The following is a 62,026-nucleotide window of genomic DNA, read 5'->3' on the forward strand; positions in this document are numbered from 1 at the left end:
GGCGCCCACGTATTGCTGCGAAATTCGGCTAATGAAATGCAGTTATCCCTTTTAGGGAGGAACGCGTCGCCACATTTCTAGCTATACGCGGCTGCATCGCGTGTGTGTCGATTGCACGGGCCGTCGAACTAAGCCGATTGAATGTATGCCGTAGGCAGTCTGCCCGTATAGTCGCGGTCCCGAAACAACATCAATTACGAGATTTAACTATGCCGTCTTTTATTTTATTTTTTAGCTCAGTGAGATCCCGTCAATCTGGTGGCACAACCAACCGTGCGGGACGTTATGATGTGGGTTACACATTAGTATAGTTCAAGGAAAGTGCAGACACATTGAATGAATAGACAGTGAGAAGAAAAAAAAATGACGCTTTGGCGTATGTGCGCTGCAACTATACTGAGGAAGCAGCAGGGCTGATGGCCTTCCCCTTTCGCTCTTACTCACACTCTCTCCCCATACTATGGTATACATGGCTGTGCTACACTTTAACCTCTCCTTCTTTCTGCCCTCCTCAACCACATATCACTCATATTCGCCCTCACTTGCCTCTCTCACCCCTTTTCTGTAATATACTTCACAAGGCTATGCTATCTTTCCCCCTCTTCACACTCACTTCCATGTCACCCATCTTGCTATAATACGCATGGCTAGGAGATGCTCTGCTTTCTCTCTTACTAATTTCTCTTACCCTCGCATAACTGTTTTTCACCCTTGTGGAGCACGCGACTGAAATACGCAAGAAGTCCGTGCCTTCGTTTCAGAGACGAAGTTGTGAAGGGCTTAACGTCTTTGTCACGTGTGTGTGTGAGCGTGTGCGTCTCTGTGTGACTTTCACATGTATAAATGACATTATCTCTTCTGAACTAAGCATGCACTCGATTTTGTACCAGGTGATTAGTGGAAGTTTTAACAAAGACCTACTGGATACGACGTCCGCCTTAGTTTTTGCCCCCCGCCCCAACGTCACCAAATTACGTCGCTCACGTTTTTGTTTGCATAATGAATGTTCGCCCCATCGAATTATTCGAAACTTCGAATGCGAGAAATTCGAAATTGAAGTGAAATTACTCGATTTCAATTCGACGCAACTTGAATATTCGCATACCCGTGGGCTTTCCTTTTGAATCGCCATGCTCTTTTTGGCGTGACATGCGTGTCATTTTTTTTTTACTTCCTCTTTGCGTTCTTCGTGCGGTATTGCGAGCAGATATTTGTGCCACACGCGTGTTCTCCTAGCATTCAATAGAATATAAATAAAGTTGAAAAATAAAAATTTCAAATCAATAAAATAGTATATCTGCACACTTTCCGGCTGCTTCATTTATATTTTTCTAAAAGTGGCCTAAAAACTTTCCTTGCTTCTATGGAATCTTTGACACCAAGCACTTCCACCAATATCAGAAATTGTATCATGTGGTATGTTGATAGGTTTTGCAATAAATATAGCCTACAATCATTGCAGCAGAACCTGCCACATGTTTTATATCATAGAAAGATCCCAGGTGCTTTTCATCGACAAAACTTTGGATGCATTTTGTAAACATGTGATGATATCAGCACAAAGGAAAATTAGTCATGAAATAAAATTCAAGGCACCCTATCGGGAATTTGAACCAGCGACCTCTCGCTCTTCAGCATGCTGCGTTAACCAAATATGTGTCGCGCCGCTTATGCTACCAATCTCACTAACGGCGAGCTATATTTACACACCATTTCACCACAGTCAATGGACTTAAAAAACATTCTTTCTGTTCAAGAATGTTTTTCTTAAGTCCATTGAGAGTAAATAAAATCTTTTAACAACCAGTTTCATGGCCAATCTCGTGTTGTGGGCCGGTGCCATATATCAAGGAACAAGCAAGAAAGCATGCTTCTTCCGCCATCCAGCTGCTTCCGGCGGCGACGCCCACACCACAATGTCTCGGACAATCCATCAATGTTTGGGCATTTTGGTGAAGTGCATTGGAACTGTACTTGACGCTACCGTCACCGGTATCGTCGACGTCGACTGACGCCAATGAAGGAAATGCTAAAAAAAAAAGCCGGAAAAAAGTGCTGTGTTTAGTTCGGCCTTTGTGATGCCACCACGTGCTGTACGAACATCTCCGACGAAATGATATATTCACGCTGAAGCAAGACGGGTACACAAGCTGCTGCGCGTAGGAGAAACACTGGAGCTCAATGCACATTCTCCTGTGTTCACAATATTTAGCATTGTTCCTGAATATCCTAGCCTATACTTCGTATAACAGTATAATGGGTTGCTATCGCATTCATTGCTTCGACCTTGAGCCGAGACTGACATTTTTTTTTAGCTCATTTCGTGTTCCAATGTACTCAAAAGTTTAAGGTTACTCACATTGAGCATCTGGACAAGCGCCTACTTCTGTGCAGACCACTCCGGCGACATCCGAGCCATCCGAGCAGCTCGCTGATTCGCCATCTTATTCGGATAGCAAAGTAGCCCGCATCGTTTCTGTCTATTTTGCCGGCTGCGTGAAAATTGGAATGGGACTTAAGATGGCTGCTTGCCACTTAGCTTCCATTTAGCCGTCTACGGTGAGTATTAGAACACACCCCATATCGCACGTAAGCGGAACGTTCGGGAGGACTTTAACAGCAGCGAACAAAGAGGCATGTGACGTTTTTCTTGTTTTTTTTTATTGCGCAGCCACGCGCAATAAGTAAAGAAGCAGCGACACTTGATACAATGTAAAGTTAGAAACGGCGCAATCTGGTGTTCTTGCTAGCCGATCATAAATTTCTCATTGAAGTATTTTGTTCAGCCTAGTTTCTTTAGAAGTTGCTTGGTCTTACCAAATTGCGCCTTTGAGTATAACCCAAGCACAGTTAAGCTTACTCCATGCAACATGGCTGCTTGGCCAGAAATTGCGTCGCCATAACATTTTAAACTCTCCCTTTAGGATTAGCTAGCTTCGTGTACCTTCGTGTACCTATGTGAGCACCTTTCACTTTTGTGTAGTGCCACCGCTGCATACGCGTCAGCCCAAATACTGGCAATCCTTTTTTGTTTTTTTCTCTTCTATTTCCTCTCTCTCCTCTTTATACTCCCCTTTCCCATTCTCCAAGCGTAGGGTAGCCAACCGGGCATGTTCCTGGTTAACCTCCCTGCATTCTCTTGTTATTCTTGTCTTCCATGTGTGCCTTACCCCACGTGAAGTGTTTATTACATCAGATTTGAGGATCGCTCAGGCCCCAACTACTCCTTGCGCGAACGATTCTTCGACCGCGGATGAAACATACACAGACAGGCGCATATACACTTCCAACTGAATTCATCGAGGTTAGACACAGTGAGTTGCCAAAAATTAACTAGGGGGGGGGGGGGGTGGCTCTGGCGCTGCGATCGTTCAGCATCCACCACAGATCTTCGTGTTTGTGGGTCTCGAAATCACTTGTGGCTTCGCTTATTCCTGTGTTTCGGTTTCGTTACGAATAAAATAACGGATGATTATAAACTTCGTGAGCCGATTTGAAATGGCGAGCCTAAAAGGTTAAAGTAGTGAAGTGCAACAGCCAAACTTTTGCTGATTGTCGTTTCGCAACAAAGCAACTTCAAGTGAGGCGAAGCCAACCTGAGGCGAAAGTATGAAAATTAGACAAAATCCGTGCACTACCCAACATTCCCATGCTCACTGAAGCGCAGTGCGTTTCAGCTCCTATACACACTAGCGCCAGACTTCCCTCTAGCGCATTTACAGAAAAACTCTGGTGAGACGTATACCCGTGTGTGACAGAACTGAAGAACCAGTGATGCAAGTGCGCAGTGTACCAGCACGCGTTAAATAATCACTCCCTCCAGATGTAGTGCCACCTCCGATAGCACCACGTTTAGCACTCTAGTTCCCATGATTGATCGGACACGCGAAAATACTTCACTTGTGCGCTCTAACGGTGAATACAGAGCAGCATAAGCAGCACGTCGGAGGAGAGGGGCGGGGGGGGGGGGGGGGAGGGTGGTCCCGCAATCACCGAACGCAATATTTCACATCAAAAGCGGCCGGTTTCGCTATGCGTTGGCTCTCTCGAGAACAGAGTGGCAAGTAACGATCCTGTTGGGAAATAACGCAGCTAGTCTCTTATCACGTAATCCCCGTGGCGAACTAATACTGTGCAGCAGTGGATAGGAACGACTCGAGCTACAATGGGATGTTCGCTATCGCGCAGTTATAGCGAGCAGTCCCGAGTTTTATCAGTGCCCAGTATTTCTTATTTTTACCCGTCATCTTTCTCTTTTCATCCCTCGATCCCCTTCCCCCGGGTGAAGGATAGCAAACCGGACGCTCGACTGGTTAACCTTCCTGCCTTTCCTCCTCCTCCTCCTCCTCCTCCTCCTCCCCCTCCTCCTCCTACTCTTACCCCCCTCCTCCTCCATCATCATACGTCACAGTAAATCATATTTTGTTGAGCCGCACTTATACGAACGTGGTGTGCTTGCATGCTATGCAGTGTTCGTGGCCACGCATTAATTCACACAATGCTCTGTCGTACCCTCGTTGTCACGCCTAGCGGAATGCTACAATACTGTGCAGTTGCATAGTCGTGTTGTGGAGCACATAGATTGGAAATGTCGCTCACAACTCGAGTTCATTCGTATTCTACGCACGCATGTGTAAGCAAAAATAAGCGAGCCACGTAAATGTACTTCGAAGCGTCATACGCTTGCTTTCCTTGGGCGAACCGGCAGTGTTCTGATTGGCTGTACGAAACTATAACCTTACTATCCCTGTACGCAACTGTGCCAATAGCAGACTTGCACGGAGCATTCATGCCTTTGTGTATAATTTATTTGCGATGAGTCCTTTTCGGTTTTAAGGACGGAAAGCTTTTGTGCCTCCTGGATTATCTGCTTCGACAAACACAGACACGCAGGCATAAATCGAAGGAAATAAAAACAGGGAAAAAGAAAGAAATAAAGAGAAGAAGGAAGAAGGAGGAATGAAGAAGAGGAAACAAATGGCAAAGATACAATCCTCAAAAGACCAGAAATCACGCTGCTGCAATTACGGCCATCATCGACGAACGTGTTAGGAGAACACGTGTTTTTACTGCGCTTTTCACTATAGGTTCGTAATCGTGCTGCCCTTTCCTCGTGTTGGAACGTTTGTAATTAAGTTGATATTGTACGGATTATTCATAGCTACAATTATATTTCTTATTTACTCAATGTATTGTGCTACAGGACTGTGTTGCACTGCTATATTTACGTAAAAGAAAGTGTTCACAATGTTTCATTTGTCTCCATCTCTGTGCCTCGTCCGCGATTCACATGCGCGGGATTTAGTCGATTGTCATGTTGAGATGTTATATATTTTGGGTTGCCACAATATATTTTTCAGTTATGAGTAAGCGCTTGTGGTGTCATCTTTCTTGACCACGTCTTTTTTGCGCTTGAATTATGTTATAATAATAATAATAATAATAATAATAATAATAATAATAATAATAATAATAATAATAATAATAATAATAATAATAATAATAATAATAATAATAATAATAATAATAATAATAGAAAGATCACAACACGGTCACCTTGCCTCCGCGTGCTTCGCATAACGTCGATTTCCGAGGTATACGTGCGATTTACCGAATGTTTTTTTTATGAAACCGACGGAGTTGCATGGGTTATCACGGGCGGACGCATACTTACATGTTCTGTGACCCCGAGTATCCGCCATCGCCTGCAATAATGTACGTTGACAAGAAAGACCAAGTCCGCGGGGTGATCCTACCCGTTGTAATTCACTTCACCCATGCCCCCATCCCGACGGAAGCGTTTCGCACCAGCAGCTCTGTACTTTGGCTTCGAAAATAACAAAAAGAGGCCTATACAGCAACGGCCGATCGAAGCGTGCAGCTCGAGTTTACGGCCCAGTGGCGTGTTTAAGCCCCCTCGTGGGAAATCGGAGATTCAGGCGAGTCATCTTGTCCGTGGCACTAACTTTTGCTGCCCGATCGTCAGGGAGTTAGAAGGCTCCAGGTCTCGGCTTGGGCGAAGGCGAATGTCCTTCTGCACGTATAGCTTACAGCCTATCTTCTCAAAGCGAACAGTTTTTGACTGCCTGTTGTTACCGGGCGTGTTTAGTCGTTTATTTTGATGCGCTCTGGTTTCCACAAGAAAGACTGTTAGCGCTGCTCAGTGCAGATCACGCTGCTACACTGCAGGAAGCGTCTCCATTGTTTAAGATTATTCTCCTAAGATTTCCCTGCTTTACAAAATCGAACATGCTTGGCACTTTCGCTACCGCGGCGTGCTTGGAAACCATTGCGCCGCGTAGCGAAATGTTGCCACTCCTACGACCCATCACTTGGGCTAATAAAGGTTTTTAGCTTGTACGATATTCCGGAATACGCAAAGGGTTTAACGTTATAGCGGGTTACTGGTCGATGGGACCGACATCTTGCGACGCTTCGTGCAACAACAATTATGAACCCGTTTGTTTGGTTTCACCTATTCTTCTCGATATAAAGAAAAGTTTGAAAAAAGAAAAAGCTTAGGCAATATTACGTCGCTGCCGCGCATTTAGAACCTCAGTAAGCAAAATGCACTAAGCTTCTACAATAATGATTCTCTGCTTGCCTGGTTAATGTTGGCCTCGCCAGATGGCAAGACTTTCCAATAGTGTTTTTTTTTTTTTGAGACTGTTCACAGAGAACGCTACACACAAAACGCCTCTCTACTTTTTGGAGGAGCCAAAGCGGTGCTGAGACAGGGAGTGCTCAACGCGTTGTCGACTCATCGTTGGCCTCGCATAGTGGAACATCCCAGGAGAATACACTACTACTGAGCGCTATCCGATATTCCCGCAGCGAAGCTGGAGAAACGAGAACGCGTATTCCTTTCTGGAGAAGGGGAAGAAAGACAGAGGGATGAAATCCTCGTCTTCCTTCGTCTTGTTCTCGATGTACCCAAGGAAACAGGAATTTCTAGCAGTCGCGGTACACCCTTCATGGCAGGAGCATAAGCAGAACATTCTACATCTGTTTTTTTTTGAAGGTATGTGTGTGTGTGTGGGGGGGGGGGGGGTCAACCATACCTTGTGTGTATTCGCGCGTGAGTTTGTGCGTCTATATATACACGTGCAAAACTGCAAATCCTGGGGACGAAGAAGTTGGGTTTTTCACTCCAGTACCTCTTAGTTCATTTGCTATTGCGGAAGGCATCGTTGGTGAAGTGCGCAACTGCCATTAAAAAAAAGAGAGAAAAAATGTCACCCTTGTCTTCGTTGTTATGATTAGGAATTCAAGCGACAAATAAGTCAAAATATGCAATTTTAAAAAAATCAAAACAGCTTTGCACTATAGTCGTCCCAAGCTTAAAAGAAGTTCGGAGTTGGGTAGCCGACTTTGTTTCTGTTCTTTTTTCTTCTTTTCTTTCTTTCTTTCTTTCTTTCTTTCTTTCTTTCTTTCTTTCTGTCCTTTTCTTTCTGTTTCCCACTGGTTTTTATCGTTTTTTATTTAAATAAGAATAAATGATAGAAGTATTGTCACCCTTGCTTAGCGAAGGCTACCCCTTTCCACATGATTGTTACGAAAAAACAAAAACCAAAATCGCATATATACATATATGTGTATGCAGTCTTACGCAGCTGAGTCTGAAAGTTGTCATTGGTGCAAAACAAACACATATCCGCCACGTTCACCTTTCAACCTAGTCCGCTCAGTAGTACTCACAAATAATTTAGCCTCGGAAAAAACGTGCCAGCACTTTCACTGCTTTGCGATTTATTCTACTTAGCCGTTCGCGTAGTACTTTGTCGAACGCAAATGTTCACCCGGAATCTAGCGTATGGAGTTGCTGTTCGAGCCGCCGTCTGTGTGTGTCGTGTTTCGGACACTCCGGCAACTGGTGATAAATATCGTCGTCGTCATGGCCGCATGAACTTGCTGACAATGTTGCACGCTGAATCCGAAGAAGGAAGTGCTTCGTTTAAGCAGTTCCAGGTCTCAAGTGATGCATGACAGTGTCGATACGCCTTTTTGAATTTTTACACATGGTTTTGCCTGTTTAGGTCGAAGCGAAGACCGCATACGACCACCCGTACACATATTGTGCTTCACACTCAAAGGGGTATGTAACACAAACTGGAGGGGCGCGCGCGCAGTGAAAAGGGATGAGTTGCCATGAATTTCGACACCGTTATGACTCCAGCTTGCTTACATCGGACAGTTGTAGCAGCCGTACCAGATGACCCGCGTGACGGTTGACCAAAGAATAGCGCGACGGTCACTCTGTTGCGCCCTTGCCCAACTGCCGAGTAACACCACAATCGTTTTTCGAGCCCCCTTTCACGGGCAAGTCACTGTTGAACCGGACATGTCAGAACACTTTCACGCACACCTTGTTCTATAGTATTCATTCGCTTTGACGTTCTAGACCACGGAGCCGTATTCCTTTTTTTTTCTCATTCGACCCTTTCCTCGCCGTCCACTATACGGGGGCGACTATCTCGGAGAAACAGCGATTAACTTGTGACACACACAAACACACAAAAAAGAGGACGAGTTTTACATAAGCCGTGCAAAGCTTAAGAAACAACGAAGCTGGTTGATCCTAACGAGGCCTTCTTGGTTGATTCTCGGCTTAGAAAGGGTAAGGCCGATCCACAGATTTTTCCAGAACATGCAAGAATGTCCAAACTACAACGCCACACCTGACGTTCAAAGGTGTCTGCGTCAGCCCCGGTGGAAGCGCAGGCCATTTGTCGCTCGTAACCGACTCGCGCCACATCGTGAAACTCGACGTGGTGACTGTGCCATTGGTAGACGTGGTAGATAAGCAACGGCGGGGGTGGTGTTAGGTAGACACCGGTAGTCCAACAATCAATGTCGATTTAATATCGGCCTTTAGTGTCCCTTTAAGTACTACTGGTATTGTCTTTTATACAGGCGAAGCATTACTCTTTTTTTTTCTTTGAGACATTTCAATTGCAGTCATCCTGCTATCGAGAAGCTGGGGATAGCATGTTCGCTATCCTAAGCTGAGAATGTCTTTCGACATCGTTATCCTTTTATTTTCATTTTTTATTTAGCTATCATAGGCATTACTTCTGCATCTTTTCTCTGTAGCGTAAGTTTCTCCTCAACCTCAACCGTAACTCCTCAACCTCAACCTCTGGCCGAGGTTGAGGAGTTTTGGCGTGGCTCACGGTGAGCAGTTCTGCGCAAGCGTGAGGAGCAGTGACGTCACATGGCGCACAGCTGATGCGCTGAAAAGGCCTGGAAGCTCATAGAGTGACCTGTCACCAGTGACATCACTCACGCGACATCGCTCACTCGCTAGTCCATCCGTCCGTCCGTCCGTCAGTCCATCCGTCCATCCATTCGTGGTTCGTCCGTCCGTCTGTCCGTTCATCCATCCATAGTTCGTCCATCTATCCGCCCATACGTTATTCACCGTCCGTCCATTCATCGTTCATCCGTCCGTCCATTCGTCCAGCCCATCTACGCATATCCTGTCATAGTCGAGCTAAGCTACTTCTAGCTTTTTTTTTTTTTCCTTCTGCCAGAAACGAGCCCGACGGACATCCTTAGCATCGCACGTGTTGTGTTAGCCACAATATCTAAATGTTCTAAATGTCATCACGGGCTACTTTTCTGAGGATTTCTTCTGTTTGCGTTAAACTGTACCGTACCGCATTCGCCCCGTCATCCCTCCTGCTACGTTATTCCTTTTTTTTTATAACTCGATTTTCCAGCCCGTCTGTTTGCATTGGAAGACCCTCAACTTTCCCGGACTGCGCTTCGTGCTCGCCTTCTTCCATTCTGCAGTACTTCCTGTTCCAATATGAGGCCCACCCGTTCCTTCTCATTTGATCGCAGGATTTTTCAACCGCGCTTGGTGGATTCATTCGGGAGCACAAAAAAGGCTTTTGCGAGGCTTCCAATCAATTTTTTTTAGACGCTGGCTTCTTGAGCGGGCACATTCGCTTTGCGCTTGTCCTATCTGAAGACACCGAATTTCAAGTAATCACGCGTTTGTCAATCGTATTCTCTTCCGTGTACTTCGTCAATAGAATCCGAAACATACCGTCCCATTAAACGTCTCCTTTTGTGGATCTTGCCTTTCTGAAGTCGTGTTCCCCAAGCAAACAAAATTATCTTATTTCCCCCGCGAATCACAATGTTATGGGGGAACCGGAAATTTGAGTGGATTCGTTTATTGCGAAAGATGTAGTGCTGATAGCAGCTGTAAGGTGTTAACCTGAGCTCATTGTAAAGGCTGTCCCGGTGGTATAAAGGGAGAGGTGAAATGGTGGGAATAAGAATAGCGAGAAGTTTGAATTGCGGTGATATTGCGATGTCTCCATAACGTAACGTTCTGCTTAAAAAAAGTGTAGAAAACGGGAAATGACTACAGCAGAAAGACTGACCAACAAACTCGCTGTAGCTTGCTTTCTTGGTCATTCACTCTCTTACTCACTTGCTCATTCCCTCCTTCACTCCTTCACTCACTTGGCCAGGGACTCGCTCGCTCATTCACTCGCTGATTCACTCACTTACTCGCGCTCACTCTCGTAATCACTCGCTCACGCAGTTGAATACTCACTCCGTCGCTCGATAACTTGCTCACTCACTATGTCGCTCACACAATGGCTCACAGACTCACTGAATTACTCCCTCACTGACTCCCTGACTTGTTCGCTCACTCACTCACACACTCTGTCACCCACTCTCTCCCTGTCTCAATCAATCAATCAATCAATCAATCAATCAATCAATCAATCAATCAATCAATCAGTCAGTCACTGACTAAGGTACTCACGCACTCGCTGACGTTCACTCGCTAACTAACTAACTAACTAACTAACTAACTAACTAACTAACTAACTAACTAACTAACTAACTAACTAACTAACTAACTAACTAACTAACTAACTAACTAACTAACTAACTAACTAACTAACTAACTTACTAACTAACTAACTAACTAACTAACCGACTAAGCTAAACTAATCTTCATGACTCTTCACGCTTTCACTTATAGTAGGCCTAACAAACACAAAAAAAGATAAATGACCATCTCTGTTTTAACATCGCCCTGCCTAGCTGGTCTAGTGGCTAAGGTACTCAGCTGCTGACCCGCAGGTTGCAGGAAACAAATCCCGGCTGCGGCGGCTGCAATTCCGATGGAGGCGGAAATGCTGTAGGCCCATGTGTGTTCAGATTTGGGTGCACGTCGAAGAACCCCAGGTGGTCGAAATTTCCGGAGTCCTCCACTACGGCATCTCTCATAATCATATGGTGGCCTTGGGACGTTAAACCCCACATTGATTGATATGTGGGGTTTAACGTCCCAAAACCACCATTTGATTATGAGAGACGCCGTAGTGGAGGGCTCCGGAAATTTCGACCACCTGGGGTTCTTTAACGTGCACCCAAATCTGAGCACACGGGCCTACAACGTTTCCGCCTCCATCGGGAATATGTAGCCGCCACAACAGAGATTCGATCCCGCGACTTGCGGGTCAGCAGCCGAGTACCTTACCCACTAGACCACCGCGGCGGGGCGTTAAACCCCACATATCAATCATGTTTTACCAACACCAGGCATCTTGGACGCCACCTACAGTTTTCTATTTCCATTTCGATGTAAGTATCAACTGCGATAGAGTAAAAAAAAAAGAACACTGCATCGATGCAACTTAAGGATATGACGAAGCTTTTAAGTAATACTTTTGCGCAGAAATGAGTAATGGGTTGAATAAAGATCGATGAGCAAAGTCACAATAGGTGAAAGAGAAAGGACCACCTTGCTCTTCGCGATAGCCGAAGACAAGCGAACTTCAGCAGAAGGCCCCGTTTTTTTTGTGCGCGGGCAACGATGCATGCGAAAGGATAAAACGGCTGCTCTGAATACTGATGAGCTTTCATAAAGTGACCCGAGACTCACCGTCGAATCACCGGTAGAGCGCTTCTTTTTATCGTCCTGAACGTAGGCTTTCTTCGCGTTGATTGAGTGCCCATTTACAAGCGACGGCTGCTGCAGCCTCGCGCAGAATGAGTCGTGGTGGCCGAGAAGGGCTCGCTACTTCTGTTCATTTTTGCGCCGACAGATCGCTTTGACTGCCTTTTTAGGGGCGAAGCTCCTTAGGGCGTGGGCTGTGCGTCCCCTGTAGCCTGTATGTAGCCACCTCTAGTTTAGTTCTTGCAGTGTTCACTAGATGGCGGTACCGTCTCCTGTATGTAGCCACCTCTAGTTTAGTTCTTGCAGTGTTCACTAGATGGCGGTACCGTCTCCTGTATGTAGCCACCTCTCGTTTAGTTCTTGTAGTGTTTACTAGATGGTGGTACTTGTAGCTGATGATGAAAAGATGCAAGATGTTATAAACTAGAAAGCGGTACTTGTAGTTGATGAAAGACGCGAGATCTTATAAAATAGGAATGATGTCACATATGGCGCGTGTCATTGGTTGAAGGCAATCGTTCGATTTAGTGTGGCGACGTACGCTAGGGGGAGCGATGTAATAAAATCGAGTGGGCAAAATGTACAGAGGATTCATGGTTTACCAGGTTTACCTCCAGAGCTTCGCCCACTCATCATCATTCACTTCGTGGATATGGCGGCACTTTTTTTTTTGAATTGACAGATTTTATTTCTGGAGAGATACACAAAAACGAAGCGAAGCTAAAGGCCATTCGGCCTGACGTGGCTTCGCTACGCGAAATGATAAAAGTTCAGCAAAATGTGCTACATTGATTAATAATTATCACAATACAAGGAGCAGCATAATAACAGAACACAGAAACGGAATAAAAGCAAAAACAGGTGACATATAAATACAGAAAAAATAGGCTGCATAGACACATAGAATCAGACATCGAGGCTCTTTTCATTGCATATCCAGAAAGACACATACTTACATATTGATATATTCATATAATACACTCATATCTTCATAACATACATCTGCCCATATGTACATACATAGTACTGTATATACACGCGTTTTGTACCTAAAGGTGAGAGTATATGTGGAACCTAGCCAGAAGTTTATTGGAAACATGACGTTTTCTTTACTCAATTAATGAATTAAGCCAAAGGTTTTAATGAAAATTATAGCCTTTGAACTATACAGTGCGTTTTTTCAGAGCCACCCCGAAGGATCGCTAATTCGATGCACTATTAAAGCGAGACAAAGGAAGACCATTTTGTGAATTTCTACGAAACCCTAAGAAAAGGTTGGTAGATATGTGGTGTTTATGCGGGAAAAAAGCTAGCACAGTGGACTACATGTAGAGCAAACTGCAGGTAATGCCGTGTTTTCCACACTTCCAAAATTAGGGAAACCTTCCCTCACGCCGACACTCGCCGCCATGGCCACTGGTGACGCTGACTGACTCTCATGGGGGGGATAGCCACCGTGGTATCTCAGTTCATAGAGAAACGAACAAGTTATTCGCAGGCCACATGTTCAATCCCTGCCCACGGCAAGTTATCACTTCATCACTTCATCCACTTTTCTTTCTTCACATTTACATTACGATTCGGTCGTCGGATGACTTCCCCTATAATTAATTTCCTTGGCATTATATATATATATATATATATCTATATATATATATATATATATATATATATATATATATATATATATATATATATATATATATATATAGCACTGCCTCAATGCTTCATGTGCGCCGCACGCACATGAAGCATTGAGGCAGTGAAAAAACCATTGAACATATTTTATGCCAGTGCCTTTCATTCAGCTTTCTAAGACAGTCCCTCTTAGCAGTATACGAACGCCTCGCCAACCAACCGCTTTCTGAGAAATAATTACAATGCCGGAAAGATCGAGCTTCACGCCGGAAAGCGACAAAGGTGCTGTGAAAATTTTCCGCCAGTGACTCGCCTTGTTGAACGTTTGTGACATTCCAGAGTGTGTGAGTTTTCGCTTCTTCTCTCCCTTTCTCAATCCTTACTTTCCTGTCTCCATTTACCTTTTCTCCAGTGTAGGGTAGCCAACCAGATGGTGTAAACATTTTGCGCGCTACAATGTAGGAAAATCGATGAAGAAAGAAACGAGGCAATACACACCGTCGCTTGCACATAGTTGCTTGAAAAAAAAAAAACAAGACGACACACAGTGTTGGTTGTACATGCAGTTGGTTGTACTACACAGTTAACACGTTTTACAACCAACTGGCCCCTTTCCTGGCTCTTATAGCCAACCAGATATTTGTTTTTTCGGTTAACCTCGCTGCATTCGTGCCCCTCACTTCTCTCTTTTTCTCTCTGGTCATTTCAGTGCTTGTGCGTTCTTATTTGAACTACAACTTATTGCAGTATTGTAAATATATTGTGTGCCTTACTCGTCCAGTGCATATACCCAATTTTTTTTAGTGAATTAACAGAATATAACGGTCCCTTTCTATGCGGCTTCAACACGCATATCAGAAACTGATATGCGCGACATCGCGGCTGAACCCTGCGGTGTCAGGAAACAGCAGGGTTGTCCTGAAAGTGGGCGTTGTTGTTTCGGTGGTGCAGAGGAAGACGCCAATAAACGTGTTTTGCTTCCATCCTAATCCTCGCGTGCTGCTGCTTCCCCTAAAGCACCGCAGCCGTGCTGTAAAACACGCTCCAAGTGGCCCCCAATTTTTATCTACGTCGCTAATCTTGTTAAGCCTGCTTAGCTCTTTCAAAACCCTTCGGGAGAGGCCTGTGTATGTTTGAGTTCAGTGCAGTAATCTTCTAATTAACGACTCGCTCGGTTGCTGACGGCCCCCGCTAATAAGTTATCTGACTTTTGGGATGGCTTTTCTTCGACCTATCTCAGCCATCGTGGGATTCTTTCCACCTATTTTGCTCGACTAATTCTGTGCAGCACTCAAAACCGTAAAGAGCGCTGAGGTGGTTGCTACACTACTGATTAAACTGAAAAGAACAAAGTTGCGTTTTGTTTTTTTTTGTCACTTTACTCGTTTTTTTTTTGTAATTTCTTTCAATTCTTCCATTGCATTGTGAAATCCTGACAATATGTTGCGCCAGAGGTCTGCCTACATTTTAAAGATTGAAACTGAACACGAACGATGAGAAACGTGAAAAAATTAACAAATTGAAGTTAAATAAAAAAGAAGGTAACGCAGCTAGCTCTATTAAAACTTGTCTTCGGGCTAGGTGATAACTCGTCATATTGTAAATAATTTATCCCAACTTAGGAACCCCTAGAAACACTCACACATTCACACTCGCTTGCACTGGTTTGTGTTTATTTATTTATTTATTTATTTATTTATTTATTTATTTATTTATTTATTTATTTATTAGAATACCCTCAGGGCCCGTAGGGCATTACAGAGGGGGTGGGTACAACATTTTATAACACACAAGAAAAAAAAGACAAAAAAATAAACAAGTGTCAGATGCGCAAATCACGAAGGCAACATAAATCAACTAAAAATGTATAAGTAAGAATTCAAGAACATACAAGACAAAGATAAATAATGGAAACTGCGTATAGTTACAAACATTGCTGAAAAATTGCAGTCTTGAATAACAAAGGGTCTGTTATTGTTACAACGGAAGAGGGAAGGTGGTTCCAATCGGCGGCTGTTTTCGGTAAGAAGGCTGCTGAAAAGAATTTGGTGCGGCAAAACGGAATGTCAACCTTATGCTGGTGATCAATGCGCGATGAGTGGTATGACGGTTGTGAAATGACGTCTCGCTTCATTGATGGATTGTGAAAAAATATCTTATGAAAAAAATGCAGTCGCACCAGTTTCCTCCGGACAGTTCAATTGGGCAGGTCAAGGTTAGATTTCATTTCTGATATGCTAGCAGTACGGGAATGATTAGAACAAATGAACCGAGCTGAGCGGTTCTGAACAGATTCTAACGCGTTAATTAAATTTTGCTGCACGGGATCCCATATAGCGGACGCGTACTCAAGCATTGGGCGAATTAGTGATCGGTATAATAGAATTTTTAGGGACAGCGGAGCGCGAGAAAAGTTGCGGCGTAAGTATCCTAGCGTTCGGTTAGCGTTATTACAGATGTAGGTAACATGCGTGTGCCAAGATAGATTGTTGGTAATGTAAACGCCGAGGTACTTATATGAAGAGACATGCTGGAGGGGAACTGCGTTAATTCTGTAGGTACAGGGGGGAGAAATAGATCGCCGGGTTATTGACATGCATTTAGATTTGTTAGAGTTGACAGTCATAAGCCATTTATTGCACCAGGTTGAGACAGTGTCAAGGTCTGACTATAGAAATTGGTTATCTGATTCATTGTTTATTTCGCGGTAAATTACACAATCGTCTGCAAATAGCCTTATAGTGGAGTTAATGCTGTCGGGGAGATCATTAATATATATAAGGAAAAGTAAAGGGCCTAATACGGAACCTTGGGGTACGCCGGATGTTACTTTAGAAACATCCGGCTGTTACTTTATTTTGTTTCTTGAGTGGAAGTAAGTGTGAGTGTTTGTAGGGGTTCCTAAGTAGCGCTAAATTACTCACAATAGTAGTCATGCCAACACTGTGGAATCAGGGCGTCCATTAAACATACATAAACATTCTGGAATAAATATACAGAGGAACAACTCCCACCATAGTGGGCCCCACCGCGGTGGTTTAGTGGCTAAGGTACTCAGCTGCTGACCCGCAGGTCGCGGTATCGAATCCCGGCTTCGGCGGCTGCATTTCCGATGGAGGCGGAAATGTTGTAGGCCCGTGTGCTCAGGTTTGAGCGCACGTTAAAGAACCCCGGGTGGTCGAAATTTCCGGAGCCCTGCACTACGGCGTCTCTCATAATCATATGGCGGTTTTGGGACATTAAACCCCACATATCAATCTATCAATTAGCTCCCACCATAGTGCTTCATGAAAAAAAAAACGACAGAATACCAATAAAGAAGGGTGTAAGACAAGGAATACGATGTTCCCAATGCTATTATCGCGTGCTTACTGGAAGTTTTTAGAGGCCTAGACTGGGAAGAGTTAGGGATACGAGTTAAGGGAGAGCACTTTCGTAACATTCGCGTCGCGGATTACGTTGCATTGTTGAGTAACTCAGGGGACGAATTGCAAATCATGATTACTGAATTACACAGGGAGAGCAGAAAGGTAGGACTTAAAATTGATCTGCAGAAAACGAAGGCAATCTACAACAACCTCGGAAAAGAACGGTGCTTCGAGAAAGGTAGCAGTGCACTTGAACTTGTAAAAGAGTACGTCTACTTAGGACAGGCAGTAAACGCAAAGCCGAACCTTGAGTAACCGCGAGGCCGAATCACGAGATTGAAGTGACCATGAATAAGAACGGGGTGTAGCACCTTCAGCAAGCACTCTCAAATCACGACTAGTAGATTGCCACTATCCCTCTAGAGGAAGGTATATAACAGCTGCATCTTACCGGTGCTTACCTATGGACCACAAACCTGGAGGCTAACAAAAAGGGTTCAGCTTAAATTGAGGACAGCGCAGCGAGCGATGGGAAGGAAAATGATAGGGGTAACTTTAACACACAAGGAGAAAGCACAGTGGGTCATGGAATAAACCGGCGTTAAAGGTATCATAGTCGAAATCAAGAAGAAGAAATGGCCATGGGCAAGGCCCGTTGCGCGTTGCCAGATTGTCACACAGTCCCGTTAATTAGGGAGGCGATCGCCGGGCTAATTCCAAGGGCCGAAGTATCGGCTCCCCAAACCGCACCACGAAAGCGTGGACAACTTAGAAGTGGTCCTTTTTGGCGCGCCAGCGGACGCCGGCTGTGGCCCAAAGAACAAGTCAGAGCCGAGAGTTGATAAACAAACAAAATTATATTCTCAATAATGGCAGATCGAAAACAATACACAAGAATGCACACTCCACAATAGTTGCATACAATATGTCACCAATCAAACAACGTACTACACAGTACAATCAGCCACACTCGAAACAACGGACACAGACAACAATACGCACTACAATGCAGTCGCATGCATTGAACAACCAAGACACTTAAAGACTAAAGAGATAAAAAAAACCTATTCAGTCCAAAGTTCTTGGAACAAAAGTCTGGATGATACTCTTCCGAGAATCACTCACTCAAAGTCCAGCGTTGTTGTCGTTCCGCTGCCCCTGAAGTTTCTCTTCCAGGAAACCTCGCGTCTTCAGTTGGCCTCTCTCCAAGCTTCCAACTTCTTCGCCGGAAACACGTCGGCTTCACACACGCAGCTGTTGCCACGCGTCTTCGCTCGATAGCGATAGACACACGCTCTTGCCTGTAGCTCGAGCCTTCACCCCTCAGGTGGAAATCCTCTTCTTCTTCTCCTGCTTTGTCTCTGCGGACAAAACCTTCGCCGGCTACACGGCGGAATCCCTACGCGCTCTGGCGCTAACTTCCGTCTTCTCCTGATCTCTCATCTCCGCTGCTCGGTTAAATACCTTCCGCGCGACATTCCAGAAAGTTCTCATCATTTCGTCGGCGCGATGCGCAGCGGAGGCTGGGTGAAGGCGCGAGACGGTACGAGGGCCGTCCCCGACAGATGACTCAACCCGGCATAACACGCCCCTTTCCTTCTAGAATTTTCGAGTACTTGCTCGGCCGCCGATGTGGAGTGAGGAGGTTCGTCGGCGAAGCCACGCTTCCGAGGGGAGAGAGTCGCGCGCCCGGGGAGCCTTGGATGTTTGTTTTCTCTTTTTTTGTTCTTTTATCGTTGACCTCGCGGTGTCACTCCGGTGTTTCGTCGCGAGAATTTGGCGGCGCGCCCTTTTTGAGCGCTTCTTCTGTGACACAGATACACTGGTCATTAAGGATCAGAGACCAAATCGTTATTTCCAATGCCCGCTCTTTCCTCCGTCTATATTTCTTTCTTTTTTTTATCCTCTTTTTCTTTCCGTTTTTCATTTCTTTCCCTCTATTCCTCGTTTTCTCTTTCTTTCTGCGCGATGTTTTACTCTCTCTCCTAATCTCTTCCCTCGTCATCACTTCACACTTCTCCTTCCCATTTTCACTTCACACTCTCACCTTCTTACCACTCCAAAACGTTTTTTTCATGAAGTTTCTTTCTTTCTTTCTTTCCTTTTTCTTTGTTTTTTCTCTCGCTTTTTTGCGGGAAACATATAAAAGAGTTTGACTAATCTTCTTCTGGTTGGGCTGCAATTCAGAGAACCAGAGGCATAGTCAAAAATGTTTTTCGGTGAGGTGGGAGGACACTTCCTTAATTTCGCGGAGGTCACTTTTTAAAATTTAAAATAGTAATTTTTCGCTCTGTATTCCACGACGGGTTAACTGGCGGAACATGGGAGAGGCCTTTGTCCTGCAGTGGACGTAGTCAGGCTGATGATGATGATGATGATGATTCCACGACAAAAAACTTTTGAGGGGGGGGGGGCATGGGCCCGGTGGGCCATCTCCGGGCTACGCCACTGCAGACGAAACCCGCACGCTTAAGTTAGGCACGCTTTAATGAACTACAGGTGGTCTAGGTCCATCCTGAATCGTCCACTTCGATGAGCCTTAGGCACGTTACATCTTGCTTTAGGCACGTTACATCTAAGTTGAATCTATGACTAGGCACGTTATATCTAACGGCAATTATTACATTTGAGCTGTAACTATACGTGCATGAAATGGATCCTGTAAAAAAAAACTTTGGCTGATTAGACGTACCATGGGAATCGGTGTTACGAGAAGTATGCGAACGGAAGGTGTTCGTGTTGTAATCGTTTTAGTGATCAAAACGTTACGAAATGATGCTATAGGTATGTACATGTACGCGCAGACACATGTGAAACAGTCGTATGTTTTATATAAACACTTCTTCACAGTTAAGCAGTACTTGAAAGTGTTAGTGCAGGGATGGAATGGTCTAATGTTTGAGGCATGACAGGCTCCAGTTTTTTGAAGCGGGAACCGTGCGATATTCTACAAGGGGACGCAAAAGAAGCGACACAGGCAAGCGCTGACTAACAACTGAACTTTTATTTAACACGAAGGGTACTCTAACGGGGCACCCTAAATCTGTGTCGCTTCCCTTGTGTCCCCGTCTAGAATATCGCAGTGTTGCTACTTCATCACGCAAAACCAACTAGTCAAAAACTTTACTTTACTACGGTCTAATTGATCAAGGCAAGCGGGCATTAAAAGGGAGGGTTCATAGAGGTACCAAAGGGAGTCTTCGTAGGAGTACAAAAGCTTCGAAGATTATGCGTGCCTCCGTCTTGAAAGAAGGTGCAGGTTAATTGTGTTTGTGTTCCAGTCAAGAAAAGCTCGAAGCGCGGTTCTTTTGAAGTTTAGGCTCCTCTTGTATTTCACAGGTGCCTGCGAGCGTCGCCGCATACTCCGTCTAAAAGGCAATTTAGAATCGCTTTGGCGGCTCGTTACAATCGGGGAACCACTTTATTTTACGCGGCGTGCCACCTTTAAGCTCGCGGTGCTGGGCGAGATTCTAAGCAGCAAACGAGACGTTCCGTTTTGCCGGCATCCCGGCCAACGAGCGTGCCGTAATTAAACTCTCTTCCGAGCCATTTCAGCCGAGAAAAGAAGGAGGAACTCGCTCGCTTCCCCGCTTACGGCTTCGTAATGCCTTCTCCGCAACACGTGAACGCTCGCTCGAGAAATTTGGCGTCATTGCTTAAGCACATCTGGCAGTGGCGTGGGACAGCAGTGGCCTTGTGTGTCTGTCTTGTAAGAGGCACAGTAGAAGACGATGTCGGAGACCGCCTAACAGTCTGCGGTTAACCAAGGGAACACAAAGGGTGGAATGTATAAGCTGTAATGTCAGCCTCGGCAGTGTATACTGCTTATGGTTCTCGGCTACTGATTCGAAGGTCGTGGGTTCGGTTCCGGCCGTAGCGGTGACATATTGATGGAGGCGAAATGGCGGACGCCCGTGTGCCGTTGTCAGTGCACGCTGTCAGAACACCGAATGGTGAAAATTTCTGGAGTCCTCCGCTATATATGCGGTGTGGCTCATAATCATATCGTAGCTCGGAAATATAAAAAACCAGGCTTTGTTATTATTATTATTATTATTATTATTATTATTATTATTATTATTATTATTATTTCCGTGTAACTGAAATAATCTCCAGAAGGACAGATCTGGTTAGAAATTAGTGTTGAGCGCCGGGAAAAATTACCGATTAGAATTTTCTATTTATCGCCAAGCATTTCCCCTGCCCCGTTACATCATGCCATGTCCCGTCGCTATTTCACCATCGTCATCCATTCGTTTTTCTTCTCCCCTTTCTCCTCCCCTAGTGTAGAGTTGCAGGCTAGAGCAAGCTATCGCTCAAGCCGACCTCTCTGCCTTTCTGTAAATAAAGCTGTCTCTCTCCCTCTCTCTCTCTCTATGATAATTTCTCATAATAAGCAAGGAATTCTTGTTCTTGGTGATTTGAATGCGCGTGGAATTGACTGGGGGCGCGCTTGTCTCTTTTTGTTATAATCATTTAAAAGAGAAAAGGTGCAACCTGCTCTTGGATTTTCGGGTGTTTTATTCTCTACTGCAACATAACACCGTCGTCAATTGCAGATGCAATGTCTTAGACCTCTGTCGGTCAAACGTTCAACCCGTTGATGTTTCACGCTGCAATATCATCTCCCTTGTTAATGCCGCAACACATCGAGTATCCAATAAACCATCTGCAGTATATACAACCACCAAGGTCGTGGAAATGCGGACGAGCTTATTCGCAGGATAGTCGGTTTAATGACACGACGAAATCAGCGACGAAGTTGATAATTTTATATTCCGATGTCGGGACGACGCATTGAGCAACGGAAAGGAAAGGAATATATGTAACCCAGGAGGAGAGCAGAGCGGGTCAGGGAACAAGACGAAATCAACAAGAAATGGACACGGGCTAGGCACGTAGCGCGTAGGTATAGGATAGCCGCTCCATTGTCAGAGAAGGAAGACAAAGGCGTGAGTGGGAGATAGAAAGTTTGGTGGGCAGATGAGATTAAGATGTTTGTATAGGTACAACGTTGCAGCAGAAAGCCCGAGAACGGGTCGCTTGGCAGAACGTGGGAGAGGCGTTTGCCCTGCAGGGCACGTAGTTAGGCAGATGATGAGGATGATAATGATGGTTCCGGTGTGAAGTTAATAATATAAACCAAATAGCGAAAAGCGCCAGTTGCCCTTGGGGAAGAAGCATAAGCAATATGCTGAGACGTCCCCGTGACTCAAGTGCACGGCCGAAACCCCGAAAGAAAGAATAATTGGACACCGTAATGTGAAACGTTTCGTAAAGATGCCTAATAAGTGTTTGGCTTCATCATTTAGTAGCATTTACTTTCGTGACCGAGCCGCTAAGGTCAGCCAAATGACGCTAATAAAAGAAAAATAAATAAATAAAACGCCCTCTTTGCAGAAATACGAAAGAAAGAAACGCGAAGTTGAGACACACTTTTCTATATTATAGATTTATATTTGCTTTATTGAAACAAAACAAAAGAAGGTTCGACAAACAGCCATGTCGTTTTACGGGAGCAGCGCCCTCGTCTCTCCGACTTCCACCCTGCACCCCGAGCGAACACACACACAAAAAAAAAGACACCGTGCGAAGAAGTGACAAAAGGAATTGCGCCTGCCCGGAGCACAGCTGAAGAATTCGTACGTCTTAATAACCTGTCAAGGGCGACGATATGTTCGTTTTTGTCGCATACCAGCGACGGCCGTCAAGGCGGGAAACCTTCTGACGGTGCCGCAAGGCTTGTGGTTTTCATTAGGCGCATGGAGCTGAGTACGCCAGGTTGACGAAAAGCGGGAATTCTCAACATTCCCTCCGCTGACGTTTAAGAAATACCACAGAAGCCGGGAAATTAGCAGGTGCTGCCAACGGCGACATTATTTTTGGCGTGGAAGGCAGAAGGAAAGAAAAAAAAAAACATTTTATTTTTGTGCCTACAATACTTATTGACGAGAACTGACAGACAACGATGCCAATGAAAGTATGGAAAATGTAGGAAGGATCGAAGTTTATTTATTTATTTTTACGTACTGCCAGTCCCAACGGAGAACTATTGCAGGAGGGCAAACAAAACACACAAGATATGCATACACAACCAAACACACAATAGATACGCTTGCACTTGCATGCGGGAATGCGCGACAACAGATATTCTATTATGATACATGAAGAGTATAAAAGCACAACCCATGTCTGGCAGATATAAACAAAAATATTACACTACGCAATCCACTCATAACAGTGACATACTCAAAAAGCACCAAGAGCTGTACAAGTTTAAATGTGAAGAAAGAAAAGTGGACGACATGAAATTTTGCCGCTGTCAGGTACCGAACCTGTGACCTTCGAATGACGCTTTACCAACTGAGCTATCGCGGTTCTCATTCCTCCGTCTCAACTTCATGGAGTACATATGTGGTTTAAAACGTGGGAACGTCAGTCAGCGCTGCTAGTTGACGATTGCGGCGAGTGTGGAACACTTTTTTTTTTTCTGCCGGCTGGCGTCAAGCAGCTCGTGGTCTTATTGCGAGCTGGCAGCATAGGCATACCAATAATTAACAGCAGCTGCCTTTATTGGAAAGTAAACAACAACAACAACAACAACAACAACAACAACAACAACAACAACAACAACAACAACAACAACAACAACAACAACAACAACAACAACACTACTACTACTACTACTACTACTATTACTAATAATAATAATAATAATAATAATAATAATAATAATAATAATAATAATAATAATAATAATAATAATAATAATAATAATAATAATGCGGTTTCAAGCCTCGAAACCGCGATATGATTATGAGAGGCGACGTTTAGTGAAAGGCAGCGGAAAATTGGACCACCAAATCTTTTTTTTTTTTACGTGCACTGACATAGCACGTACACTACGTGGACCTCTATCATTTGGCCTCTATGGAAATGCCACCACTACGGCTGGAATCGAACCCGCGACCTTCTGCTCAGTAGGCGACCGCCGCATCCACTGCTTCACGACGGTGGTCTCCAGCAGGAATGCTGCTTGTAACCATTCGCACACGCATCGTTAGTAACACTTTAGCGCGGTATACTCAACAAGGACGGAAAAGTGCACGAGAGTAATACGGCACTATACGGAAGGTAAACATGTCGAAGGCAAGACTTATGCAAACGCGTTTTTGCGGCTTTGAGTACGTTCTCCGCAAATTCCCTCAAAATGTGATTTGTCATTGTGGCGTTTAGCATGACACATGCCTCGGTTCAATGCAGAGACCTCATGCATTGTGTGATTCACACATTGTGTAACACTACAATATTGTATCATCACTGTTAGACACTCGTGTGAAATTCGTGCTACAACATGTTCCCGAGGAGGAAGGGAGGAAGCAACAAAAGAGAGAAGGCAGGGAGGCTAACCAGAAAGATATCCGGTTGGCTACCCTACACTGGGGGATTAGGGAAGGGAACAAGAAAGACGAGAAACTATCGTATAGAAGTTAGGCCCTCGTCAAGTGTATTGTCACATCCTTTAGCCCGATTTCTTCTGTATGAAGTGTTCGTTGTACTCCGGAGTAAAACTTTTTCATTTGATTGGATTACATTTGATTAAATAACTTCTTAATGGACGTGTATGGTGGCAGTATTTCTGGCTCATTCACGTCACTGCAACGTGACGACATTCTTAAAGGATCCGAAGCGCATTCCGTATTGTTACTACAGTTTCATTCACGAAGACTAGAATATAAAACAGTGATCAGTTTTTTTTTCACACATAGGAACACCTCTTCCTTACCATTCAAATGTATTCAGAGTACAATGTAAGCACGCACTACAATACGCTAGAAAAAGCACAAGTTTCAATTGACAAAACGCTTGGTTCTTTTCATGTTCCCCGTTCATTGTGAACATAACGAATACTGTCGGTTTGTACGTTCGTTACGTCTCTTCCCGTTTCATTTCGTCCTTTCTGCCACCGCCTGTTGTGGCTCTGTATGGTATTTTTAAGACTAGACATTTTCTATTTCCCGCGCCATCCTATAGCTGAAAGTGCCACCGCCTTTCTTTGCATATCAGTAAGCGTACTTCCTGCTTTTTTTTCTCGCATACGAAATGCCAGCGGCACCAAATTTCCATATACTGCCATTCTCACAGGCCTAAGTACAGAGGAGGCTGTAGTGTCTATTGTTTCTCTTTTTTTTTTGTTTTGCGAATCAATATTGCAGTCCTTCTGTTAGACCACGGTAGGCTTTTAGCATAATGCATAGTATTCTCGCTCGGAAATGTGTACCAGGGGCTAAAATAAGAAAACTTTTCGGTCGTGTGTGCTCATTGGCTGGAAGGCATCGCGAATGACACACCCGCCGCGATTTTCTGAGAATTTTTTCTCAAGAACTGTTCCAGCATGGGTCAACCTTGTAATTCCGGGGTTATGCAGTATGACTCAGAAACGCGAATCGAAACATTAGCTGCGCGCAAGGAATGGACAGGGGATAAGTTGCCCTGTTTTAAAAACTAGCAGTTACCCCGTGTACGAATACAACTGATGAGCGAATCTCCCTAAACATGGAACGCGAACAAGTTTGCGCCTGGTTTCGCTGCAGGAACAGAACTCTTTTTAACTGCAATTATCATCTTTGGCTGAGCCCACCAGAAAAAAATAACAAAGCAACTCTCCTTGTCTGGCCAGTGCGTGAATACAAGGCTTTCAGAGCACGAGGGATCATTAGGAAGTAATACTTACTCTCACATGAGACGGCATTGCTTAGATTGTGGCTGCGTTCCACTGTTCCCAGAGACTAAAATACTTTCCAGACACAGGGATCAGATGACCAAGTAAGCTGTCGAGGCATTGCACGTCGCTAAAAGAAAATATGATAGCCAAGCAACAGTTAGACTGAGCGATTGCGAAATGCGCTTTTTGGAAAATACGCTGCAACGTGAACGTCCTTGTAACACGTAGTACACTATCATTTCTTTATATTAACCATGTTTTTTTCTGGGAAGAAAACTATATTTGCGAGTGCATGCGGTGTCTCTTTGGTTCCTTTTGTGCCTTGTTTCCGTGCGCTGCCTTATAAGTAAGCATCATTTACCTGTCTGTATGACGTGCCTTGACCACAGATCAAAGCTAAGTTATATGATACGTATACACCCGTGCTCGTATACGCCCGTGCTAATTCAAATCCATCTCAGTGCTCACATTGGCATCTACTTAAATGCTTGTCTTCGTCTTTCGTTCGTTTCCTCTGTACTTCTCGCGCCTATGTTTTGACATTACGAACCGCCACCTAGCCCGTCCCCACACCCTATAGGTCATCATGAGCATGAGTAAAAAGGTAGAACAGATGGTACAGTGACCACTGCAGAAGCAATAAAGCTTAACAATGTGTTATGCTCGACTCATTGTTGCATAGATGCTCAAAAGATGTGTCAGGTGCAATTTGTTGACGATTTTCTGTATTTTTTTTTCGCATCATTGGGGATCTTGAGCCACATCTTACAATTAGCCCTGCACTGACTGGACCAGCGTAGCATATCGCTAAGCTCTCAGTAACTGTCCAACATCACAATTTCTTGGAATTCGACATTACGAATGACACAAGAGCGAAAAAAAATTCTCGCTACAATGGCCGAACACACTTCGATAGACAGAGCTAGCCAGACATACGCGAGTGATAGCGTTTGCGCGAACTCAAGTGCAGAGTCATCCTATCCCAGCCCTTATGCTCCTTGTATCAAGGCTTTGAAAGCTTTGCTGCGTTTTTTGCGGACAACTGGCCTCGGAGACAGACTTTAGTGTCTTATACTCTCTGATGTTGCCTTTCCTCTGTCGCATTTTTTTTGTAATTTTTCTCTCTCTTCGCAACATTTCTCTTTAACATCTTTCATTCCCCTCACCCATTTTCTAGCACAGGGTAGCCAGCCGGTCTAAGAACTGGCTAACCTCCCTGTCTTTCCGCTCAAACTTTCTTCCTCCTCCTCTTCCTCCTGCTATGTGCCAGACGTTGCAGCGGCATCGTGCTTAAACGCAGCGACACCACAGAACGGTCTGTCACTGAGGTACGCCTGGATGTCAGTGAAAGCGCATGGAGGAAAAGTAAACGAACGACAAATATCGGCGGCGTTCCTGAGCGCAGCAGCGACCTATAGGGACGAGCGGAAGCCACGGGGTGCAGATAGGAAACGCAGAAGAAGTCATCCATCACGGCTACCACGGTTCGAGTGTCAGAGACCCGTGCGGCGGAATGGAAAACGAGCGGGCAGGCCTAATCCTCGTAGGTCTGCACTGCAGGAAGAAGGGTTTCTCCTGCGCCCGGCTGACCAGATGGTAAGTTTCAGTGTGGTGGCCGAAATGAAAACTTTCAGGAGGGAAAGAAGGAAAATAGGAGGAAAAGAACGGCGGGGAGTTTAACCAGCCTCTACACAGCCGGTTTGCTACCCTGCGCATGGGAGGAGAATGGGGGAGATGAAAGATAGAGAGGAGAGAGGGAAGAGAGATAAACACAGCACATTAAGCAGCACACGCGCACACACTCAGTCATATTCCAGTCTTGTCTTTAGTGGTGAGTGACATTGCTGTTACAGCCGCTTGTTCAAGTCCGTGTCGCGTAGGAATTTCAACAGTGCTTTTGTCGCGTTCTGTTGCAAATGTCTTCTCTTGGGAAGATGCCAGCCTCTGACGACCATGCTAGTTTTGCTGCAGAGTGACTACCTCATCAAACGGCTTACTTACCATGGCGGAATAAAGGTGAGACGTAACAGGGAAGTTAACTACATATATGATAAGGACGGCTAAATACGGTTGCATAATGCGAAAATTACTGTTCCTAGCTCCCCGTGGAACCAGGCCGCAACATGAAGGGGAATATAAGAGCGGTGAACAGAAAACGCTCACACACGCGAGCACGCCCACACGAGCACGCACACAATTTCGCCATAGGTGCGATGACATGATTGAGTGCGAAGGCAACAGATTGGAATGTTTGCCAAGTAAGGCTGGCAACTAACACTTTAAGATGCGATCTCGCGTAATTCTACTAAACGCTATTTAAGAGAATACGGCCACTCTATTAACCTTTTTTTATGAAGAGGAGGATTTCCTTCTTTCTGGGCTGCTGCTTGAGTGCACAAAAGTCGACTTCACAGCCTCGGCTGTGCATTCTTTGGGTGGTCGCGCGCACTAAAGACAGCCCACAGAGTACTATGGCGGCGTTCAAGGAGCCTTGAGTGAAAAGGTCTTTGGGCAGCGCAGTGGTTTTCTTGTTGTCTGTAGTCTCAAAGGAAAGTAAGCTGTGAACGTACAGCACGTATATAATCGAGGGCATACGAGTCGTCTATACTGACGTCTGTCGAAACATCGCGCCCTTATGATCGAATTTCGCCCTCTATCCTGCAACTAGTGGTGCATGGGACTGATTCGTCATATATTGCTCGAGTTTAGCTTCGTTATGTACGCAAAAAGCAGAGGTGCTTCAAAATTAAAATGGAGACGCGAGCTGTGGCCAAGCCACGTCGAAGTGGGTGCCAGCGTACTTCATCAAAGAAGTCATTCTATATTTTTGTACGGAAACGATGGCCCTCTCTTCTGACCCATTTTCGTATAAAAGTAAAGAACCATTTCTCTCATGTAACGTGCTGGCATTCACTTTTTAGCATTCATTTTTCGATGGTAGTACGATTGTTAGTGCCCCGACCAGCTGTATACACTCGGCTCGAAGCACCACTTACACCAATACAACGTCACAATGAAAAGAAATGCCCTCGAAGCACACTCATCGCTCATCGCTGCAGACTTACCAAATCGCAGACCCCTCACACAAAGAGCACGGAGGGAAAACATATTCACCCCTATATTTATGCACGGCTTTTTAGATAAGCCGAGATGAAACGCTTATCTTCCCTTCCGGGACAGGAAGGCCGACCTAGACGGATGACGCGAATCTCTTCTCTGAATATTTACTTTTGTCATTGTGCCTCCTTGCAAAGAAAGCATATAGAGCGATATATTTCTTGCATAGCTTCAAGTGCTTGCAAAAGCCATCGCAGTTTAGGCACAAGTCTCGTCACGATTCGGCCGCGATCCGTCAATCTTACCGTTTCGCTACGTAATGGTTCGCGCATGAAAATGGTGCTTTCGTGGCAGAACGTGGGACAGATTTCCTCAATGTTGTTACTGTGCTTCGAAAATGCTTCAAAGCGATAGCGATGGAGAGCTCGTTTTGCGGGAAATTTCGGCGTCGGTGTCGGCGTCGTTGGTTGCGAGCAAAAAATAACCATATTGTTGATTGATTGATGGGGTTTAACGTCCCAAAACCAGCATATGATTATGAGAGACGCCGTAGTGGAGGGCTCCGGAAATTTCGACCACCTGGGGTTCTTTAACGTGCACCTAAATCTGAGTACACGGGCCTACAACATTTCCGCCTCCATCGGAAATGCAGCCGCCGCAGCCGGGATTCGAGCCCGCGACGTGCGGGTCAGCAGCCGAGTACCTTAGCCACTAGACCATCGCGGCGGGGCAACCATATTGTTACCAGAAAATCAAGAAAGATCGAGCTAAGATAAATCAATTTTTTTTTCGAAGTGAGAATCGTACTCAGTTCATCTGCGTGACAAAAAGGTGCTCTACCGTAGAACACTTCAATTGCTTGAAACTGCATGGGAAGGAAACCCTGGAGGAACGTCACCTATAAAGAATGGGTCTTTTTGGCGCATGTAATATTGAGTGGCAGAATCCTACAGAATCGCACCAGGCGTCAAAACAAGCGAATGACGCAACCTTAAGCTGCCCATTCATTAGAAAGTGTGCGGATGCGAAAATGCAAGGGGCACTTTACGCATGAGTTGTGGCTGCTTTGCCATTTTTAAGAAAGAATAACTACGGCGTAATGGCCACTAGGCCACAGTACATATCCAGGAGACAGCTTCTGATAGTTCAAACCCGCCAATGCATGCTACGTGCACAACGTTCCTTTCTTGGGATTGTGAGTGGAGAGAGCATGCCGAGAAGACGGGCCACGAGATAAGCTGGGACAACGCACGCATCATGGCCACGGAGAAGAATTTTACAACCAGACTGAACCTCGAATCACTAATCATTCAGACGACAAGTAACACAATCAATAGATCATCTGGCACACTAAACCACGTGTACTCCCGGACTTTGCGTCATGCGCTCAACGTTACATGAGAGCCTGTTGCTCAGCCGTCATTCCATTGTGAACAAGGGATCCGTACGGGTCCCGAAACGTCATTGTTTTGTTTGACATTGGTCAGTGACCTGTTTTATTCAACAATGCCTTTACCTGACCAGACGGCATTCCGTCGAACTCTCGACTACGTGAGTGGAGAGAGAGAGAGAGAACAACCCATTGTTATGTGTAAGGCACATTCCCGCACACACGGCTATTCTCAGAAAGGCCAAGTGCGCGCCCCATATAGGCGAGAAAACGCGGTGACTTCGATGCCATCACATTTTTATTTAGATTATAACGAGGCCGTAAAACGCCTGGCCTCGTTTTTGTCAACTCCACCGCGGCCCGCTCATCAGGCAACGAGGGCACGTAGATCGCGCGAAAAGCCAAGTGCCTCTTTTGGGTCAGAAAGAGGACCGGCTTCCCGAAGAACAGCGCTGACCGCCGCTCGATAAGAGACCAAAACCGTATAAGTACAGATTTTTGCTGTGTATTTTACGACGCCTTCCGCTTAACAATGATTCATGACCAACCGAGTGTGGTTCCAATCTTTATCTTCACATATACTAGCCTTCTAGTGGTTTTTTTTTCTTCATCAAGTTGAATCTTCAGGTCTTCGTGGTATACCGCTGTGTCGGCTTCTTCCAAATAGAGACGGACGGAGCACGCTGTCACCTCGCATCTTTTGCTTCGTGGTCACGGCCGTCCCTTTAACGTATCTCTTGTTTGGCTGTGGGGCCTGAAATGAACGGATTGGTTTTTGTGGTTATGAATCACTCGGACAACAGACGACACCTTCCAACGACGCATGACTCTCAAAAGGCACGAAGCGTGTGACTACCATTTTACAAGGGTGCGGATCCGGCCTCGTTCTTAATGCAGTGTGACTTTTACGCTGCTGTATTTTTTGTGTGTTTGTTTTATGGACGGTACGGAAATTGTGTTGGCGAACGAAAGAGGCACCCTAAGCCCCTGGTGTCGTGAAAAAGTAACTCACACGCTCACATCAATGAAAAGCAATTATTGTCATCTATTTATGTTGTACGTGCATACCGTGTGTGTGTGTGTGTGTGTGTGTTTGTGTTTGTGTGTGTGTGTGGGCGCGCGCGTGTGCGTGTGCGTGCGCGTGTGCGTGTGTGTGTTTACATCCGGAAATTCTAAAAAAAAGTAAGATTTCCGGGGAGAAATGAGAAAATTCTGACAAGTAACGCGACCATGTCATTCGGCGGACGTCCAAAACTTCGGAAGCCTCCCTTATTGCAAATGCCACAACGAAAATTCCCAAATTTGTATCTTTAAGAATTCGGTATTTCCAAGTCTATCTCGCAGTCGACGTCCTGCGAAGCAGTAAGCGATTATTGGCTTATACAAAATTTTATTGCGATAGCAGTTATACGGACACAGTCTACGTTTTTTTTTTGGTCATCGCTGTCACCATCATGTTCCGTATATAATTTAATAACATCTCCCGCGCATAGTATGTTCTACCAGTGAGCAAAAGCGTGCGAAATGGGGAGACGAACGTGGCAGAAACATACATCTAGGAGAACTTTAGCCGGGCCTAGTTGGTACTTACTGTTCAACACTTTCGCCGCACAAAAACGACGAGGGCACCACTGCGTCACCTCATGACGCTCGGCAAGTCTTGCTTAGGGCAGCCGGGGTATCGCCTGAACGATCCAGTCAGGAAACACAAACAAATGTTAAAAAAAAAAAGACTTGGCGCGCCGGCGGTCTACTCCCTTAAGGAATGCACCTGCGAGTCATGGTTTTAGGCAATCAAAATTCTAGGCAGAAGTCAAGACGAGACAGCTAGAGAGCTGTTAGAGGACTATAATATTAAAAACAAAAATGGTGACTCAGGACATTAGGGTACTTGGATCCGAATTGTGCTCATTTTAGAAGTGGCTGCCACGCTAGACTGAGGAGCGGATGGGGTTTCTGTGCATGAGTCTCTACACAATGCTACATCTCTCTATGAATAAATGAGTGGAACGTTCACCGCTTGTCTAGTCATACGTCCTTGTGGCTTCGTCTTTTGTGTGGTCAAAATGTCAAACAGAAAGCAGAGATCAAACGAGCCAACCTATCTATGGTCACTCAGAGGGCGCATGCGACACCTGCCCCCCCCCCCCCCCCCCCGTCTTAAAGGCCTGCAGTGAATGCAGCTCAAGCAGTGAGGTAACGGCTCGTCCCTCGTCTCTCTTGCAAGACCATATAAGAACGTGGGGGCGGGGTTGTGGTGGCTCGCTCGAGCAGCGACTGTGAACTTTAGTGTAAGGGCACTGTCACGATCGCTGGCGCGCGCGCTATCTCAGCAGGCACCAGCGATCGGTTGGTAAACCCCTATATATGCTGCACTCTCCTCTACTTAGAGCAGTCATGATCTCTTACGCCAGCGTTTTGTATATAGTTACACGAGACTGGATCTAAGAGAGTTAGCTGCTAGTCTTACTTAGTCTAACACTACAATCGGTTGCTAACGCATTAATTGCTTCGCCATAGCGGGAAAAAGTCTTTTGATCGCCTTGAGCCATCTGTTGCGAGTTGGACAGACTTTTTTTTGTGCATTTTGGGTAGTTGTGGGTATATCTCGGGCAGGCCTGAACCAATGATTTGATTTCATATGTGTTGTTTAACGTCCCAAAACCACCATATGACTGAGAGACGCCGTTGTGGAGGGCTCCGAAAATTTCGACCACCTGGGGTTCTTTAACGCGCACCCAAATCTGAGAACATGGGCCTACAACGTTTCCACCTCCATCGGAAATGCAGCCGCCGCAGCCGGGATTCGATCCCGCAACCTGCGGGTCAGCGGCCGAGTACCTTAGCCACTGGACCACCGCGGTGGGGTGGGCCTGAATCGAGGAGTCTTTTTCAGGGTCGAGGAGATTGGGAAAGGGAGCACTTGCTGAACGCCTTGACTATTTGAGGAAAGCGCACGCAGAAAAGCACCTATTTTATGAAGCGACCACTTTGGGGGAGGGAGAGGGGTTATAGGTCCCAGTGCGCGTGGCATGCTCTTTGTCTAATCCATGCCCTGCATTTCCGATGGAGGCGGAAATGTTGTAGGCCCGTGTACTCAGATTTGGGTGCACGTTAAAGAACCCCAGGTTGTCAAAATTTCCGGAGCCCTCCACTATGGCGTCTATCATAATCAAATGGTGGTTTTGGGACGCTAAACCCCACAAATCAATCAATCAATCAATCAATTAATCCATGGCCTGTACCTCAATAGCAGCGCTTCGCGACGCCGAGTCTACACCCTACACCGACGCCGGGTTTACACCACACGCACACGCTACCCGCTTACGCGTTGTAGCGGGTACGTGTAGTGCAGGGCTTTCGTTTCGTGCTTCCGTAGCATGTCCACCGGCTCCCTGAAAGTATTGCTGAAACTTTCTCAGCCAATGAATATTTTGGGGCGTTGGCCAAGACAGGTATATGCACGGGGACTCACATTTTTATGCGTCAGTGGTTAGGTAGTGGGAAGGAACGAAGCTTGTAGACGTGTTTTCAGGGAGAAAAAAAAATCTGCCATGCCGGACTGCGCACGGAAGTGGAAAGACTGAAATCACACTCTCGGCAGAGCATTTTTGGAGGGTCGCGCCTATTTTTCTTTACAAAAGAAATGAAGTGCTACAGACGAACACAAGGAGACATGGACGAACGCCTACAAACAACTGATTTTATTCGAATTATCATCATCATCATCATCATCATCATCATCATCATCATTATCCTGACTACCTACACTGCAGGACAAAGGCCTCTCCCATGTTCCGCCAGTTAACTAAGTCGTGTGCTATTAGAAGAATAGGGGAATACATATAGGCTCGAATTTCGACAGTGCCACTCACATGGTGTTCTTAGAAGCGATAAAACTTTCACGTGATGACATATCGTTAACAAAAATAGAGATATGATTAACGACGCTCGGTGTAAAGCCAGAGTAACATGAAAGTGAAACTTAAATATTATTGCGCTTATAGGAACAAAATCTTCAAACAGATAACCCAGTGCCAACCATTGAAAACAACATTTCTTCCGTTTTCTGGCATGCATTGTATAGGAATTTCACCTAATGCGAGTGATTATTTTAACCCAGTGCATCGAAAAAGAGCATTTCGCTTTCGCGTAACGCTTTTGATGCTTAACGTACACAGGCTGAGTCCTTTCTTTTGACAAGGAAGGCTTCTTTGAGCTCGCGTGCGACTTCGTTCTGACTTCTACCTAGAACCAAGGTTTTCTTTAAACGAGGAACGCATCCGCAGGCTTTACGATGCATTGCCAAATTGGACCCGGTACCTTTGTCGAGAGAACACTCGTGTTATCTCAGCCATGTTCGTCTCGTTTGCGTCTTATTCTTTCCATAATACATGCATAAGCTAGCCGAACAAAAAGCTCCACGCTTATTTACCGTCGCCCAGTGAGAGAGAGAGAGAGAGAGAAGTAAATAAAAGGAAGAGACAGGGAGGTTAACCTAGACGAACTGGTTTGCTACCCTGTACGGGGGTGGGGAAAAGGGTCGGAAAGAGGATAGATATAGAGAGATATAAAATAAATTAGAAAAAAAAAACCACATGCGCGCACATTCAGGGAGTTCCAATCACAGTCGTTTGGAGAGGCCAGTGAGAAGTCTGTGAAAAGGTCTATACGTTAGCCTAACAACGTGAACTCCATTTCATGGTGATAATGAAAGCGTAAAAAATATTATCGTGATCCAAAACAAGAGCATAGTGTGTAATGCGCTTTATTATTGCTATACTCGCGTGAAACGGCGTCGTTTTTCACGGGTTCTTGTGAACTCTAACACGTGCAGATCAGCAACTAAGAGCTCGTCCTAGTGCTTCGTTAGGTCGGATTAGCATCGGAGAAGAAGAAGAGCCGATCGAATAGCAGCCAGAGCAGGGTTGAGCAATGTTTACCGCTGGGGCGACGAAGGAGGGGGGGAGGGGCGAGCATCGATTTGTGACTTTGGCAGTCGATTCGGAAAGTTCAATAAGTATACCGAATGCGTGCCTCGCATTGGCAAAACGAAAGGAGGGGCATTTCGTTACGCAAATAAATAAATAAATAAATAAATAAATAAATAAATAAATAAATAAATAAATAAATAAATAAATAAATGCATACAGACTCGGCTAGCAGAAATGTAAAGTTTATTGCAGCATAAAGGGTGCTTACCAGCGCAAACGACAGGGCAGGAGGGGACAGGAGAAGAGACAAGTCAGAGTGCTGATGTCTCGTCTCTTCTCCTGTCCCCTCCTGCCCTGTCGTTTGCGCTGGTAAGCACCCTTTATGATGTCATACCAACACGCCCAATCCCACCGTCTCTTGTGTTTATTGCAGTATATTACCGGGATATTTTTGCTGTGGATGTATGAAGTCGTAAGCTTACGATAGTACATGTTTGCAAGCTATGAGATCATTTAAATCACAATTAGGGAAAATGCCGCTATGCTTTATTACCCTGTCAAGTTTATTTAACGTGGGCACATTAATTCGTTCCGCATTCAATTAATCATTTCTTCTTGTCATCGCAGAATGAAATGAATTATTGAAAGCTATCTGTTGCAGAGTGTGACTTCTACGGTATTCAAACAGCTACTAAACAGTTCACTTACACTTGAAAACGCATAAACACACCACTTAGGTTGCTGCGTTTTTTTTTTTGTTCGTGTCAGTATACTGTCAACCCCAAATGGGGTCTTTACAACGGTGGGTTAGGGGAAGCAAAGACACTAGAGAGAGAGAGAGAGAGAGAGAGAGAGAGAGAGAGAGAGAGAGAGAGAGAGAGAAATAGAGAGGAAAGGCAGGGAGGTTAACCAAGCTTGGCTCGGTTGGCTACACTACACTTGGGGTGGGGGAAAAGGGGAATAATAGAACGGAAAGAGACAGAAAAGAAGAGGAGTAAGAAAGAGAAGCATAAATAGTCAGCTCGAGACTACACAGCACGGCCTCGCACAGTTCTTTCACAAGCGGTCGTGAAGTTTGGTGGTCCTTAAAAAGTACAAGAGGGCTTTCGTGGTTTTGCGCGTATGGGAAGCCGTCGGCCAAGGTCCCAGGATCATCTCTTCTGTAAGCGGCGGTGAATCCAGCTGACAGAGCTTGGCTTCCATAATACGTCGTTCGGTCTGGTATGCTGGGCAATGACATAGAATGTGCTCAAGCGTTTCCTCGCAGGCGCAGATGTTGCATGCCGAAGTGCTCGCCATTCCAAGGAGACGAGAGTACGAATTCGTAAATGCCACGCCCAACCTCATGCGACACAGTAAAGTTTCAGCGCATCGTGGGAACCCGGATGGCAAACGAAGTTGCAAGTTTGGGTCGATCGAGTACAGGTGCGTGTTGGAGAAACCCTGCGCATTCCATTGTAGGAGAGATATACGGCGAGCAAGTGATTGTAGTAGCCTTGCAGCGTCCGTTCTCAAGAGTGGTATGGGCGTGCGCTGGTCTTGGTCATGAGCCGATCGAGCAGCTTCATCCGCGCGGTCATTGCCGACGATTCCGCAATGACTCGGCAACCACTGAAATACAATATCGTGACCTACCGCGACCGCTTCGTGGTAGTCGTGCCCTATCTGATGTACTGATTGTTCATGTAGCCCGTGCTACATAACAAACCGTAGTGACTGCAAGGCTGACCTGGAAGTTACAGTGCAAATGTGTGTGAAGACAAAATCACATACGTCAGTAGAGCTTTCACATAGGTGCCTTGACATAAATAAGCAACTACTAGCATACATTCTAAACAGAGAAATATACATAAAGGTTACAGATATATTTACTCAGGTAACCGCATCGTAGGTTACATAATACGTTGCAGACAGCAGGTTACAGCATCAAGCAAACAGGCAGTTATTTTATTTAAGAATCAATCCGACAATGTGAAGCATCTAGATCGGCGTTGCAATGGACGGCTCGGAGAGTTCTCATAATTTGGGTACTCTCGTTTGTAACGCCGCTGACGCGTCTAGAGCATTCCCCTCACTCAACAATAACAAAAAAATGCATAAAAGAAAGTGTTGTAGTCGCAAAAGAATTCATCGAGAGTCAGTGGATGTCTGTGTCGGGTGATACTAAATGACTAGTATTGTTGCAGTCTGATTGCTTAATTTTGAATTAATTGTGCAAAAAGCGAGTAGATGAACTTTACTACGTGATGAAGCTTCGATCTGTTGGATAGAGGATGGAGCCCTGCGTGTCGCGTTAACTCAGTACTATGTTGTAGAAACAAACAAACAAACAAACAAACAAACAAACAAACAAACAAACAAACAAACAAACAAACAAACAAACAAACAAACAAACAAACAAACAAATAAAATCAGTACTGTGTGCTAGTACAGTATTTTATACTGTGTATAAGTATTTTTTGTGTGCACGTGTTTTCAGGTGCTGTGAAACTTTTGCTTGTATATTTGTACTACTTCACAATGTGTTATTTTGCATTTTATCGCTCATGTCATCGCTCATGTCATGTTATCGCTCATGTCAACATCGCTCATGTCAAACTCAACTGTTCGAACTCGTCACAGATATTCACACTTCAATACACAATCAGCTTTACATAGACGCCATCTTCATTGACTTTTCTAAAGCATTTGATCGCGTGCCTCACAATCGCCTCAAACTTAAAATCAGAAATTTACAACTTGATTACAACTGTACGCGATGGATTGAAGAATTCCTTAGTAATAGATTTCAGGTAATCAGTTTGCAAGATTGCTTTTCTACCCGTGCTGACGTCATCTCGGGAGTTCCCCAAGGCTCCGTCCTTGGCCCATTACTATTTTTGATATACATAAATGACATAGCCGTTAATCTCACATCTCAAATACGCCTTTTCGCAGACGATTGCGTCATTTACAAACCCATAACCAGCAACAGTGACGTCATTTCTTTACAATTAGACCTAAATAGGCTAACAGAATGGTGCAACACATGGCAAATGGAAATCAATATTTCAAAGACTAAACACGTGCAATTCGCTTCAACTATTCGCCAGAACGCTAATCAATATAAAATACGTGGTGCTAACATTGGCTCAGTATCCTCGATTAAATACCTTGGTGTACTTTTTACGTCAAACTTAAACTGGAATGCGCACATTGAACACGTCACCTCCAAAGCATGCAAAAAACTAGGATACCTTAAACGACGCCTACATGTCGCAAACACTGATACGAGGCTTCGTGCGTATATCTCACTCATAAGGCCTTCTTTGGAATATGCCTCTATAATTTGGCACCCTCATCACGCTTACTTGTCCAATCTACTCGAATCAGTTCAAAATAAAGCAGCCCGATTTATCATGTCTTCATATTCTCACTACGTAAGTGTATCTGCCTTGAAGAAAAGGCTAAATCTTGTCAGTCTTGGCTCACGCAGAAAATTTGCACGTCTGGTGTTTTTTCATAATCTTCATCATGGAAACTCCACATTTGCTCGAGCTAACCTTCTGCCTGCTCCCAATGTATCTACTCGGCGAGACCATGTTCATAAAATAAAACCAATATTTGCACGAACGAACTTGTATCAAAATTCGCCGCTAGTGTTATCAATTACAGAATGGAATTCCTTGCCCTCATCTCTAGTGTCGCTTACAGATTCAACTCTATTTCAAGCTGCCCTAACAGTGTTTTTCGATGGTAACCCTCCTTAGCCTAATATATTCGCTTATCTTGTGAAACTTGTCACTACTGTTGTATTTGCCTTGTATTGTCGTTAAACTTGACACTACTGTTGTATTTGCCTTGTATTGCCACTACTGGTGTATTTTTGTCCCAAACTTTCTCGTTACTGCTTCGCATTGTGCTCTATTTTTATAATGTCACCTAAAGTATTTCATGGTTTTTGTGTGCATTTTTTACCATTATATGTACACACCTCGTTTTTGTAAACTCACTTGCATCCCCCCCCTATGTAATGCCCTCTTTGGGCCCTTAGGGTATTTGTATAAATAAATAAATAAATAAATATATAGCGGTACGGATTTACTGCTAGTTATACCTCCCCCCCCCCCCCCTTCACCCGCCCGCGTGTAGGGCTCTTTAGGGTCAAACAAATGCTGTGACAGCAGCAGCAACTCCTGCTGCCACAGCATTTATTCGCAGCACACTGCCACAGTATTTGCAGCACAGCAGCAACTGCTGCTGCTGCTGCTGCACTGTTATGCTTGATAGTGAAAAAAAATTCGCTGTTTTCTACGCCTATTCAAAACGAAAATGCGTAGTTGAATGTGCTCTACATTAGCGACTTCTATAAACGTCAGAAAGAAAAGAAGAGAGACAGAGAGAAGACAGAGAGACGTTTATAGAAGTGCCATTTCATGGACGATAACAGTTGCTGCGACTACGGAAAAGACTGTTTTAAGCAAAAAAAAAAAAAAAGGGGGGAAGACGAGACGTCACCTTTTGCCGAGTACGTCATTTGTACGAAGCTTGAAAGAGGCTTACGCGAACGTTAAGAAATGTAAGAGAGAAACTGTGCTCATTCGAAAAAAAAAACAAAAACAGAAACAAAGGAGTAACCGAATCATGTTGTGGAGCAAAAAAAGAAAAAAAAAGAAAATTCAGCGGTTTATGATTGGCTTTCAGGTCGTGCAATGGCTGAGCTCCTTTTCTTTCACCGAGGGTGAGCACGAGCTCAAGAGATTTCTCGAGGATGATGGCGTCGCTCAGGGGAAGCCCAACAGCGTGCTCGCAACAGCGTAGGGCGAAAATCGGGGCTTTCGGCGGCGACATTCGAAGCGACATCTCAGATCCCCCGCCGACCGTGACGTCGATGTAGCGCTGCGTATCGCGAGGGACAATAAAGCAACGTTATGATACGTGGAGCGACGAAGTAGTCATACAGAAGCGTTGCGCAGGGCCGCTCTTGAAAAGCGGCTTTCATTACGCGGTTGATGCATCGACGTTGCGTCGCAGCGGGTGTGCATCAGAGCATGCTTTCTTGTTGTTTTTTTTTTCGGCTGGGACTGAGTTTGGTGGTGCATTTTACATCTAAACTAGGCAGTATTGCGTGGCGGTCTACATAAAGTAGCTCGCTTGGCTACTTGATTTTACATTCTTAGGATGAAGAGTACACAATAAATAAATAAATAATCAAATAAATAAATAAATAATCAAATAGAAAATAAATAATCAAATAAATAAATTAATTAATTAATAAATTATGGCTATGGACAGAAGGGTGGATGGATGGATGGCTGGATGTATACGGCTGTGCCCTTTAGATCGTGCGGGGGCTCACGCCACCTAGCCAGAAAACACACAGCACAAGCGCCACCTAACTAAATTTTTATTGACGTGAAAGTCGGTCATAAGTACTCGCGTGAAAAGTACAGAAAAAAAAAGAACAGGAAAACAAAGAAGTAAAGGAAAAGCATGCAGTGATAAGAAACCACAAGAAAAAAAAATGACAATCTCAGTAACCGCCTGCGCAAACCTCTACGCATTATCTGACGCAGTGAGCCTCTGCGCAAATCTCTGCATTCAAAGAACCAGAGCTCTCAGTCAGAAAGTGCCATTGCTGGTTTGCTTGCGCAACCACTCTTTTCTGTCGCCATCTGCGCACCCTCACTGATTGTGTTCGCTTGCTCGTCGTTACTCTTGTCCACAGCTCTGGTCCCTTGAAACTGCGGAGTGCAGTTTCAAGGGACCAGAGTTTCAAAGGACCAGAGTTTCAAGGGACCAGAGTTTCGGTGACTTTGCACACGTGCAAAGTCAAGAAGCCATCTTTGCCGTTAGGAACACCACTGGCAAGTTCGCGGGCCAGTGCTTGTCCTGGGCTTTGTCTCTCCATGACCGTGTTTTTGCGCTGTTCATATAAAAAAATATCTTACGTGGTTTACAGCTAGGTGATATACCCTGCACATCGATGGGCGAGACAGTACTTCAGCCACCTGCGAACCTGATTCGTAAAGCTGGAAGCGCGAGGATGACGGCAGGTGGCTCTTTAGGACCGTGGGAACTATCGGAAACCGCCCACGTTTCGCAGCTACAACCAGTTGACTTGCAGCAGAGCTTAAAGCTGAGCGAGACGCTTTTATAAAGTTTGATGCGTAAGAGAACGTGAACCAGCGAGGATCGGTTTCATCGACAGCCGACGTTGCGTTTGCTGATGTCAGTACAGCACGCATTGCTTAGTTTGATTGTGAATTTCTGGGCCACCAACTCGGCCAAATAAAGATTTTCATTTCGGATACGCTGACTGCATGCTGCCTTCGTCAAAGTCACAACCACGAGACGATTTAAATGGGAGGGTTGTTTTTCCGGCAGTATACATAAAATGAGCTGTCAATGATGATGATTGATTGATTGATTGATTGATTTGTGAGGTTTAACGTCCCAAAACCACCATTTGATTATGAGAGACGCCGTAGTGGAGGGCTCCGGAAATTTTGACCACCTGGGGTTCTTTAACGTGCACCCAAATCTGAGTACACGGGCCGACAACATTTCCGCCTCCATCGGAAATGCAGCCGCCACAGCTGGGATTTGATCCCGCGACCTGCGGGTCAGCAGCCGAGTACCTTAGCCACTAGACCACCATGGTGAGGCTGTTAATGATGATGGTGACTACTGCTTCTTTTTAATCGAATTTCCGTAGTTGGTTTCAGGAGTAAGCACAAATAATCACTCATCCCATTTTCCTACGGTATTGGTGATTGATCCTACATTTTTGCACAGCGGCGCTAAAAACCTTAGCTACTGGTTGCAGAGCACGACGATGTACCATTGGACAACTGTTTACTCCAGAACTATGACGCACTAATCTGATTACGCTCTCTAATCTCGCATTTCGCGCGCTCAGTCGACCGTAATCTCTTGATTAAGAGTCGGCGTGGATGGTCGTGCTCTTGCATGTCTCCGGTCCCTTGCGTCTTTCTGTCTCTTCGCTTGATCACTTTCTTCGTGCCTCGTATTATTTCACACTATACCTGTTGAACAACTGAAGAAACGTGCACACTTTGCCGTCTTCTGTAGTGTTTGCGGACAACGCGTCGTCTGCGGCGTGGGCTCTTATGCTGCTATCGTGTGAAAAGCGGCTTTAAACGTCAAAGCTGTTCATAGGCTAGTCGTGATTTGTGCGGCTAGCCTATTAGGTCAACGCTAATGACGAAGCGCCCGTGACCTGCCTGTGTGTTGTTCAACCCGAACCCCTCTGCGCTGAGAATAAATGATCACCTAGATAAAGCCCAGGAACGACCTATAACAAACCTAGAAAGAGCCTGCATCACCTAGCCAAGGCCTAGAAACAGTATAGAAGCAATCAGATTAGTCTATTTAGAGTCGTCCAGTGGTACTGTTTCAAGACTTGCACAGCTCAGTGCAACGTTCGCTATTTTTTTTTTTTGAAATTTGTGCATGTTCGCGCGTGTGAAAACTTGGAAAGATATAAGTTTGTTAGAGAGTTGAATGTGTTGAACTACACTCACTACATTAGGAAACAATATATTTCATATATCAGTGAGCATTGGGGACGTTACATGATTGTGAGAATTAATCGTCAGACCAGTTGAGTGACATTGATGAACAATGTTTTTTTTTGTGTTCACTTGGTTTTATTTTTCTTGATACGGAGCGACTTGTGCCTTTCTTCAATTTGCACACGCGGGAAACATGAAGGATGGTTGTTCTTATAACTGTCATTGCTGAAAACAAAGATCTGTTGTCAGTGCTGCGGTCTGTGTACCTTCTTTCTTCTGTTTGTGTGTAGTTGCTCTGGCGTTCCATCATGAACTACAACTATCTACCCCAACTTTCAGTCTTGTTACACTTCCTCCTGCTATTTCTCAGTCGCCTTTCAAAACAAAAAAGAAGCGCAAAATAGAAGGAGCAGAACACAATACGCTACCATGTTCACTGGTCCACCGAGGCAAACAGGTACAATAGCCGAAAGAGTGGCGGAATACAACAGGGCGGATGCGGATCTTGGCGCGGGTGCTGTGTATCGTTCCGGGCACTTCCGCTTCCTGCTTCTTTGATCCGGCCATCTTCCCCACCACGGTCACTTGTTTCAGCGGCTCCAGTAGCGTCCGCATGATCCCAAGCCTACAGTATAACTCGCCGACCGTGACACCTCGACGGAAAGGGACTCACTCCGACTTTCGCGGTTGACAGCAGGCTGATGAGTGTGTTTGTGCGTAGTTAGGCGTGGACACAAGCCAAAGAACAGGAAGCGAAATAGAGAGAGAAATAAATAAAAGGAAGAGACAGGAAGGTTAACCTAGAATAACTGGTTTTCTACCCTGTACGGGGGTGGGTAAAAGGGTCGGAAAGAAGATATATATAGAGAGATAATAAATAGAGAGGAACGTCAGGGAGGTTAACCATGCTTGGCTCGGTTGGCTACCCTACACTTGGGGTGGGGGAAAGGGATAATAATAGAAATGAAAGACATAGAAAAGACAAAGACGAGGAATAAGAAAGAGAAGGATGAAAGGAAGCGAGAGCTTTGTATTCGCCTTATGCGCCACTCAATGTGAGAGAGACATTGCGATAATGCGCACACCTTGGGTAGACTGCCAAATTTTCGGTGATGAAGTGTTCGTAAACAAATTATTATTTCGTCCAGTATAGAAAATAGACGAGTATTAGAGGTGAAATTGAAGCAGGAAATTCTATTTTGAAAACTTTGACGGTCACATTCAGTTGTAAAGCACAAAATGCGTGTCCGTTTCAAAAAAAAAAAAGAAAAAAGCGAGAACTTCGAGGAGCTGTACAGTACGAGTCAGAAAAAGCAGAAGAAAAGGAGTAAGGATGTTTTTTTTTCTCTTGAAGAGCACCACGTTACCTGGGAGCGTCTTGTCAGAACACTCCCCTGGGTTTCCATTGAGGAACGTTCTAGTAAAGTGCTTTTAAAGGGTCGACGTGTCAGGAGACTCGATTCGAACAGGAGCAGTCCGTATCGAAAGCGCATAACTAAAGACTTTTGGACGAGCTGGAAGAGTATTTCTTTTAACTTTGATCCGTACGCTTTTCTCGTGAGTGACCAAGAAAAAAAAAGGAATCGGTACTAGAGACGCCGTTAGTCTTACCTGTAAATTACCTCGACCAACGTAAAAACTTACAAAGGCACTCATAACTTGAAAGGGTGCCGCAGTCATGCTTCCTTACTCAAGGTTCAGCAAGCGCAAGCAGTTTGCTAATGCCCGACTCATCCAAAAGCTTTCTCCGTTTGAACTGTATACGAGTCCATTTGAGGTTGTACATTGACAGATATTTATTACCATTGTCCTGAAACAAAAATCAACAGAGAGCAAAAATACGTGAGGTTGTGAAGCTTAACGCATTCGAGAACACGACAATGTTTGCGTCAGTGTACATTGATTTCACGCATAACAGTGAAATCAGTTATAGTTGTAACAAGCGTGACTTGTTTTGCCGACTCATCTGACATAACGTCTTGTCTCTCTCTCACTCTCACTATATATATATATATATATATATATATATATATATATATATATATACTGTATATATATATATATATATATATATATATATATATATATATACTGTATATATATATATATATATATATATATATATATATATATGGGCATATTGGCACAACGGGAGCGTTGTCAACAAGGATAAATATATTTATTTCCCAACAGCTTCGGGAACTGATCCCCTGATGAAGGGAGGACCCCTCCCGAAACTGTTGGGAAATAAATATATTTATCCTTGTTGACAACGCTCCCGTTGTGTTATATCCCATAACTTCACGAAGACTAACTGGCCCATTGAATTATTACTCCCACTATATATATATATATATATATATATATATATATATATATATATATATATATATATATATATATATATATATATATATATATATATATATATATATATATATATATATATATATATATATTTCTTCGCTGATACTGTGTTTTTCTTATTCTGCGCAGAGCTTCTGCATATGCGTTGTAGCACATCCCAGCAATAAACCAGTGAACAGTGCTTCAGCGCCTTCACCTATATACTCTCAGAGACAGTTGTTTCACCTATATACTCTCAGAGAGACCAGCCGGCGATTCGGCTTTCACATAATTACTCACTCCGCTCCTGATTGGCCAGCTGATAAAAAGAAGCTCGAAGCAACGACTACCGCTGTTCAGGATATTGGCCACACTCGGGTAAGGCAGGAGAGCTCACCCTCGAAGCTGCACGAAGACGACAAAAAAAAATAAAAAATAAAAAAAAACGTGAAATACACACAATTTCTATACCCTCTCTCTTTTTTATACGTTTTCCTTTCGCTTGAATCGTGAATTCAAGAGTTGAGATCAAAGCTGAGCCCAACAAAAGCCCCCCGTATTCCTCCACGTTCGCGCATGTTTCACGATGCCGGTTCGGCGTCGTGCAGGGTTCCTGAAACGAAGGTTGATAAGAGCGCAGCAATGAAAAAACATAAATTCAAGGAGCCGGTGCTTCATACCTTCATTAGCATACGGAGTCATAAAAAAAGAGTATTTCTCTTCCACGAAAATACAGAATTCTCCATGAACCTTGCCTGGTAGCCTCGCTAGTACGTCACTTCCTGTTGGTTACCAGAAGAATAGAGTTGGGCCACTTGGTAAGCATTGCTTTTGAAGAGGCACGACGTGCAAACACGGTCACGTGAAGGAAGTCACGACACTACGAACGCCGACTAAATACCGAAGAGACACACAAAGGCGAAATGGAAAGAAGGCACGGAAACTTATCTGTGCATGACGGACCTATCAAAGCGGTACGCGCTGGGATCTGCGTGAGAGATAACTGTTAAGGCAATCGATTTAACCTTCTAATCGGCGGTTGACCCAGGCATGCGCTATATACTGCTAGTATACGTATGTCATGCCTCAATCATCAGACGCGCTGCTTCGTTCCTATGCACGCCCAAATTTTATTAATGCGCAGGTTTGTAGCCCCGTATGAATGAAGAAACAAGGCGGTGGTACGTAACAGATATCTTGCGGGTAATTCGCTTATCCGCAGTGTGGCGAATAATGGCGCGTGGGGTGCTGTCATATACTTCACAAAAATCATTATTTATGGCAAGTCTAGTGGATACCTTTCGGAACGCCGGAATTTCTAATACACATTTGGAGTTGCCCCAAAGTGAAGCTGAACTCTGGATTTGCATTAGGTAGCATCGTAATTGTGAGTGAACTTTTTTTTACGAGTAATATGAAATTCTTCGCTTACGCATGCATAAATTTGACTACTCCTAGAGGAGACACCACGTAGAAATTTTTAACCAAATTTTTTCCCGGATTCTGCTCTGTCGGGTTGCGTAAGCACCGACTTTGAGATAGACTCGGTGATTTAACGCGTACCACTAGAAAGCCACAACCAAATAGCAGTGAAAGGATGTGAACTTGATTTTATTTTTTTATTGATGCGATATATAGGGAGATATTAGCGCTCAAGTAAGGCGCCGACTACTCCTTAGCCCTTGAGTGAACGTTGAACACACATCTCCAAGCACACATATGCAAAAGCACACTCATACGCACATATCAAATAACGCCAACACAAAGATAAAAAAATGTCCGAAAGTTTATGATTAACCCATATATGCCCGGGAAAATTAACAAAACTTAATTCATTTTCCCAAAATGATTGCTTCTATGATCTCAGAAAACAAAATAAAGCTTTTATTAAAAAAAGCTTTTTTAAACAATGATTTTGGAGCTGTCCAGTATGTAGGACACTAATGTTTGACACACGGCGAACAAAAAACATTAGCGCCCATCACTCTCATACGAAAGTTACTTCACACCCAATAACTGACGAACAGTCGACAAAAATTTTCAGCAGCATCAAGAACAATTTGACTCTGTATTATATTTCTTTCCCACAGTATGGCGCTCAGCTACATGCACGCAAAATAGCCATTTTGTGACTGCAGGCACGTGGCTATTTGTAGCCCAGCGATCACCTAGACTTGCATGTGACGAGGCATCATAAACACTACCTCAAGTGGTGCTACCTTTTTTACAGAAAAAAAAACATTCGAGCTACACTGAATAGTTTCACCGTCCTACATGTAGCACACTGGGCATATATGGGTTAACGTCTCTGATAATGTTCCTAGTTAACATGCGATACCACCTGCACAAAATAGCAGTGCACATGTCTGGTCCTTATGGAGACGTATTCGCTCATGTGTACATAACAGTCGACACGCCATTCACTTCTGTTGATCAGTAAATGTTTTGTTTGCCAATTCATTAGCAATGAACACAGGAACAGAATATGGGAGCAAATACAAGAAAACGGGTCATGACATATGCAATGAATGTTTCGCACAAGTATCCTTCCTCTTGGAAATGTTCGATATAGACTGCTCTAAAAAATAAGCCGGTCTCTGCATTACGCTGCTCGTAGACTGACGAACAAACAAGGCAATTAGATTACAAGCGGCATGAGATGTCCCCTCCCGGAACCCTTGTTTGCCGAGCATCCCCTAATGTCACTGCTGCGCTGCCTCGGGGATATATCCTACTCTTGCGAACTCGAGGATTACATTGTGAGCTCGATTCCTGCATTTCCTGTGGGGTGGACTGGACTATATGCTGAACGCAATTTGTTCGAGTGATTATTAGCCTATCCTGACTGGTATCCCACTACTTCTACTTCACACTCTTCCCCAGAACTTACTCCACACTGGTTCGCGTTTTAAATATTCTCTTGCTCTCTCTTTCTGATCAAGCTGGATACTTGTTTATGTTTGAATCAGAAAGAGGCAGGTATGGACAAGCCTAATGGTTGAAAGCGTAACTGCGAAAATAACCCACTAGGAAATTGTACTGTATACGTTTTAACATCAGACCATATATGCCGGAGATTTTAGTCACAAATACTTGACAGTAAGGGGTAATTTCATAACAGAGCAATGTGCCTGTTTGGAAGTGTCTTTTTTTTTAATTTTACAATCTTAGCATTTTAATATTTTTTTCCGAATAAAGGACATTTTTGCAAGTCACAACGCCATTTCACTCTATTGCTTGTTTGCCACCCTTTTTTGCTAGATGTACGCTCACCAGAATGCCGTCTAAGCGTATCCTTGCCGTCTTTACTAAGATTCAACCCCACTACGAGAATATGCGGTACCCATAGGGAACGGAAGGTTATAGGGAACGACACTGAAACACTATTCTCGTTCAATCTCATGACGTCCCGGCGTAGCTTTTCTAAACATAATTCATACCCAAAGGACAGTGTAGTGTCCATATCCAAGTGCCGTGCGAAGTACAAAACGGATGACAAACAGGCAAGTACGGACAGAGCTGTGTGATTTTCTGTTGTCCGTGTTGTATTTGGTCCTCTTCAAGTTAATTCAAGCTGAATCACGACCACCTAGCCCGGCCGCCAGCAATTCCCAGTTCAAGCGTAGCTTGAACTCAAGGGTGAGCCTTTAACGCCAAAAGTATCAAACGTGGAGTTTCGAACATGAATAAGGGCACCTCCCTGTATACGTTACACACAAAATTAATGTTTACTACGTCGCTGCCATAAAGCTCGCAGAGTGTCAACACAGCAAGTAGGCTCTACTAGAGGCAAATACCCTTTTCTGATGCATTATAAATCAGAGTAAGCCTCATGCATCAAAGATTTCGGCCATGGTATGCCTCCGCTGCTTAACGTTACATCGGAAGGCCTTCAAGCAGCCCATCTTTCATCCTTAGGCGCGTCTGATGGGTGTTCACACTTTTATATTATGGCATTTTATTTTTTTCTGGCCTGAGATTATAGAAAATTGCAAAAAAAAAGAAACCATTGCTTGTCGTATATGGGTGTTGAACGATAAGTATCTTGAAGTATAGGAGACTCAAAGTTTCGCCAGCATAAGCCACTGTTTGCATGTATCTGGGTTACCAGTTCGACTCGTTCAGTTGTGAGTCAATGCATTTCGACAACACAGATGTTGAATAATAATAATAATAATAATAATAATAATAATAATAATAATAATAATAATAATAATAATAATAATAATAATAATAATAATAATAATAATAATAATAATAATAATAATAATAATAATAATAATAATAATAATAATGGAGGAGGAAGAAAGTTTAAGCGGAAAGACAGGGAGGTTAGCCAGTTCTTAGACCGGCTGGCTACCCTGTGCTGGGGAAAGGGGTGAGGGGAATGAAAGATGTTAAAAAGAAATGTTGCGAAGAGAGGGAGAAATTACGAAAAAAAATTGCGACAGAGGAAAGGCAACATCAAAGAGTATAAGACACTGAAGTCTGTCTCTGAGGCCAGTTGTCCACAAAAAGCGCAGCAAAGCTTTCAAAGCCTTCTGGGCTGAGGATGGGCTCGGCCAATGACCCAGAATCCTTTGTTCCGACAAAGGCCGATCGTCTAGTCTATCCAGAGCTGCAGTGAGTTCTTGTCTTTGCGCGTAGAAATGGGTGCACTCACGCAGAATGTGTGAATAATAATAATAATAATAATAATAATAATAATAATAATAATAATAATAATAATAATAATAATAATAATAATAATAATAGTGGTGGTGGTAGTGGTTCCGCGACTCAAGGATCAGCATCCATCTCCTACAGCCCTTAAGGGGAGTCGGGCATCTCTGTCCAGGAACAAAAAAAAAAAAAAAAACGTGTCTCTGTGATGTGTGGTGCGCGTTCAAAGTGCGCGCCTTCGAAAAGTGCGCGTCACGGAAAAAAAAAAAACAAAAGGAGAAATACCAGAGTGCACGTGCGGTGCTGCTTAAACAAGAATGACGACGTTAAAGAGCGTCAAGCACGAGGATGCGTGGCAGGACGTGAAGTAAACAAAAGGTAAAACATCCAATGGGCAGCGAACACGGAGATTTCAAGGCCCAATGGCCTGACACCACGAAACAGCAGTATCTCCAATGAGAACGAGACAAGTGGGCCAGAGCTGAAGCAGGAGCCTGGGGGGACCAGAGCAAGGGGAATTCGAGGCAGGCAGTGCAAGCGGAAGGTCGTCACCGGACCGGGCGCTGAAGATGGGCCGTTGGGTTCCGGACCCGAGCCTACAGGACTTCCACCGGCCGGGGCCTCCTGCTGTCGGGTTCCCGCTCCAAAGGACCGTGGCCATCCGGTCCTGAACTCCTTTCCAGGGCCTGCGGACTTTGGTTCCGGCAGGCGAGCTACAGCCGTCGGGCTCCGGGCCCGAGCTGTGCGCCCAGCTGCTTGACTAGGTCGACCCTAGTTCCCGGACGCGTCGCCACCAGCCTGCGTTCTCCCGTCTCCGACGTGTCCACGCTCCTCAAGCCGAAACCATCACGATTTGGTAGGGCTTTTCGACGTGTCGCCAGCAGCCAGCGTTCCCTCGTCCTCGTCCAGCCCACGCACTGACGCAGGAGTCACGGCGTTCCGGTTTCTCATCACCGCCGAAAACCAACTTGTGGGTGAGACTGCACCGATACTCTTGCGCTACTCCCATCACTCAGCCTCTTTCGAACGTTAGGTTTAGTTACTGACTTTGAACGTTCTTGTTGGGTGTTTACAGATGTGTTTCGTCATGTCCAGTCAACTGTTTATTAAGTGTTTTGTTTTGTGAGGAATCTTTGCCTTCTTACTTTTCAATTAAACTTTTTGTGTGTTTCTTGGAAACCGAACGGCTTTGTCCTTATTAACAAAACTCTCTGAGGCTCAGCCCGGGAGAAAAACAAATCAGCAACAAGAACCCTGCATCACAAATTGGCGTCCGCGACAGGACAAAGTCGTTTGTTTTTCCAGTAGATTTTTTTTGACGCGGTTAACACGATGACGAACACGTGGGAGTTAATTGAGTTGGCGGATAAAATGGGACTGACGGGAGCGGAGTTTAGAGTATGGTACGAGGAGCGGATGGAGAGGGAGCGTGAGCAACGGGCTGCAGAACGAAAGGCGGCGAAGGAAAAGCTTGAATTGGTGCTTAGAGCTAAGAAGGAGGAGCTAGAGCGCGTAACGCGTGAAAATAAAGTGTTGCTAGAGCGTCAGACACGCATACTGAAGCAGCAGCTCCAATTAGAGAGGGTGGACTTCGAGCGGCGACTCGAGCTTGCGATGGCGAAAAGGGGGCAGCTGGCGATGCAGAAGGTCGAGCAAGCGGTGAATGTTTGCTCCGATAGCAGCGTTTGCTGGAGGGAAGTCGATTCCTGCAAGGTTGGCCTCGAGCCTCGCGACAGCCTTACTTCGGAGCGAGAAGCTCAGATAGAGGAAGGCAGAGAGGTGGACAGCCAAGAAGGCAGGAGTCATGAGGAGTTTGTTGAAGCGACGGAAAGCTCCTCTGGCTGGGAACATATTACTTCCGTTAGCTGCTTGGGGACCTCTGAGAGGCCAAGCACCTATGAAGAAGAGCGCCTGGATATGGGCGACCTAGAAGCTGTGGAAAATGTTGTGGAGCAAAGCTTCGATAGCAGGGAACAAAGACGCTCCATTCAGAATGAGGTGTGTATCAGAACGTCTCAGAGGCCGAGCACATTTCGGGAAGGGGTAGGGCTACCTCTCAATAGCTCCATGGAAGGAGCGCTAGAACGTCATTGGGAAGATGGCAGCGAATGCCATGAAGGCTCTGATATAGTGGCCACTGATTGTTTTGTACCGACAGAGGTAGCAGCAGGCACCACGTCAATGGTCCTAGACCATACGTATATCTCACTCAGAGAGAGAGGGGATTCTAGTTCACAGGATAGCGTAACTGCTATTTGTCCGAGAAAACACGATGGGAGTGCTGAAGCACTCTTCAAAATAAACAGTATCGAATCGGAGGTGGGCTCGATAGTAGGTATGGAGAATGCCAGACAGGGTCTTGAACCTGAGAACGTGATTGGTTTTGAACCTATAATTAAGTCCACTCAAGATGAGCTGTATAATGACCGAGCACAACGGCATCCCTTCTCAAGAATCCAGGAACCTCACACGCTTGTCGGAGCGTTTGGGCTTGCTGAGGGCACCCCGAGCTTGTGTTCATTAGATGGTGAACTAAAAGAAAGCATTTGTGTGAGAGATTGTGGCATTTGGACATTCGTGTCTCAGTGCGTTTCGTGTCGACGCCGACGGCTCGAGACCGCGCCCTGTTCCTCTGTGACCGGTAAGCGTTCATGTGGCCGGCGGGGGCGCAGACACGCGTTTCAGCGAAAGTGCATAAAAGCATGTTTGCCACAGTTACTTTCGAAACGTGCGAGAAGGGCAGTGCGTCTGGTTTGGGACGCGATAACCTGAGTGTAGGGTTAGAAAACCGGTAGCTCTTTCTGGACTTCGACTTTTAGATGCGGACACAAGTAGCTTTGTCCATAGTCGATTTTGTAGTAAAAAGGTTTATTCCGGGTTTCAGAACTTTTAAATGCAATTGGGTGAATCTAAAGTTTAAGTGTGGACATTTGGACGATGTAGCGAACTGTAGCCCGGTGATGTGTTGAACTGCGTGGTGCAAATATGTGGTTTAATTGTGACGTAGTGCAGAACGCGCACTCATCGGCAGTTTTTTTTTTTCTAAAAAAAAAAAAAACTTGAATAAAAGGGGGGCGTATGTGATGTGTGGTGCGCGTTCAAAGTGCGCGCCTTCGAAAAGTGCGCGTCACGGAAAAAAAAAAAAACAAAAGGAGAAATACCAGAGTGCACGTGCGGTGCTGCTTAAACAAGAATGACGACGTTAAAGAGCGTCAAGCACGAGGATGCGTGGCAGGACGTGAAGTAAACAAAAGGTAAAACATCCAATGGGCAGCGAACACGGAGATTTCAAGGCCCAATGGCCTGACACCACGAAACAGCAGTATCTCCAATGAGAACGAGACAAGTGGGCCAGAGCTGAAGCAGGAGCCTGGGGGGACCAGAGCAAGGGGAATTCGAGGCAGGCAGTGCAAGCGGAAGGTCGTCACCGGACCGGGCGCTGAAGATGGGCCGTTGGGTTCCGGACCCGAGCCTACAGGACTTCCACCGGCCGGGGCCTCCTGCTGTCGGGTTCCCGCTCCAAAGGACCGTGGCCATCCGGTCCTGAACTCCTTTCCAGGGCCTGCGGACTTTGGTTCCGGCAGGCGAGCTACAGCCGTCGGGCTCCGGGCCCGAGCTGTGCGCCCAGCTGCTTGACTAGGTCGACCCTAGTTCCCGGACGCGTCGCCACCAGCCTGCGTTCTCCCGTCTCCGACGTGTCCACGCTCCTCAAGCCGAAACCATCACGATTTGGTAGGGCTTTTCGACGTGTCGCCAGCAGCCAGCGTTCCCTCGTCCTCGTCCAGCCCACGCACTGACGCAGGAGTCACGGCGTTCCGGTTTCTCATCACCGCCGAAAACCAACTTGTGGGTGAGACTGCACCGATACTCTTGCGCTACTCCCATCACTCAGCCTCTTTCGAACGTTAGGTTTAGTTACTGACTTTGAACGTTCTTGTTGGGTGTTTACAGATGTGTTTCGTCATGTCCAGTCAACTGTTTATTAAGTGTTTTGTTTTGTGAGGAATCTTTGCCTTCTTACTTTTCAATTAAACTTTTTGTGTGTTTCTTGGAAACCGAACGGCTTTGTCCTTATTAACAAAACTCTCTGAGGCTCAGCCCGGGAGAAAAACAAATCAGCAACAAGAACCCTGCATCACAGTCTCATAGTTGAGGCATGAGTAAGCCAGTATTCGATTAACCTGCACAAAGCTGAAATGCCTAAAGCTTTCGAGTGAATCTGCATGTGTGCCTCATTGACAGGAGGCCACTACTCACCACCCGAGGCTTCTCAGACATCTTTTGGTGTCCCCCCACTTTTATGCTGCTAAGCGACCTTCGAGCTGGCAGTTGGCGTTTCCCTTTTGATAGATGTGTGCGGTTTAACGTCCCAAAACTACCACATGATTATGAGAGACGCCGTAGTGGAGCGCTTCGTAAATTGGACCACCTGGGGTTCTTAAACGTGCACCCAAATCTGAGCTACAACATTTCCGCCTCCATCGGAAGTGCAGCCGCCACAGCCGGGATTCGAACCCACGACCTGCGGCTCAGCAGCCGAGTAACTTAGCCACTAGGCCACTGCGGCGAGGCGGCGTTTCCCTTTTCGGTCCAAGTTTTCACAGTTTACGTTCCTGCACGATGTTTTCATATTGTGGCAGTCACTAAAAGAAGTCCACTACAGGAATTCGGAGGTGGTACGAGTGGCCGCAGAAGTTTGGTTCCTTCTGGATCGTCTTGGCAGCTCAAGAACGTCTTCCTCCCTGTCGCGGACAACCAGCTCGAGTGTTGCCTCGGCTTGAAGAGGGCGATGCCTCGCGAACAAATAAAGAGATTTCTTGGCATCGGTTTTCTTTTCGGATCAAACCGCTGTCAGCTCCAGAAAGGTGGCGCTCCTTACGTTTGCCAGAGACCCTTTCCCCCTCACTTCTTAAGTGAGTGTGACTGTGGTGTAGAACAGTTGGCGTAGAATACACTTTGCTTTTATTCTCTGCTTTCGTGCGTCCTCTTTTAGACAACGATGTTCCCGTTGCAACTTGGTGTATCCCGTTAGGGACGGTGGAAGTGGACTGGCGTGCTTTAGAGAAGCTGCTTCCCCAAATTTGTCCCTTCAAACATCATCTGGCAGAGACAGACTTAATGGCTCTTCAGATTTCTAGTCACAACAACTGTTGGGTTTTTTTATTCTCTTTTTGTGAGGTCAGCGGTTCCCCCCAGCCCCTACATTCTAACGTTGCCACTCACTCTCGGACAGATATTTCTATACTTTGTAGAGTGCGTATTTTGACGGAAGATTCCACAAGGAACCTGGCCAGTTAGGGTGGAATTGAAAAAAAAATCTTGGTTCTATGAATTGCCCCACGTACGTTTTGTGAAATAGCCAGCATGCAGTTTTCTTTTAATGATAGTCTTTCTTGGGATACTTGAACGCAAAAATTGTGGCCTGTCCGACCGTCTGACGTTTTGTCTGTCAAACGAAATTATTCAGCCCCCCAGCCAAAGTTTAAGCGCTTGCTAAAGACGTGCGGCCATTTTGAACTGGCGGCTGTGGTCATACTTGTGAACGTAGTCAGTGAAAAACCAAATATTACGTATATGTGAGGTGTAACATCATCACGTAAGTAATAGGTGGTGTGTTCCTTTACTAAAAATACATATATACACAGTTATAAAAACCCTAGTGTTTTTTTAGGCAGCGTTGAAAATGCGATGCTCCGCACGACGACGTTTGAAGTGAAGTACGCAGACACGCAGTCAATTTCTTCGTAAGCCAAGGTAGACTACAATGCAGACCGAAAATGAACGTGAATACTACTTGCGAATTATTGGCTAAATCTGCGCTCCACAGTTTGAAGTGTGCCCAGCGTTGCGAAACGAATGTAAGGGGAGAGAAAAACAAAGAAACAGGTAAGACATAAGAGGAAGACCCCTTCGCCAAACAGGGGAGATAGGCAGGCACTTGGTAACAGCCTCTTACAATCTCAGCATGTGAACACAGTTCACAAAAAGTCTACGAGCCCTCTCGGTTTTTAAATGACCCCTCACCAGGCTCTGAAATTACACACACATAAAAACAACCTTGTTATGCTCCACTAGGATCTCTCGTCTTTGCGGCACATTTCGTGACGCAAGAATAGTGACTCATGCGAGGTCATTGTTAGATGCTGTCGATTGTTCCATATACGCAAATTGACAGCTGCACATTGTCTCTTAGCCTCGATTGATTGATATGTGGGGTTTAACGTCCCAAAACCACTATATTATTATGAGAGACGCCGTAGTGGAGGGCTCCGGAAATTTAGACCACCTGGGGTTCTTTAACGTGCACCCAAATATGAGCACACGGGCCTACGACATTTCCGCCTCCATCGGAAATGCAGCCGCCGCAGCCGGGATTCGAACCCGCGCCCTGCGGGTCAGCAGCCGAGTACCTTAGCCACTAGACCACCGCGGCGGGGCATTGTCTCTTAGCCTCAAAAGATACTTTGGCTGATTGATACTGCATTTCTTAATAAAAAAAAAAAACACTTTCTTAGTGCGCAGGGAACGTTTCAGAAAGAAGACAGATAGGACAGCGCGCTCTGTCCTATATGTCTTCCTTCTGAAACATTCCCTGCGCACTAAAAAGTATATTTCTTTCAAAAATCTTTTAGCCTGTTTTGTCATGCAGTTGCCGACATGTTCATATTTGTATTGCTTGACTGTACTGCGCGATTGACTGGTTTAATTTAATTGAACGTTTTCGACTGCGCGAGCATAGATAACGGTGTAGACGAGAAGTGCGAAATCCTGGTGGTATTAAGGTTGGCATTGTGCGCATATTTTTAGGAAAAATAAGTGGCGAAGAGTCGACAACCTGTAGAAAAGTTAGTGAAGGCATGGACGAAATCAATCCCTCATCTTTGAACGCGGGGTAGTACAGGCAATGCGACCTATAGATCTCAGGCCTGCTCACTGCCACCGTGACGTCACGCCCCTTGACCGAGCGAGCGTAGTCAAATTATATCGTTCGCGAAACTTGGAACGAATGGAGTAAAAAAAAACTATTGCCACAGCCATCAACGCCTTCCGACGAGAGAAGCGCGACTAGGTGAGGAGGCGAGAGATAACCAAAACCAAAAACTCAATATAATTTTTTTATGTAGTCGTAATTTTATATGTGTCAAAGTTCACTAGGTTAATTTTGCTTTAGGGTTAGCCTGACACTCGGCTAAACGGTTGATTGCCTCATTTCTGGGTCGAGTGCTATAATTAAACGGCGTATACAGACCATATGCTATCAGGGCTCGTGTTTATTTCGGCGCATTGCCGGGTCAACGAGGCATCGCTAACTTTTGCGCGATGATTTCGTGCGTACCTTCCGTAGTTCATTTGTTTGCTTACGTGATGTTCACGGGCGGGACAATTCAGAGCTGAACTAGCTCACATAATGTGTTGATAGCCGATTCTGCGACTCCACTCGCTTGCGCACGGTTGGCGTGCCCTCGCCTTTGGTGACAGTGTACACAACGTGCTAAGCAGCGAGCCGCTCTACTCAACGGTTGGCAAAGCGATATCATCAAGGCTGCTGTATCGCTGCAGAGGTTTTCCCACGATTGGGCAACGTGAGTTTTCGAACTATTGTGCTCTAACTATATTCGAACTATGCTATTGTGCTCGTGAACAGTTGGGTCTTATGCAATGCGATCTGGAAAGTTATTTGGATAATAAAACAACCTTGCTTCTTTAATCTTTCTTGTTGGTCTTCCTTTTTTCTCGCGAACGCAATTAGCGAGCCATAGGGCGTAATAAAATCATTTATATATAACGCCACGTTTAAAAAAGGTCAGCAATTCGCACCTTTTGCTGTACTTTTTTTTTTGTAATTGCCCCATACATGTCCCCATAGGAGGTCCCCCCGTCATTTTCTATGAAACTTTGGGACCTCCTCCTATACTATGCCCCGCCACGGTGGTCTAGTGGCTAAGGTACTCGGCTGCTGACCCGCAGGTCGCGGGATCAAATCCCGGCTGTGGCGGCTACATTTCCGATGGAGGTGGAAATGTTGTAGGCCCGTGTACTCAGATTTGGGTGCACGTTAAAGAACCCCAGGTGGTCAAAATTTCCGGAGCCCTCCACTACGGCGTCTCTCATAATCATATGGTGGTTTTGGGACGTTAAACCCCACAAATCAATCAATCCTCCTATACTATTTCAACCATGTAACCGAATGTGAAATATACAATAACCTTGACTTGAGTTAAACTAAAGATTTCATTTCCGCGCCACGTATGGCAAATGCACGATGTCGCTACCGCTTCTGGTTGTGACGATATATTTTATTTCAATTTTTTTGTTTGCAGTTGGTTGTCCACTATATACGTAGATGGTGACAGTGAGAACGAGCCGTCAACTACTGAATGCATGAGCTTCTATGGAATTTAGTTGCGCTACGAGTTTAGAGCGAGCACACACGGCAGGCTGTAAAGCCGGTGCCAGCACCGTTTTCCGCGAAAAGATAAAACACACGTGGCGAGTTTTAAATGTATACTAGCTTCATTTAACATTTTGGGTCAGTATTAAAGCTGGTTTAAGGAATGTATTGCGCTTTAAATTCTTTGACGATTTGTTTGTAAGCATTTGTTATTTCACCTAAACGTAAGAAATTGATTTGTGGGGTTTAACGTCCCAAAACCACCATATGATTATGAGAGACGCCGTAGTGGAGGGCTCCGGAAATTTCGACCACCTGGGGTTCTTTAACGTGCACCCAAATCTGAGCACACGGGCCTACAACATTTCCGCCTCCATCGGAATTGCAGCCGCCGCAGCCGGGATTTGAACCCACGACCTGCGGGTCAGTAGCCGAGTACCTTAGCCACTAGACCACCGCGGCGGGGCTAAACGTAAGAAATCACTGTGCACTATTGACCATGTGACCGATTTATAAGAAAAAAGTTTGATGGCCCAACAAAGGGACGAAATAAGTGAAGTAAATAATATCATTGATTATTTTTTGTTACACACACACACACACACACACACACACACACACACACACACACACACACACACACACACACACACACACACACACACACACACACACACACACACACACACACACACACACACACACACACACACACACACACACACACACACACACACACACACACACACACACACACACACACCAGAAGATGTGCAAAAAATGTTCCTACCCATTGGCCAAACTTCCGCACTTTTCTCTGTTTAGTGTGCCACGTTTGTACTGTCGGGCCTGTTCTTGGAGCGGTGTACATGGTATACTGGTGTTTCTGTGTGAACTGGAGTTCACACTTGAAAAACATTTTAAAAAGAAACTTATCGCAGGCTTTTTGGCCAACGTGCTTTTTTATGGAGAAGCTAGAAAACAGGAAAATCTTTGAGGTGTCTAGACATCCAAATTCGGTTCAAGAGCAGCAGTACGTTATGGAGGAAGTAAATTAGGCGGAGGATGAGGAGAGACTATCGCATAATTAAAATGCCCCCCCCCCCTCCAAAAAAAAAAAGGTCGGAGCAGTGGTAAGAAATATTACGTGGCAAATAACAGACACCCCACCCTCCTCCTCTTTCCTAAAGAAATTTATCGAAGGAGCCCGGCTTGCTATGCAAAAAGAGCGAAATTTTTACCGACCCTGAAAGAAAAATGCCTATTTAACAACCTAACACCACGCGCTTTTATTGCTTAATTTTGATGTGTTTGGCATGCGAGCAGCGGAACGTCCAACGCCTACTGAAGTTATGGCACCCACACACGAGGACACAGACGGAAGGGACACAGAGACCAGCGCAGTGTCCTTTTCGTCGGTGTCTGCTTGTGCGTGCGCTAAATCTTCAACGAAACCAACTAGCCCGTCTTTCCGTAAGAGTGAAACGCCTCGATCGCTCCGCTTGTGAAATCGGTTTAGTCGAGAGTGAAGGTGCGACTACTTCGTCTCACCGCCATTTTGTCGTCAAGCAGACCCCGTCTCGCCAAACGCGCACGTCAAAAAGGCGAAATCTTCTGCAGTTACTAGCACTGTCTCGGGATGCTACGTTATCGGGGAGCTTTAGAATACCGTTTGCAATAGCTGTGGGCGTTGCGGGCGGAGCGGACGCCACATGAGTTTTAGAATAGCGTTTACCCTGCTGCTAACCGCAACGCACCATCGCAGCGACACCGTAGCCTCGAAACCAGCGCTTGCGGGCCACATGCGGGCCGCGAACGCAAACGCCGACTCGCGTTACGACGCATGCGCAGTGTCAATGACCACACCGCAAGGGCTCGCGGTGCGCTATTCTAAGACTCCTTATCGTGTGGCTGAGCGCCAGCGGCGCCCATATATAAATGTATGTAATGAAAAGGCTTCCGCTAAAATGTCGAAAGCGCACACGTCATTATTTGTCATCATTTTACAGAAAGAAAACTAAGTGTGATAGAAGTCTGTCTTTTAAAACTCAAATGTAAGCAAGTAGTATATAGACACACATACCTTCGAATGACGGAGAGAACGCGTCTCATTCCGACGAAAGGCACGCCCTCATTTCGCTTTCCTGTCGTCGCTTGGGAAAAGAAAACACTCGAACCTTCGGTACATTGTCAATATTGGCGACAGTTGGGCCCGGGGCATTGTTCCGTTGCGGGAGCCTGCAGGCGTATACGCTACACGAACATTCGGTGAACTAAGCACTGCAGCACTTCACAGACGCAGAATAACATGGTCATCTTCATGCAGTCGCAAAAAAAAAAAAAAACAGCAGCACGCTACGACAGGCTTCGTGAAGCTTGGCAATCCTGCTATCTCGCACAGCGGAAGCATTCATGCGCACGATAGGCAAGATACGAGGGCCGAAACTGAGTGACGTCAGAGGCCGTGCCCGGAGTAATGAGTAGGCTTGAATTGTTTTGGTAGGAGGCATTGGTTAATTTAAGGGCCCTTTAAGAATTCCGAAAATGCATACTTTGTCAACGTCCGCTTCGACAGCTCGTGAAGATGCAGAGTACAAGATGGCGGTCTGTCTGAGCCCTTCAGCTTGGAACGCGCATTTTGTTCCTTTTCTATTTGTACTGCGTATCTTTCGATGCGAAAATTGGGGAATTCCACATTCTGACACTATCGAGGCAGAATTTTCTGATATTTCGATGCATAAATCGGGAAATCATACGTTCTGACACTGTTGTGGCACCTATAGTAGGTAGGCCAGGCGCGGCCTGGCATCAGCTATAGAGTGATTACGAGGACTTTCCCTTCGTCGTTTTGCTTGACCTGCTTCAATTCTCTCACCGCTTTCTCATCTCATGACCCGAAAGCGACATCATGCAGGTAGGCATGTATTGAGGTAGATCAACCAAAAGATGATACAGCACTATTCAACTCATGGTATACAGCCACTACCAGCTAACGCGAATAACTAGCATATGCCAGGTATATAGACGTGCTTTTCTCAGCACCATCCGAGTAGCTGGCTAGTTTGTGCAAGGCCCTGAACCGTGTTTCTCGAGAAGTTGGTGCATGCAGAACTTAACATCGGAATGAGTTCTCGTTCCATCTGCTGAAGGCGTTGTGTGTTTCCCTGTCCTGTGAGGAACTGTGAGTCACCCAAGAGCTTCGGTGTCTGAACAAGCCACTAAAAGAGACACATGATTAGAGCGTTTCTTCAGCAGAATCTGGCCACTTTGGTATTCACACTTAAAAACGAGGCTGCGTTCCAGAGTTTCGCATTGCGTGGTTGTCTTCCCTCATCGGAACCAACTGACAGGAAATGACCTCAGCTTTTCGGGAATGGCTTTAGGCTGGGCAGTGTATGTGTGAAGAGCCCTTCAAATGCTTTGAGATCAGAAAAATATTACGTTTCAGGCGTTTGCACGAGCAATGTGCATATTATGCCATGTCTATACTGACAATAAGTTTGGATTGCCACTATTTACCATTTATCCGTTGCTTTATTATCTTTTTAGACTGAGCAAATATATATTGTGCAGTGTCGACGACTAAACGTTTGTTCTAAGTCATCGGTGTTGTTGGCGTTCTCATTTTTTTTTATGCTGCTCGATTTTTCGGGGGGTTGTTTTCTTTCCACAATACGCATCTCTTGTCGTAAAAACAACACAACTACCTTTGTCGGTATTCAACAGCCTGAGGCGTTTTCTGACAATGTGATCATGAGGGGTGTGCAGAGATTCCCGATTGTCGGAGCATTCTCTTAATCTTTCCGCTGCTTCGATACACTCCTCTTATACTATAGCACTTGTGCGTTCAGGAACCTTATTTTAAACTGCATTTAAAAAAAAACTACTTATCAGCTGGTGACTTGGAACACTTACTGGGGAACTTGGGTACTTTGCCAAGGGTTTTGGAGTGATCTTTCAATGCCTTTTGGTTACAAAGACCAAGTATACGCTTTCATTCAGCACGAGCAGTCTCCTCTTCTTCTTAGGTAGGCCAGAAACGATGATCTTTCAGAAAAAAAAAAT

The 62,026-nt window shown here is 45.2% G+C and overlaps 1 long non-coding RNA gene across 3 annotated transcripts; it reads right to left on the reverse strand.

The window, feature by feature from the left end:
* Nucleotides 1-30,599: 30,599 nt before the first annotated feature.
* LOC142766811 (uncharacterized) lies at nt 30,600-60,298 on the reverse strand. Of its 3 annotated transcripts, none has more exons than XR_012884598.1 (4): nt 60,045-60,298; nt 45,208-45,312; nt 31,702-31,795; nt 30,600-30,864 (listed from the first exon to the last, which is right to left on the reverse strand). It is a non-coding gene; the product is annotated as an uncharacterized LOC142766811 (long non-coding RNA). The 3 variants fall into 3 exon arrangements; XR_012884597.1 differs by having other exon boundaries at nt 31,702-31,881; XR_012884599.1 differs by lacking the exon at nt 45,208-45,312 and having other exon boundaries at nt 31,702-31,881.
* Nucleotides 60,299-62,026: the final 1,728 nt, after the last annotated feature.

The sequence above is a fragment of the Rhipicephalus microplus genome, chromosome 7 (assembly GCF_043290135.1).
Source record: "Rhipicephalus microplus isolate Deutch F79 chromosome 7, USDA_Rmic, whole genome shotgun sequence".
Classification (NCBI taxonomy): domain Eukaryota; kingdom Metazoa; phylum Arthropoda; class Arachnida; order Ixodida; family Ixodidae; genus Rhipicephalus; species Rhipicephalus microplus.